This window comes from Peromyscus maniculatus, chromosome 22, assembly GCF_049852395.1.
Source record: "Peromyscus maniculatus bairdii isolate BWxNUB_F1_BW_parent chromosome 22, HU_Pman_BW_mat_3.1, whole genome shotgun sequence".
Lineage (NCBI taxonomy): Eukaryota > Metazoa > Chordata > Mammalia > Rodentia > Cricetidae > Peromyscus > Peromyscus maniculatus.
This window is the reverse complement of record NC_134873.1, coordinates 10,078,212-10,150,300: the sequence shown is the minus strand read 5'-3', so window position 1 is coordinate 10,150,300 and position 72,089 is coordinate 10,078,212. Positions and strand designations below refer to the sequence as shown.

The 72,089-nt window shown below is 40.9% G+C and overlaps 1 long non-coding RNA gene and 2 pseudogenes across 1 annotated transcript; all 3 read right to left on the bottom strand.

The window, feature by feature from the left end:
- Window positions 1-9,993: 9,993 nt before the first annotated feature.
- On the bottom strand, window positions 9,994-11,744 carry LOC102904417 (rap guanine nucleotide exchange factor 5 pseudogene; annotated as a pseudogene).
- Window positions 11,745-35,587: 23,843 nt separating this feature from the next.
- LOC102904735 (ubiquitin-conjugating enzyme E2 E3 pseudogene) lies at window positions 35,588-36,486 on the bottom strand (annotated as a pseudogene).
- A 2,501-nt stretch (window positions 36,487-38,987) lies between these two features.
- Window positions 38,988-61,472, bottom strand: LOC121824988 (uncharacterized). The gene is made up of 4 exons (XR_013047466.1): window positions 61,210-61,472; window positions 59,836-59,951; window positions 42,978-43,096; window positions 38,988-40,791 (listed from the first exon to the last, which is right to left on the bottom strand). It is a non-coding gene; the product is annotated as an uncharacterized LOC121824988 (long non-coding RNA).
- Between the last annotated feature and the right edge of the window lie 10,617 nt (window positions 61,473-72,089).

Below are 72,089 nucleotides of genomic sequence, written 5' to 3'. Positions count from 1 at the left end.
TACTTTGACATTTGTTTGTTTAGCCTATAACTTGAACTCCCTATGTCATCAACACTTACCTTCAACTCCTGATGCTCTTGTGTCCACCTTCTGAGTGCTGATTTTTCAGGCCTGCCATTCTATTGAAAACCTTTTAAAGCTGCATTGCAATGTGACTTGGAGAACATCTACACCTGAAGTGTATATGGAAAAAGCAGGCAATATAATGTTTAATTAATGAAGATTTTAAAGTGTTATTTACATTTTTCATACATTATATTTCCCTCAGATTATTTACCCTCATCTAACTTGTCCCAGATACTCTTCACTTTTCTAAACACCCGGATTATTATTCTTTCTCTGTCATAAAAAAGAAAGTAGAGAACAAAAAAAAAAAAAAAGAAAATCAGAAAAAAAGAAATCCAACAAACCAAACCAAAAAATAAGTATATGAAAAACATCTAGGCCCTGATTTGGGCAGAGACTCCCCCACTCAACCAGAGGATATACTGGCCACTAGAACTCCAGGTAGGCCACCTGCTCATGGACCTCCTCAACTGTAAGTTCCAGTTCCACCCTACCCCAACTCCCTCCCCTCCTCATTAATGTAATACAATTTCACCACTTTCATTTTAGCTTTAAAATTTACATAGCCCATACTTTCAGATCTGTCTGTTTCTAATGTTTTGAAGTTGTAAAGTAAATACCTGTTCAATCCATGCCATTAAACTCAGTATGTAAAATATTTCATTAATCTATGGTTTCCAACTTGGACAGAGGCATCTGCTTGACCAGCACTACTCTGGATTCTAGAAATCCAAGTAGGTTGCCTGTCTGTGGACCTTCCCCACTTTCTGGATGCCCATCCACACTATCCTACCTCCCCCTCCTCTCTTTATTGCTGTGTCCCAGTCCTGCTCAACCGCAGGCCACACAAGCCAGAAGACTAATGGAAAAAGAAATCAAGGAACAAAACATCCGTCCAACAATGTTAAACACAAGAATCAACATCTAGCCCTATAGTCACCCCAAACCCAGATGCCCAGATGCCAGCATGAGAACACAATGAACAACAGACAAGCTACTATGTTACCACCAGAGCTGAGCTATCCTACTACAGAAAGCCCTGAATATTTCAACACAGTTAAAGCACAAGAAAAAAATCCTTAAAATAAAATTTATGAAGATGATAGAGGTCCTTAAAGAGGAAATAAATAAATCCCTTAAAGAAATCTAGGAAAAGACAAACAAAAATAATGGAGGAAATGAATAAATCCCTTAAAGTCAATAAAAAACAAGAGTTGAAGAAAATAAATAAAACTGTTCAACATCTGAAAATGGAAATAGAAGCAATAAAGAAAACACAAAGTGAGGGAATTCTGGAAGTGATAAAGTTAGGTAAGTAAGTAGGAAATACAGATACAAGCATCATCAACAGACTACAAGAGATGGAAGAGGGAGTCTCAGGCATTGAAGATAAGATTGAAAAGGTTAAATCAAAGAAAATGTTAAATCTGAAAAATTTCTGACTCAAATCTTCTATGAAATCTTGAACTGGTGGAAGTGATGCTGTCATCTCTGGAAACAGTGCATAAATATTTTGTGAATGGAGCTCCTAACAGCAATACCCTTTGGAGAATCCCACCCACCTGACAAAGACCCATGAGGTGATACTGAAGACTATTGCACTGATCCTAGGGAGCTCATGTGCTTCAGGCCTCTCTAACATTTGTTGTTGTTTATTGAGACGGGGTTTCTCTGTGTAACACCCCTAGCTGTCCTGGAACTAGTTCCTATAGATCAGGCTGGCCTCAAATTGACAGAGATCCACCTGTTTCCAGAGTCCTGGGATTAAAGGCATGTGCCACCATTGCCTGCTTCCTCTCTAATTTTTGCTGTCCACTGCCTGCTCCCTCTCTAATTTTTGCTGTGGTTATTCTTATGCTAATTCTCACTTTTGCTTTGTCAGTTGTAATTGTGACCTAGTGGGCAAAAAAAAAAAAAAGCTGTGATTTTTCTAAAGTTTCTACAAGGAAATTGAGCCTCTCTTCGATCTTTCACAGAAACCGGTTTCTCTGGTCACCCCTGGGCACCTTTGCAGTCATTCTGAGTAAGTATGAGGAATTCACTAAAGTTAATGATTCTTGCTTATGTAATCTTCTTGAAAAGAGATAACTATATTCCAAAGAACTTCAGAACTTGGGAGATGGTCTCTTAAAGGATGACATTAAAGACTTATAGGGACACATAAGGAAAAGGTAAAGGATATGCAAGGTCAGGTGTAGTGGGTACCTATTCCACTTATGACCTTGAGGTACCAGTCCCTAGGGCATGGGCTCAGGGCTAGCTTAAGATCTGAGGGGCACATCTGTCCTTTCTGGACGAGCAGGACACAAGGAAAAGTGACTGCTGAAACTTGCAAAGACAGGGTAAGATGGTCTTTCAAAATCCCTGCTTCTAAAAGTGGTCTGTCAGATATTCTAGGCCTGTAGCCAAAATGGATGCCCCAAGGATGATGAGAAACATTAGATGACTGCAATCTATCTCTGTCAATTCTTGCAATTTTTCAAAGTTGCTTGCTTGCACTTCCTGTTTACTCAGTTAGTATTATTTTCTTCTTAGGTCTTTGATGTGGTTGAAGACTAGATAGTTACAGTTATCATTCTCTCATGTCTTAGCTAAGAATATTTTAGGTACTAAAGTTAGGTTCTTCAGGATAGCACAGCTATTGAAATAATCTCTGTAACTTGCCATTTACCTATGGTCTGGACATTTCGTATTTGTTTCTTGTTTGATGTTGTTCTTGTTGGTTGTATTTCTATCTTCATTTGTTATTACCTCCCCCTCTCCTGCACAATACTTAGTAATCATTCCTACTGTATATAGTTTTGTATTAGCTTAGAAGTTTCTTATTTAGACAAAAAGAGAAGATGTACTAAGTACCTGTTCCACCTGTGACCTTGAGGTACCAGTCCCTAAGGCATGGCCTTGGGACTAGCTTAAAACCTGAGAGGGGGACTGGAGAGATGGCTGAGAGGTTAAGAGCACTGGCTGCTCTTCCAGAGGACCTGAGTTCAATTCCTAGCAACAACATGGTGACTCACAACCATCTGTAATGAGATTTGGTGCCCTCTTCTAGTGTGTAGGCATACATTCAAGAACACTGTATACATAATAAATGAATGAATGAATGAATGAATGAATGAATAAATAAATAAATAAATAAATAAATAAATAAATAAATAAATAAATAAATAAATAAATAAAGCTTAAAAAAGGCCCAAGGGCATGTATGCCTTACTCTCTTCTCTCCCTCGAGGACTTGGACAGTGTGGACTGACTCAGGCAGCAGAAGCAGCATGGTACTGGCCATTAGCCTTCCAGGACTCTGCAATGATTTTGACTTATCCTGTTTAGGGAGTTGTTTTCGCCAGTTTATATCCTAATAAACTCCCTAATACTCCTTAATCAGACTCCATTGGAGTTCTCACTATGATCAGACATCTCACTGGTGCCAGGACATGAATTGTTAGATACTTTTTTTTATGTTAAATCTCCCAGTTCCATTGGAAGAGAAAAGTACACATAGAAACTGCCAGGAAGAAAAGAAACTTGGTCCCAACAGTTAATGAGTTAGATAATCATTACCATTTTGAGAATTTATAAAGTAGGATTATACCAGTTGTCGACATAAAAGTGATACATAGATTATTTAGAAATTGACTTTCACCTGAAAATTATATCCTAGCTATGGAATTGTATCCTCAGCTGATCACAAAAATAGAAAAGTATCACATTGTTAAGGACTAATCATAAGGCTTGAATCTCTTTTTTTTTTTTTTTTTTTTGTAACTGCATGTTTGCTTCCAGCTAGGGAACAATATAAGGTGTGCCTTGTTTGATATAATCATTAGGCATGCAATATAAATGAATGATATGGGTAAAGGTCAGGGCTGTCAAGGGAGTGGGGACAAGGAGAAGAAACTACAATGGGTGAATGTTAATGATTCTGGGAAAATGATTAAAGAGAAATGTATTGCAACTGCTCAAGCTTGAGTGCATTAGAACTTGTATAAATAAAAACAACTTGAGTTGTTTGATGCCATCTGTTTGAAAGACAACCAGTGATCAGGATCTACAGTTTTCACCTACTTCATACCTCTGCCATGTGGCTCAGAACCCCACTGGAGTTAAACTCCAGTGTGTGTATGCCTTTTCCATTTTGAAAATTTGAATGTTGTTTTTAATTCAACCCCTCTCTCCCTTTCCTCATCCAATGTTATACCGGACCTTATACTGTAACCATGTAAATTTGAGTATAGCATGCAATGTGCTACCTTTCTGTGCACATAAAAAATTAACCCAACCTACTCAGAACATATATGTCAAATTTAACTGTTCTGTGGCCTCTATTGTCAATTTTGTGTATTCCAAGAAAAGAAGTTAAGTCAACATAGTATACTGTGAAATCACTTAAATGTTGTGAAAAAAGGAAAATATAAAGTTCCCTATCCTAATGATGACATTTAAAGCCTAAGATTACTTTTACTGTGATAATTTGTTTTGCAAAATACTAATGGAATGGGAAGTAACTTGATTTCTCACCCGAATTCTAACAACAGTGAATCCCCCTTTGTTTCCTTTTCCTATTGAACATGGAGTGAGTACTTAGTTTAACAGCCATTGGTTGCAGTTACCTTGTGCCTTCCTTATGTTCCCAGCACCTTTTAACACAGCTTTCCTCTGTTTTGCCCATGTTTTCGCTGAACTAATGACCCTTTACTTCAGTGTCTTAAGGTGTGACTACAGGTGTGTTCAGCAAAACTTGATTTAATCACTCCAGGAATATTAGATGGGGTGGTCACCTGTTGGCCTTGGCCATTTCAAACAGTTGTAAATAGGCCCCAGCCACCCTAGTCACTGCAGAGTATGCATGGGGAGCAGCCACACAGGGAGGACACCCCACTCTACACCCTCCCACTGCTATGCATCTGGGCAAAACAATCTGAGCTCTCTGGTGGGGAGGAGCCTATGAATCTTTCTGCACCCGCCCCCTCTCAATTTTTCCTCCTTTCCACTGGGAGAGCATAGAAAAGATCTGAAAAATGAAAGCCCAGTGGGTTCAAGCATGCCTGCCAACCCATGGACAACTCCACCAAACCAAGCCCCTTAGGAAAGGTTTCCACCACAGGTAGTAGGCCAGACTCTCTGGCTGCGCTGAGTCACCCACCCACAAAGTAACCCACCACTATGCAGACACTCGTAGACAAGGAGGCGGGCCTGAGTTGGAGAAAGGGCCTGGATTGGCAGAATCTCTGGTGGTTTCAGGCTGAAAGAGAAGCCAACGCCATATTTCAGTTTCTTCCAGCAGTTTCCCATCAGGTCCTGGAGCCAAGGTAAGGGAGAACCCAGGCCCCAGCCTTTTCCTGCACAGGGATGTGGGAGGACAGCCAGGAGCTAGGGGTGGTGCTGGCCAGTTTAGCAGTTTGTTCCAGGAGCTGGGGACAGCGTTTGGGGGGAGGGAAATGTAACAGTGAAGAGGAAACTCCATTTCTTGTCCTTTGAAATTAGAAAGGGGCTGGAGTGTAGCTCAGTTAGCTAAGTGCTTGCTTAGCATTCACAGAGCCCTGGTTTTAATCCCCAGATCCAGGACATGGTGGTGCATACCTGTGGGGTTCCCCTGACCCCACTGAAGAATTAGGTCCACTGCCCACAGATGACCTTGACTGAGGAGGGGTAGTGTGCCACCTGCCTGTCACCCAGCTTCCCAGAACCCAGAGACAATCAGACCCAGTGGGGAGTTGGGTCAAGCAGGAACTCATTTATTAAGCATCAGCACACCCTTTATAAAGCACCAAACCACAAGCCACCTTTCCTTCTACCAATCACAACAAAGGTCAGGTATCAATGAGCCTTTCAGGGTATAACTCGGAATGATGATCACGAGGAGGCTATACACCTACGTCATCTCTCCTGATCCAATCATAATTTTTGGTAAACAAGTTAGGTCCCCACCCAGCTCACTTCCTCTCAGCGCCATCTTTGGCTTTTGTAGCCTGACATGTGTTCAGCATACCTACACATATCTGCAATACCAGCGCGTGATAGGTGAAGTCAGCAAGTGCATTTCAAGGTTATCTTGAAGGACATATAAAATGCGAGCTCACTGTGAGCTACATCTTGTCTGGAAAAAAAGTTAGCAGAAAAGAAAAAAAATAATTGGCCTTTCTAAATCAGGGAAACACTCTAGTTGTCTTGGCTCTAGGCCTGTCACTTCACTTAAGCCCCTCTGAGGCTGAAGAGTTCCTTCCTCCCCTTATACCCAGATCCAGACTAGGGTCATGTCCAACTCCTAGACTCAGTGAGTTTCAGGCTGTTGTGCTCAGATCGTGACCACCAGAGAGACCACCGAAGATGAACATGGCAGAATGCAAAAGCAAGGTTTAATTTGGGATATCCAATACAAGCAGGGACTTCGTCCAATACATCCAACACAGTGGAGGCTGAAGGAAGTGCCTGCCTGTCTGCAAGCTCAGTTTTAAAGGCAAAAGCCACAGGTTACATAATTTAGAGGTGCTAGTACAGGTACAATTCTGATTGACTCGCTTCTAGGGGCTTTCTAGAAATCATGGCTTAATCTTACTTCTAAGGGAGTAGTTACCCACCACCATTTCTTATTGGCTGCCCTCAGGTGGGGACATTTCTGTGGTCAGTGGAAACAAGGGAGAGGACATTCCATAGTCCAGCAGTCATTACCTTGTGACTCTGTACTTTTATACTTTCTGGTTTCTGGAATCTGAACTGACTGGTTTTAGTAACTCATAGCCTGTACCTAAAAGGAGAAATCTGAGGCCTCAGTTTTAGGGTGAAAGCATTTTGGTCTTATATCTAAGATGGCTCATTTTGGTCTCACAAGGCTACCTTGGGTTACATAGAGAGTTACTAGTCAGCCAAGGCTGTGGTGATATTTTATTTGTATTCAAATGTTATTTGTATGTTAATAAATAATTTGCCCAGGGGTCAGAGCTATTAGCAAGCCATAGGAAAGCAGGGCAGTAGTGGCATATGCTTGTAATCCCAGCACTTTGTAGGCAGAGCTAGGTAAGTCTCTGTGTGTTCAGGGATACAGCCAGTATTGGATACACATGCCTTTAATCTCAATACCAATCATAGAAAACCTGGAGATCTATACAGACAGGCCCTGAAGAGGCGGTCATGTGGTTGGGTTTACAACCAATGAGAAGGCAGAACAGAAACACCATAAAAAGACAGAAACACAGGAAGTAGCTCTGGTTCGGAGAGGAAGGACCACTGCAGGAGGAAGGGTAAGGTTTTAGCTCTTAGCTCTGACCTCTTGGCTTTCTTCTTTGCATTGGTTCTGTGTTTCTTATTTAATAAGGTGGTTGGTTACATCTACACAAGGCTTCACAGTATGACCCTGTATAGAAATAATCCACATATGATGCTTTCTCAAACACCCATTTTTCCTGCCTCTTCAAAATATCCATTTCATGTGAGGATGGAAGCCCCTTCAGTGATCCTTGTGTTTAATGGAGACTAGAGTGGTTTTTATCACTGTTCAGTTAGTGATAGTAAACACAGAAGGCCTATGCTGAGAGCTCTGCTTCTAGTAAATGCTGGTTAACTTGAGGGGACTTCAAGTATTGAATCTCTTACTCATTCATCAGTTCCTCTTAGCCCTATTTGTTCTCACTTTCCAGAGAAACATCGCATGTGTGGTAAATACGAGAACATCATGGATCAAGGATCAAATAGTACTGTCTATCAGCACGTGAATATCCAAAAGAAGTCTTACAAAAATAATGACCTTGGCAAAATGCTTTATGAATCATCTCAGGTGTATAGCTTATAACACCAGCGATGCTACAGGAAACCATCAGAGAATTCATACAGGAGAGGAACCTTACAAATATGGTAAATGTGAAAAATCCTTTGGATGTAGCTCAAATCTTGGAACACATCAGAAATCTCATAAAGGACAGAAACCTCACAAATGTAGTGAATTTGAGAAGTCATTTAGACATAATTCAACTCTTAAAAATCATCAGAGGATTCATGCAGGAGGGAAACCTTACAAATGCAGTGATTGTGAGAAGTCATTTACATATAGTTCAAACCTTAAATATCATTAGAGATTTCATACAGGAGATAAAGTTTATAAACGTAGTGAATATGAGAAGTCATTTACATATAGATAAAGTTTTACATATCATCAGAGAATTCATACAGGAGAGAAACCTTACAAATGTAGTAAATGTGAAAAGTCATTTGCAAATAGTTCAACCCTTACAAATCATCAGAGGTTTCATACAGGAGAAAAACCTTACAAATATAGGCAATGTGAGAAATCCTTTACATATACTTAATATCTTAAAAGACATCAGATAGTTCATACAGAAGAGATACCTTACAAATGTAATGAATGTATAAAATCCTTTGCATGTATTACAAATCTTGAGTCACATAAGAAAATTCATACAGGGACGAAACCTTAAATGTAGAATATGTAATAAATTCTTTAAATATAGATCAGGACTTAGAAAACATGAGAGAATTCATACAGGAGAAAGATCTTACAAATGTTGGGAATGTGAGAACTCCTTTTCAAGTTCTTCAAAACTTAGAATACATAAGCAACTTCATATAGGAGAGAAACCTTACAATGTAGTGTATGTGTGAAATCATTCATATGCTCCAACATATAAACAAGCCTACACGTGTGTAGTGGGCTCAGGGTGTCCATTGTTCATAAGTTGTATCCCAAGGTTGATTTGAATTTCATGGTAGCAACTATCTGAGCCCTTTTTATGACTGTAAGCAACTCTTTTCACATATACCTGTAAGTAACCTGAATAAAACTCATTCATTCAGCAAGATGAACTTCATTGACATCCTTTGTTCTTTTTCAGTTCTTTTTTTTTTTTTTGCAGAGAGGTTCTGGCTTTACTTGGGAAGTGGACTGTGGGGGTTCCAGCTCTCCAGTTAAGTCTTATTTTAGGCATTTCTGGGTACCTTTCAATCACTGAAAGACTGGTAAGCCCAACTGTTAAGCAATATATACTCTGCTAAATGATATATACTCTGCTTCACTCCTGCTCCCTCATGGGCTGACATTCTGCATCCTGTAGGCAGGGAGCCTGGTGGAGTTCTGCAAACACCAAGGCTGCATCAGGCACAAGAAGGCAGAAACTGGCAATTCTGTGATCTCAGTAAGTGGACATTGAGCACCCACCATCTGGGCCCCAGGTTTTTATGAAAATCATGTTGTGCTCAATGACAACAACAAAAATATATGTAAAGTACATTCCCAGAAACTGAACGCTGCCAAGTTCTTTATTAGATGAGAACCTCAGTCTACCTTGCTTACAGGAGTACATCAGTGGTACAGAAGCTAGTTTCATCTGCCTATACACTGGTAAATGATTGTGGAAGCAAAGAAGTGTGTGCCAGGCATTTCTTGTTTGCACAGCAGGCCATGCCTGCCAGGGTGATGTCCAGTTTCTAGCTGAAGAAGCCTCTCCTCCTGGGCCCTCTGGAGATGCTCTCACTGAAGATGTCTTCAGGTGTTCTCAGTCTCTTAATGGCCCATAGGCAGTCAAGTTGTGCAGGTGGAATGACAGTCCTTCCTGTTATACACACAATCTTACTGGACAACAACAACAACAACCTGGCTGCTGTATATCAAGACATGTTTTCTCTTAATGCTGCCACACCATAAGCTGAGACTTGGACTGGATTGAAATCACCATCATAAGAAAAACCCTGTTCCCAGGATGTTCTGATTCCTTTTGTCTTCTCACTGACAGCAGAGGTGGAGAGGGGGGCACTCTCCCACCTCTGGTGGATGATATCACTTCCCCAACTTGCTTTGGCTGGCTTCCCTGCACTTGTCTCATGGTATGCTGATAAAACTCAGCAATCTCTTTTCTCACAGGAAGCAACATGCTGTACAGAGACCTTCCCTTTACTCTACGTGCTGCAGTCACAGGGCAGAATGGCATGGCTCAGGCCTGGGGCTCCAGCCTGTGAGAGAGCTCGAACAGGGCCTGCTTGCTGTCGATGACATATAGGTGGTTGACATAGGACTCTTGCTGCTCCTATGGAGACATGTCACTTCCAAACTGGTTGCTTCTGCAGTGTCTCAGCGTTTGGACAGTGTCTACAATCATGTGCAGCTTTTTAAAGTTGACAAGATTATTCAAGAATGTTTTATTTCCTTCATGAATAAATGTTACATCTTTAAGCAATAAGGGCATGAAAGGGATTTTTGGCAGCTTCATCTTTTTGAATGCATCCCAGTAGGCTTTGTGGTTTAGGGAAGGATCCATTAAGCTTTCAAGTTCAGAGAAAAGTTTCTTAAACTTCCCAGGAATTTTCTCCCAGGTCTGGGACAGCCAGCTGACAGAGGCAGTGTTGAGACCCATCATGATAGCAAAGAAAGAGTTTCTGGTTCTGCTGAGTTTTACAGTGAGCAGCAATCTTGATGAACTTTTTCACCAGCTGCATGAGCTTGCCTAGCTGGCTGCAGAGCAGAATCTCCGTGGCCACCCAGAGCTGGACCTCGTTGCATCTCTGGAGCAGAAGGCTGAGGTTGACTGTGTGCTCCCCACTTCCCTGTCTGCTGAACATGAAGTAGATCAGCTCTTGCTCATGAATTGAGTTGAACAGACTCCAATCAAAGCTCATTAATTCCAGAGCAAGGTCCCAAGTGTTCATTCCCAAAATCATCATCGACCTTTGCTGTGATTCCTAATTTTCTGCAAAAGGATACAAAGTGTCTGCTAGATCTTTGCGGTAGACAAATATCTGACCTGATGCCTCCAGGGGTTTGGAAATGGCCAAGTCATTTGGCTGAATTTCATGCTTTTCTCCAGAGAACATGATGGCCACCAGAGCCAGATCCTCTTCAGCATGCTGTAGCTTCTCAGCCACCACCTTCAGGATTACCTGGGCTGTACTGGAAACTTTCACCTTCACATTGACATAGGAGTGCTCTGTTATATACACATGGCAAAAAAAATTTCCTCTGTTTCAGCCACAGCTCCTCTGTGCTGGAGCCAGTTCTCCTTAAGACTGAATTGATGGAAAAGGGCTTTATTCTTCCTTTGCGGTGAATATTCATCGACAGTGTGATGACGATGCATCCCAAGTATCTTCTGAAATTCTTCCAATTCTTTCTCAAGAATTGGGTATTCATAGACGTCATCCAGCACATTCCTGTATATGGTCTTTAGAAACATTTTTGAATGTTCATCTTCGTGTAGCCAGTCTTTGTACAGAGCGATCCACTGTGAAACCATATGTAAGACCTTATGCTTCCCACAAGGGACATCTGAGTTTTCTTCTTCCCCTTGATACTTCTTAGCAGAATAGTGTCTTAACAGCACCTGGCACAGGTCATCAGTTGTCATGAATACTGTATATGTGAGAAGGAAGCCATCAAGGAGCATCTCTGTTCCTTTGTGCTAGACCTCTGCCAGGTGTAAGTCATTCAAAAGATGCTCCAAGATCTTCTCCAGGGTTCCAGACACCACCATGTACCCGTCAGAGAGCAGAGAGTCCTCTGAGTCATCCTCAGTTGAAGACTGTGAGCAGCTGCTCCATTCATCATCTTCATTTTTTTCGTCAATGTATTTGAAATAAGGCACATCGAAGGTAGGCAAGGGCAGCTGGCACCCAGAGAGCACCTCGGAATCTTTCCTCTCTAGATGGGGTTCAAAGACCCGCAGGTGGGAGCTGCCCATTGTGAATGGTGCCTAACAAAGGCATCCCCTAAAGGCTAAAAGATCTTGCCATCCTTGTCCTTTCCCTGGGAACTGAGTCCATCTGGCTGCTAAGAGCTCTGCAGTCCCAGTTCTTTTCTTTTTATGAGTAAATATATATATGCATGTTTCATTTCTCTTGGAAAATCATATTATAAAACATGTGATAAACCCACAAATTTTCCTCAAAACTTTTGTCTACCAGAAATTTGATATTAAAAATAAAACACTTTGTTCACAATTTTGTTAAATTAGTTCCTCATTATAAGGCATTAATTAATGTACCTTATAAAGTCCAGTCTAGAAAACCCCCATATGCATTGCATTTGTCAAAATTAGTGCTAGAAGTGTAGATTCATCTGAAAATTGATCCTAAAAGAACAGACACACACACCAATAATAATACTCAACTATTATCCGCCTTTAAAATACTGATTCACCAGTGAAAATCTACAAATAGAAATAATGCAACAAGCATGGTCATGTACAACTAGAAAACCCTAAAAGTGTTAAGAAAATTAGTTTAGCAGTACTCAGTGCAGTAGGAAAAATACTATTCAACATGATTAGCACATTAATTATGGAAGATTCATATAGAACTACAAATACAGATTTGTAGACATACTACATGCCAGGATAACACAATTAAGAGATGACAGGAACCTCTCATGCATTTTTGCAGATTAGAATTCTTGTTTTTGAGTGACTATGAAAATGTTTTATGGAACCATTTTTGTATTGCCAGTATTGGATTTTCTAGATGTCAACAGAGTTGCAAACATTACTGTAGCTAGAGTTTTCCTGCCTGGCCCACAGTCGGGACAAATCTCTGTCACCCACCAGTCCCACAGCCAATCAGACCCAACCAGGTGAACACAGAGACTTATATTTCTTACAAACTGTATGGCTGTGGCAGGTTTCTTGCTGAATGTTCTTATATCTTAAATTAATCCATTTTTATAAATCTATACCTTGCCACATGGCTCGTAGCTTACAAGTGTCTTCACATACCGCTTGTCATGGTGGAAGCTGGCAGTGACTCCCTCCACCTTCCTGTTTTCTCTGTTCTCCTCTCTGTTAGTCCTGCCTATACTTCCTGCCTGACCACTGGCCAATCAGCGTTTTATTTATTGACCAATCAGAGTAATTTGACATACAGACCATCCCACAGCACTTCCCCTTTTCTTTTCTTTTCTTTTCTTTTCTTTTCTTTTCTTTTCTTTTCTTTTCTTTTCTTTTCTTTTTTTTAAGGAAGGCTTTAACTTTTACACATCTCCAAAGCCAGCTTGGTATATTTGGGAATTTGGGCATAGCTACTTCCTGCTGGAGGGGAGTGCTGTATCTTATGGGGGCACAAAGAAAATTTTAGGATTATGGAGTAGTCCATGAGGGTGTAACATCTGAGCCAGTTGCCTTGAATCTGATCTGGATGTTGGATTATCTGGGCCATGGTGTCATTGGAGACCTTTCAGGTGGTCTTGACTGGTCAAACCTGATATATATTAATCTGGTACAAATCCATAGCCTCTGGCTTTCTGTGGAAACAAAAGCAGAGCCTCCTTTCCAAAGCAACATATCCTTAAATCCGAATTTTGAAATCAAGGTACCTTTAAAATATACATTTTGGCATAACTCAACAGCTTTTGCAATCAAATGTATTTCTTCAGTTATGAATATCAAAAAGAACATAATCCAGATTCTCTGTGTGGTAGCCATTTTTACATGGCTTATTTTTTTATATTACCTTGAGCCAATTGCTTTAAACTGCAGCATTGTAAGACTGAAACAGCACTGTGGCTGCTGGCTCCAGCCACTTGAGCTTCCCAATATGGCGGTGGTACATTTTCCGCCAACTCTGGAAGCCATCAACTCTCAGAAATAGGGGTTCTATGTTTCTATCAAAGCAGCATGTAGCCCAGAAACCTCTTTTTGTTTTGTACTAGCAAAGGCTAAATCCACCACGCAGCTTAATGTATCACTTGCAGAGGCCTCATTCCCACCAAACTGCAGGTCCAGTGCACATGCCAGAAACCTGCCATAGTAGCTCAAACATGCAGGCTGCCACTAACTTGAGAGAAACAACTAGGAACTGTTTTTAGCTCCGTTTTAGAATCTTATTTCTCAGGTTTTAGATGGAAACTTTTGCCAACACGTTGGGCACCATTTGTAGCTAGAGTTTTCCTGCCTGGCCCACAGTCAGGACAAATCTCTGTCACCTGCCAGTCCCACAGCTGCTCAGACCCAATCAAGTAAACACAGAGACTTATATTGCTTACAAACTGTATAGCCGTGGCAGGCTTCTTGCTAACTGTTCTTATATCTTAAATTAATCCATTTTTATAAATCTATACCTTGCCATGTGGCTCATGGCTTACCGGCATCTTCACATGCTGCTTGTCATGGCGGCGGCTGGCAGTGACTCCCTCCACCTTCCTGTTTTCTCTATTCTCCTCTCTGTTAGTCCTGCCTATACTTCCTGCCTGGCCACTGGCCAATCAGTGTTTTATTTATTGATCAATCAGAGCAATTTGGCATACAGACCATCCCACAGCACTTTACCTCCAAAATGATCCTGCTGACTCACTTACAAATGATTACAAGATAAAGTTTATTTTGCTGTAAGGAGCTGATATACCCTGAAAATATTAGTAGAAGGGTTCTTTCTGTCAGCTCCCTATCATGCCACTCAAGGTGCAGACAAGTTTTCAAAAAGGTTAGATACCTGGGCAAATAGGCAAGTACCAATATGCTATGCTTTTCTGCAGAGGATGCAGTCTTATCTCAGAGTTCCCTTGAACAAGAGGGTAAATGACAGGGCCAGCTTTGAGTCCTACACTAGGGTCTGGCTTACAGTTGCTTTCTCTTACTGGTTTCTGCTCTTTCTTCTTAAGAGGAACCTTAGTGGACATACTTGCTTTCCAAGCTACTTTCAGGGTTTGCCTCAGCTGCAGGTAGCATCCTGGTCCAAGGTCATGAAGTTTTAACTTGATGTCAACCCAGGTAGAAGGTGTGGCCACCTAGCTAAACAATGTAAAGCTCATTTCAGCAACAACTCACCTGATGTCTGGACTGAGCTCCATGTGCTGTGTTCTGCTTCTACCATGCTCCTCCCAAGATACTTTCATGAAGCTAATAAATATCCTGCCTATGAACTAGTAGGAGGAATTCTCATTTCCTCCATTTTCTCAAAGACAGTCCTTCAGAGCCTACAAAAGTGGTCTTGCAGACTTAGGATCCCACATCTTTAAGTCACACCATGCCTGGCATAGCTCTGGCTTTTTTCCCCAAAATTTGAACAAATATTTGTTGAATATGACGTTTTTCAAGATTTTTTCCATTTTACATACCTTTGACAAAACCCAATACCCTTTCATGATAAAGGTTTTGGAGATCAGGAATACAAGGAACATACCAAAACATAATAAAGGAAATTTACACCAAGCCAACAGCCAACATCAAATTAAATGGAGAGAAACTGAATGCCATTCCACTCAAATCAGGAACAAGACAAGGCTGTCCACTCTCCCCATATTTATTCAATATAGTACTTAAATATCTAGCTAGAGCAATAAGACAACAAAAGGAGATCAAGGGGATACAAATTGGAAAGGAAGAAGTCAAACTTGCACTATTTACAGATGATATGACCCCAAAAATTCTACCAGGGAATTCCTACAGCTGATAAACCCCTTCAGTAATGTTTCAGAATACAAGGTTAATTCAAAAAACTCAGTAGCCCTCCTATATACAAATGACAATTGGGCTGAGAAAGAAATCAGAGAAACATCACCCTTTACAATACCCACAAATAATATAAAATACCTTGGGGTAACTCTAACTAAGCAAGTGAAAGACCTGTATGACAAGAACTTTAAGTCTCTGAAGAAAGAAATTGAAGAAAATGTCAGAAAATGGAAAGATCTCCCATGCTCATGAGATGGTAGGATTAACATAGAAAAAATGGTAATCTTACAAAAAGCAATCTACAGACTCAATGCAATCCCCATCAAAATCCCAACATAATTCTTCACAGACCTGGAAAGAACAATATTTAACTTCATAACGAAAAACAAAAAACCCAGAATAGCTAAAACAGTCCTGTACAATAAAGTCATCTTTGGAGGTATCAACATCTCCGACTTCAAGCTCTACTATAGAGCTATAGTAATAAAAAGAGCTCTGGTTTCTTAGTATGCCCTTCTTTCTCTCTATGGCTTCTCAATTACAACCCTGGATGCTGGTGGGGATGGATGACTGGTGTTCACAGATGCCTAGTGTTACGGTGCAATCGCAAGACCTTGAGACCTTTCTGTCGATGACACTGTAATCAGATAGCTCCAATCACTTAAGGAAACACAAGAATTTCCTTTGTCTGAAGATCTTACAAGGGCAATGTTTGTTCATGGTTCTGATTTTTGAAGTATTGCTTGCACCTAATGGGTGAGGATGGAGTCATGAATAAAGGTTTATTGTTCATTTTGCTTACATATTAACCTTAATTGAGTAGCATGGAATGAAGAAGTGAAAGATACACATACAGGAAAGTTTGTATTTAGTAGGTCCATGGCCTCTTATGGAGGCAACCAGCTGTAGCCTAGAAACTAAGGAAACTCAGCAAGTGTGTGTGTGTGTGTGTGTGTGTGTGTGTGTGTGTGTGTGTGCATGTGTTGTGTATATGTGTGTTTTAATACATCTGAATCTGAACTGAGGAGCTGAGGTATTTTATACAGCTAAATGGGGAAGCAAGGTGCCCTGGGTTACTGTTGTGATACAACACCATGACAAAAAAGAAACCTGGGGAGTTTATTTTGCTCACAGTTCCATATAACAGTTCATCAGGGACAGTGAGGACATGAAACATTAGGCAAAAACTGATGCAAGGCTGTAGAGGGTTGCTTACCAGATTGTGCATTATGGGATTGCACAGCCAGTGTTTTGATAGGAACTAGGACCACCAGCTCAGGGATAGCACCCAACACAATGGGCTGGTCCCTCTGGTCCCTCTCATATCAATCATTACTTAAGAAAATGTCCTATAGGCTTGCCCACAGATAGACTTTATGGAGACTTTTTTAAAATTTCAGATTCCTCCTCTCAAATGACTTTATCTTGTGTCAAGTTGACATAAAACCATCAAGCACAGTGTTACTCTCTTTGGTGTTGTGTGGTAGTGTCTCTGTTAGGGAAGCTGGGTCAAATTGTAGTTGGCCTGGAGAAGGAAGCTATGATTGTAAGTTTTACATGCTGTCAACATTGATATGTAGTCCCTGGGGGGGGGGCATTTTTTTTTCTTCAAAACTGAACAGGGAAAGACTTTGCCATTCCCATGGGTATGAGACATTGGAATCCTTGGTATGACCATGCCTTGGTCAACTATATACATTCAACCAAAACTTCATCTACTTCCTACTTGTACCCCAAGGGGGGTAAGTTTATCTGGCATTAAAGAAAGCTCAAGATGAATTATACATAGTTCCTGGCATTCTAGAGAACTCATGTTACCTGTTTTAACAGAAATGCTTCTGCTGAGGAGATATGAGATAAGGGTAAGACTTGCTGGTCATTTTCATCAGGTGAGACAAGTGACTAAATTACAATCCCTTGAAAGAACACAGCATTTTCTTGCCCTTATTTTGCCTCTGTGCTTAAAGGAAGTACATCAGTTAGAACCCCCAATGAGTCTCTGTTCTCTTAATTCCTGGCCTCCATTGAACTCATGATAACCAACGATGACCTTCAATTCCTGATCCTGCTTCTTTCATTTAGCTACTAGGATTATAGGTGTGAACCACCTCTCCTGACTTATGAGATACTGGAGATAAAACTGTAGTCTTTGTTCATGCTATGCAAACATTCTACCAACTGGGAAACATCTTAAGTCCCTCTGTCGTGAAATTCAGCATCTGTGTAGTAGTTAGCATGTATGTGTGTGCTCTAGTTTTGTCCTGCTGCCATATAAAACTCCATGAAAAAAGCACCCTGCATGCCAGGCCATGGTGGCACATGCCTTTAATCCCAGCACTCGGGAGGCAGAGCCAGGCAGATCTCTGTGAGTTCGAGGCCAGCCTTGGCTACCAAGTTCCAGGAAAGGCACAAAGCTACACAGAGAAACCTTGTCTCAAAACAAAAAACAAAAAACAAAAAAAAGCACCCTGCAGAAGAAAGAATTATTTCAGCTTACTACTATTACAATCAATCCATGTGAGTGTATTCAATATGTAACAGAATTTATTAAGATATAAATTGAGGAAATACATTTATAATTACAGAATGGAGTAGACAAAAGAAGTCATCCTCTGTTCTGACTGGGATAGAAACCACCTTTCAGGCAGGAGCAGGATGAAGGGCATGTGACCCTTCTACAACCCCTTATAAGAGTTCATGTACAAGAGCAGGAAGCACCACCTCCTTTGGTCCGTATAGTCCAAGGTCATGAGTATAGCAATTACTACTAGATTATCTCTTTTTGTCTAAATGAGAAGGTCTAATATTAATGCAAACTATATACAATAAGAATGATTATCAAGTATTGTCCAGGAAAAATAAAAATAAGCAAAATAAAAAAATAAACAAAAAATGGAACTCCAACCAACAAGAATAACATCAAACAAGAAAGACATGCTAAATGTCTAGAAATATCCAGAACATAGGTAAATGGCAAATTACCAAGATTACAATAGCTGTCCTACCTTGAAGGTTCTGACTCTAGTACTAATATGTTCTAGCTAAGATATGGGAAAATTGTAACTGTAACTATATAGTCTTCAACTCCATGAAAGACCTGAGAAGGAACATAATAGAGAAAACAGGAGATGGACTCAATCAACTTACAGGAATTTTGCAAGAGTAGACAGAGACAGCTGGAAGCCTGGACAGTCAACTAAAGCCTCTCAGCATCATTGGTGCATTCAAATTGGCTACAGGCCTAGAGTATCTGAGAAATCATTTTCAGAAGCAGGTATTTTGAAAGATTATCTTACCCTGTATTGACAGAGCTCAGTAGTTGCTTATCTTTGTGGCCCACTCATTCTGAAAGGACAGTATTCCTACTGTAAGTAGTCAACACAAGGGCAGTTCTGTGCCCAGGAGGCCATTTTGTGCCAAGAAGAAGACAATCTTCCAAATGGAAATGTCTTAGAAACCCAACATTCTCTTGGGATCAAATCAGTGCTCTAAGATGTAATCATGTCAACAGAATTCTAGGTTATTTAAATGCCATATTCTCTAGGTCTATGAAGTGTTTGAAGATTACATGTCCATCTGACCTATATATCTGTAAATCTGGACAAAATAACTAAAATAACTATAGAGATGGCAAGCATAGGTGACTATAAATCTGTAAGTCCTATCTACCTCAATAACCTAAGGACTAAGGCTTCATGTAAACAAGGTAAACAGTCTGTAAGCAAAAGTACAGTAAAAGGACAATGACCTCAAAATTGTGGCAATACACAAAATAGCTAATGCACAGGTAGAAATGTATAGTGCAATATGACAAAAATTCTAAATACATATCAATATACAAAATATCCAAAACAGAGGTAGAACATACATACAGTATGACAAATAAAATTTTACATTTGTATCAATATACAAACATTTCAAATAAAAGTAGAAATATATGTACATTACAAGAATTATAGCTCTGCATTTGTATCAATATATAATTTATCTTTAATAAGAATATAAACATAACTTATATTTGTATCAATATACAAGAATCCATAACAATGCAATTCATCTAAATCTGATACTTTACTAAATTAGTTTACTATTAGCTGGGCAGTGGTGGTGCACGCCTTTAATCCCAGCACTCAGGAGGCAGAGCCAGACAGATCTCTCTGAGTTCGAGGCCAGACTGGGCTACCAAGTGAATTCCAGGAAAGGCGCAAAGCTACACAGAGAAACCCTGTCTTGAAAAACCAAAAAAAAAAAATCTAAATTAGTTTACTATTATATACAATAATCTACCTTAATATCCCATACCTATCCGTTCCCCTTTTTCTTTTCTTAAGGAGAGTCCCAAGTCCAATATTTTCTTCCACCCCCAACCCTATAACCATTATCCATAACCCTAAGAAACATGAAACTTTTGAGAAAAGAGGCATTGTTTTCTTAGAATTGCTTCCTGCTCTTCAGGGGGTGATGGTATCTCTGTGAGGTCCTGTATGAAAGCTCAGATAGTTAGGTCTCAGTTGGACTAACTGTACATTCTGCAGCCAGTCTCAGAGTACTGGGTTGTATGAGATTCTGGCTAGAAGTGTATTATAATGGACCATCTTATTATGGGACTATTTTGGAGAGTTTTCAGTCTTGGATTGATCATTGAGTAATGACCATGGTGTCATTCTGGACTGAGTAGAGTCATCATTGTGGGGCCCCATCTTTCTTCTGGAGACTTGAGAGATTGCTGTTGGAAAAGATTTAAATACTACTACATACTACTCCATGTTGCAGTCCATCATTGAACAAGATAAGGCCAGGAAGTTAAGCAAAAATGTGAAGCAGAAAACAAGCTGTTTACTGTCTCCCTCACTCACAGGCTCATATATAGCTAGGCAGCTTTTTAATGTAGCCTAGCATCACCTGCTCATGGAATGGTTATGCCTGGATCTTTCTTCATTAATTAGTATTCAATATAATTCCCCCAATTATCTTTGTGGAAGTTCTGTGTCAGACTGAACTCAGTAATCCAAAGCTCATGGGGCAGGTACTCTGGGTGCCTCAGTCCAATACCATAGAATTCCTAGTGTGAGACTCAGACCACTAGGTTAGCACTGGTGCTGTATGTGCTGTGTTGGGTTGATGACTGTAAGCCAGTATTTATGGAGGATGTACTGTGGCTTAGTCATGGATGTAATGCAGCACTCATGCATGATGCAAGAACTATTGGTGGCTGATACATGTGCACGAACTTTGGCAGGGTCATGCCTACTAACCAGCAAACATGGTGCTTGTACTGTTGGGGGCTTAGGCTAATAACTCAACAATCATTGTAAATGCTGTTCTACTCAAGCATGACTGGTTTATGAAATGTGGAATAGTTGCACCAGTAACCCAACACTCATGGTGCATGTCTGTAGAATACTCATGCCTATAACCCCACATTTTTCTTGCATGCACTGTGTTGACCCCATGGCTGTCACCCAAAACTTATGGATCATATACTGTGGAAGAATCCAACCTTAATGCAGCAATCATGGCTCATGTACTATGTGAGATTGACACCAGCATGTCAGCACCTATGGTACATGTACTGTCAGAGGCTCACGCCTGTATCCAAACATTCGTAAAGCATGTACTGTATGAGGCTAACAGAAGTATCCCAGAAAACATGATTCTTTTTTTCTAGGAGGGCTATGCCTACAACCCAGAATGCATGTTGCATGTACTGTGGGGTCCCATGGCTTCAATCTGTCCCCCATGGTGCATGTACTGTGGAGGCTTACATCTGGATCTCAAGATTCATTGTTTTGTACTGTGGTAGGTTTACATCTGTGACCCAGCACCCATTGTAAATGCATTGTGTGAGACTCAATACAGTAATCCAGAATTTATGCTGCATTGTACTGTGGGCATCTCATGCCAATAACCTAGAATTCATTGTAAGTGACCTTGCGAAACTTAAACTAGTGTGTCAGCGTGCATACTGTATGTATTCAGTGCATTCATGGCGCTAAGACAGCGTTCATGGTGCATGTACTATGCTTTGCTCATGGATATAGTGCAGCAACCATGTATCATTGTTCTAGGCTGCCTGGGGCCAGCTTTGGTAGTGTCCAGGTTCCAGAGAGGAGGTAAGGAGTTGGCCAGGGAAGGATGAGTGAGTCATGATGGTAGAGAGAATCTTTCACCCTGACTAGCCAGCAGTCAGAATGCTTCTTTATTTATACAGAATTTCGAAAGCAGGGTTAGATTCATATTGTTCTAAAACAGATCATATTATGTTTAACTTTTTCTCTTACACTTCTAGAGTCATAAGTTTAGTCATAATTGATAAGTCATCATAGACAAAAGGTATTGTTTTAAGATGTGTTATATTTGTTTATGGTGTGAATCATTTGTTTGAATGATGCAAAGTTGTGTTAGGTTCTTTTATGTTGAATCTGCTTAACTCTGAGAAGCTGTGTTACTCTTGGCCTGTCTAAAACACCTGATTGGTCTAATAAAGAGCCGAGTGGACAATATCAAGGCAGGAGAAAGGATAGACAGAGCTGGCAAGCAGAAAGAATAAATAGGAGAAATATGGGAAGAAATGATTGAAGAAGGAGCAAGAACAAAGAGAGGAGGCTACTAGGTGCCAGCCACAGAGTAAGAGTGAGAGTAAGATATACAGAAATAAGAAAAGGAAAAAGCCCAGAGGCAAAAGGTAGATGGGATAATTGAAGTCAAGAAAAGCTGGGTAGAAACAAGCCAAACTAAGGCTAGGCATTTATAAGAAATACTAAGGCCCCATATATATTTCATTGGGAGTTGGGTAGTGCATCCTCCCAAAAAGCCAATGAGTAAAAAAACAACCAAGAACACATAGGTGTGTGGCTTTATGACTGTCTCGAGTTTGATTCCACTGATCAATTTGTCTGTTTTTATGTGAATACCATGAGGTTTTTATATCTATAACTTTGTAGTAGAGCTTGAAATCAGGGATGTTGATATCTCCAGAAGTTCTTTTCCTATACAGGATGGGATTTTGCTATTCTGTATTTTTTGTTTTTCCACATGAAGTTGAGTATTTTTCTTTCAAAATTTATAAACAATTGTGTTAGAATTTCTATGGGGATTGGGCAAGATGGCCATTTATACTGTTAATCCTGTGAATACATGAGCATGGGTTATCTTTCCATCATCTGATATGGTCTTCAATTTCTTTCTTCAAAGACTTATAGTTCTTGTCATGCAGATATTTCACTTGCCTAAAATTACACCAACTTATTTCATGTAATTTGTGGTTCTTGTGAAGGATGTTGTTTTCCTGATTTCTTTCACATCCCATTTGTATATAGGAGGATTTTTTAAAGTTACTCTTGTAGCCAGCCATTATTTGAAGGTGTTTATCAGCAGTTTGCATTCCCTGATATAATTTTTGTGGTCACTTATGTATACTATCATCATCTGTGAATAATGAATCATTGAAATTTCCATTTCAATTTGTATCCCCTTGATCTCCTTTAGTTTTCCTATTGTTGTAGCTAGAACTTCAGGTACTATTTTGAGTAAATGTGGAGAAGGTAAGTTCCTGTCGAACAGTTCTTTCACTTGTTTGGCTAGAGTTACCCCAAGATATTTTATGTTATTTGTGGCTATTGTAAAGGGTGTTGTTTCTCTGATTTCCTTCTCAGCCTCCTTATCATTTGTATATGGAAGTGCTGCTAATTTTTGGAGTTAATCTTGTATCCTGCCACATTAATGTTTTCTCTGCTGTAAGGGTTCCCTGATTGAACTTTTGTGGTCACTTCTTGTATACATTCATATCATGGGCAAATAGAGGATTTAGATTTTTCCTTTCCAATCTGTATCTAGGTTGTCTTTAATTGCTTTGTTTTTTCCTTGACCCAGTGGTCATTCAGTAGAGAGTTGCTCAGTTTCCATTAGTTTGTAGGATTTTGTAGCTTGTGTTGTTTCTGAACTCTAACCCATGGTGATGGATAAGGTATAGGGGGTCATTAGAATATTTTTGTACCTGTTGAGATTTGCTTTATGACCAAGTATGTGATCAGTTTTAGATAAGGTTCCATAAGGTGCTGAGAAGAAGGTATACTCTTTTGTATTTAGAGGAAATGTTTTGTAGATGTCTGTTAAGTCCATTTGAGTCACACCATCTGGTAGTTCCCTTTTTTCTCTGTTAAGTTTCTGTCTGGCAGACTTGTCCACTGGTGAGAGTGGGGTGTTGAAGTCTCCCACTATTAATATGTGGGGTTTGATATGGGATTTGAGCTTTAGTAATGTTTCTTTTATAAATGTGAGTGCCCTTGTATTTGGGTCATAGATGTTCAGAACTGAGACTTCCTCTTGATGGATTTTCCTTCTATGAGTATGAAAAACCCTCCATCTCTTTTGATTAATTTTAGCTTGAAGTCTATTTTGTTACATATTAGGATAGCTATACCAGGTTTGAGTCTTAGGTACATTTGATTGGGATATCATTTCCCAATACTTTACTCTGAAGAAATATCTGTCTTTGAAGTTAATATGTATCCTTTGTATGCACCAAAATGATGGATCTACTTTTCATATCCATTCTCTTAGCCAGTGTCCCTTTATTCATGAATTCAGTCCATTGATAGTAAGAGATAGTAATGACCAGTGGTTGTTAATTCCTGTAATTTTTGTTTTGGTGGTGGTGGTGTATGTTTCCTTTCTTTGGGATTTGCTGGTGTTAGGTTATTGCCTGTGTTTTGGTGTGTGCAGCTAACTTCCTTGGGTTGGTTTTTTCTTCATGATATCTTCGGTAGTACTGGATTTGTGAATAGGTAATGTTTAAATCTTGTTTTTTCATGGGATATCTTGTTTTCTCCATGTATGGTGAGTCATAGCTTTGCTGAGTATAGCAGCCTGGGCTGGCATCTATGGTTTCTCAGTGTCTCCAAAACTTCTGTTTAGGACCTTCTGCCTTCTAGAGTCTCCACTGAAAGTCAGGTGTAATTTTGATAAATCTACCTTTATATGTTACTTGGTTTTTTTCCCTCACAACTCTTAACATTCTGTCTTTATTCTGTATGTTTAGCGTTTTGATTACTATATGGCTAGGGGACTTTTCCTTGGTCCAGCCTATTTCACTTTTCTGTAATAGTCTTGTACCATTATAGGTTGGGAAAGTTTTCTTCTATGATTTTGTTGAATATGTTTCCTGTGCCTATGAGCTGGGATTCTTCTTCTATCCCTATTATTTTTAAGTTTAATCTTTTTGTGGTGTGTCAGATTTCCTGGATGTTTTGTGTTAGCAATTTTTTGGATTTAACATTTTCTTTGACTGATGAATCTATTTCCTCCACCGTATCTTCAACACCTGAGAGTCTTTCTTCCATCTCTTTTATTATGTTGGTAATGTTTGCATCTGTAGTTCCTGTTTGCTTCCCCATATTTAGCATTTCCAGAATCCCTGAGTTTGTGTTTTCTTTACTTTTTTTCTATTTCAATTTTCAAGTCTTAAACTGTTTTAATTTCCCTGTTTCTCCTTCTTTGCTTTCTTTAAGGGATTTGTTGATTTCTTCCAATTTTGTTTTACTTTTTTTCAATTTCTTTAAGAGAATTTTTCATTTCCTCCTTAAGGACCTCTATCATCTTTATAACATTATTTTTAAGGTCATTTTCTTGTGTTTCCACTGTATTGGAATGTTCAGGTCTTGCTGTTGGAGGATCACTGGGTTCTTCTGGTGGTATGATCTTGCTCTTTTGGTTGTTGTATATATTCTTACACTGGCATTTATTCATCTGTTCTTCCAACTGTATGGGTCATGCTATGTAGTCTGCTGAGGTTGTGGGGAAGGGCTGGTCACAGAGAGAATGTTCAGGTGTCTGGGGTTGAGTAGCAGAGTTGGTCTTGGAGGTGGTGGTGGTGGTGCAGCCTGGAGGCAGGTCTCCCACCTGCTTGCTGGCTGGTGGGGTTTGCAACAGAACAGTGGAGTTCCACCAGTCTTGGGGGCAGGGCCAAGATGCTTTTCTGGTGCTGAGATGGGAGAGAGAAGAACATGGGATGTGCCTTGGGGTTTAGGATCTGTATGTTGGGGCAATTGAGTTGGGAGACCAGTCACTCACCTGTTCTTCCAACTGGTGTCATTTTTGCCTGTGCCTATGTAGTCTCCTAGGGTTACAGGGGAGGTCTGGGCATGGGAAGGATGTTAAGATATATGGGGTTGAGAAGCAGAGAAGGTTTTGGAGGATCAGGGTCTAGTGGGTGGCAGGGGTGGTGATACAGCCTGGAGGCAGCTCTCTTGCCTGCTTGCTGGTAGATGGGGACTGCGCCAGAACAATGGAGTTCCACCCAGGTAGATACCATTTAAATTGGACTTTGTCATAGGATAGCTTGTTTCCTCAATTTATAGTGATTGAAATTTTGCCAGGTTTAGGAGTCTGGCCTGGCATCTGTGGTCTTTTAGAGTCAGCAAGACATCTGTCCATGCTTTTCTGGCTTTTAGAGTACTCATTCAAAAGTCAGGTGTAATACAGCTGCCCTTAGATGTTACTTGTACTTTTTCCCTTGCAGCTTTTAATATTCTTTCTTTGTGCTGTATGTTTAGTGTTTACATTATTATATCAGGGTCAGACCATCTTTTTTGATCCAATTTACTTGGTGTCCTTATTTATTTATTTTTCATTTTACATGCCGACCCCAGTTCCCCATCCCCCCCATTCTTCATGCCCCTCACCTCTCCCCCCTCATACCCCATCTACTCCTCAGAGGGTGTCAGGCCTCCTTTGGGGAGTTAACAAAGTCTGGCATATGAAGTTGAGGCTGGGCCAAGCTCCTCCCCTCTGCATCAAAGCTGAGCAACTTATCCTACCCTAGGGAATGGGCTGCAAAAAGTCAGTTCATATACCCTGGATAAGTTCTAGTTCCACTGTCAGGGGCCCCACAAATGGATCAAGACACATAACTGTCACCCACAATTCAGAGGGCCTAGTTTGGTCCCATGCAGGTTCCCCAGCTGACTGCCCAGAGTCCATGAGCTCCTACAAGCTTGAATCAGCTGTCTCTGTGGTTTTCCTCATCATGACCCCTCTTGGTCATATGATCTCTCTTCCCTTTTTTCAACTGAACCACAGGAGCTCATCCCAGTGCTTGGCACTGGATCTCAACATCTGTTTCTATCAGTTACTGGATGTAGGTTCTATGATGACAATTAGGGTAGCCAGTAATCTGATTACAGGGGAAGGACAACTCAGGGATTCTCTTTGCTATTGCTAGGAGTCTTAGATGGGACATCCTTATGAATTCCTGGGAATTTCCTTAGCACCAGGTTTCTTCCTAACCCTGTAATGGCTCCCTCTATCAAGGTATCTCTTTGAATGCTCTCCCTCTCAGTCTCTCCTCCAACTCAGCCATCTTGATTTCTCATGTCCCCATCCCCCATCCCTTCCTTTTATGCCTCCCTCCCAGTTTACCCAGGATGTCTACTAGTAACTAGCTAACTACCAGGGTTTGTGAAGTCTTTAGTCTTGAAGAAGTACATACAACCAACACTGTATTAAAGCAGCACAGTCCTTAACTATATTCTTTTAAAAATTCCTTATACACATAGATAAATGTATTCCCTATCAAGGAGATTTCACTCTGCTGCAGATGGAGTCTATTAAACAAAACCAATCAAAATGCAGAATTTAGAAACCTGTACAATTGGATACATCTACCAAACCATTCCCAAATCTGATGCTCAGGAAAAATATTATCAAATGTTGTGTAGAAAGATTGTAAGACTGAGGGAGTTGCTGTGATATGATATCTTCTAGTAATTTCAAAGCTATACCCATAGTTGTCTAACTAAAATGGCTGCCTAATCATGAGATGAACAAGGAAAGCAACAATAGGCAGGCCAAGGTGGACTGGGAAGGACAAGGATACCTCAACCCCTCAAAAACAATGAAGTTTCCATTTCTAAAATTTTCATTCCAAAAGACAATTAAGAAATCATCTCCCACATGAAAGACCAATCCAATTAGTTATCCAATACCAAAGATCGAGCCCTGAAAATATACATACAAGGAACATTATATAAACTTAGTTGCCAATATTAAGGAATTTGTACCCCGGACTTCCTGTAGGGACAAGAGGTGAGTGCCTGGGCTCAGCCTAGATCCCATCCCTCAGCACCAGCCACTCTGGGGACGACCTGGCCAACTTGGCTCCAGGTTCTGGCCACCAAGCAAGTTCCCATCTACCCCTACTGGGAAGGCTCCCCTTCTCCAAGACTCCCTGCAGACTCTGCAATCTCCAAGCCCTGCCCCCACGCCCATCATTGCCTGAGACCCCAGCCACTTCCTGAGACTTGGAGACCAGCTCCCAGTGCCCATCCTGCCCCAGACTTCCCATCTGGACAAGAGCTCCCATCCTGCCACAGACTTCCCAAATGGACAAGAGAGCTCCCATCTGGACAAGAGAGAGAGAGAGACTTCCTGAATCTGTCAGCTCTGTCTGCACCAAGTGCACTGATAAGACCAAGAATGAACCACAAGGAGATGGGCAGACGTCAAGGCAGAAGTACATACAACAAAATGAAGAGCAATACAGCATCAATAGAACCTAGCCCTCCGCCAACATCTAGAACTGAACATCAAAAATTGGAAGAATCAGAAGAAAACAGCCTTATGAATAACATCATGAAGAAAATAGAGGCTTATATAGAGGAAAAGACAAACAAAAAATGGGAAGAATGCTATAAAAAACTAGAGGAAAGGACAAATAAAGTAGAAGAAAACAATAAAGCCCTGGAAGAAAACAATAAAGCCCTGAAAGAAAATCATGAAAAAATAATGAAACAGATGATGGAAACAGTCCAAGACCTAAAAAGGGAAATAGAAAAAATAAGAAGACACTAACAGAGGGAATGCTGGAAATAGAAAATCTGAGTAAACGAACTGTAGTGGTAACGCCCGCATTACCGATACCCGTTCACCATGTCCGAGCGAAGGGCTGTGGATTAAAAATAGAGACAAGAGACAGCGAGTCATTCGCCATGACTGAATGCCAAATGCCATTTATTGAAAGAGGGAAGAAACCTTAAATACAGGCTTACAACACAAATGGAGGATCCCCGGAGGGCAGAAGTTCGCTACCAATGGTCTACATTCTAGACCCAATGTTCTACATTCTTGCATCTAAGTTGTTTACACCAAAATACAGGATACAGGAACAAAGAACCTCCAGTGAGCTCTCCAGTGATCCTTAGGTGAGAAGGAGACCGGCAGGGAATCTGAATAGGAGGACATCTGGTAAAGGTCAGCAAGCAAGGCGGCAGCCACTCACAGTCGGGGCCAGGGCCCATGGCGCCCACAACAAACGGGAACTTCAGATGCAAGTATAACCAACAGAATGCAAGAGATGGAAGAGAGGATCTCCGGCATTGGAGATATGGTAGAAGAAATAGATTCATCAGTCAATGAAAACATTAAAGCCAACAATGTCATGATCCAAAATGTCCAAGAAATGTGGGACACCATGAAAAGACCAAACCTATGAATAATAGGGATAGAAGAAGGAGAAGAATACCAACTCAAACTCACAGAAAATATATTCAACAAGATCATAGAAGAAAACTATCCCAACCTAAAGAAGGAAATGCCTATGAAGATACAAGAAGCCTATAGAACACCAAAGAGACTAGAACCCCCAAAAAGTCCCCTTGCCACATAATAATTAAACAACTAAATGCACAGAATAAAGAAAGAATATTAAGAGCAGCAAAGGAAAAAGGCCAAGTGAATTATCAAGGCAAACCCATCAGAATAACAATGGAGACTTTGAAAGCCAGAAGGACCTGGGCAGAGGTAATGCAGACACATGGATGCCAGCCTAGAATAATTAAGAAAGGGCAAGACAGCTAAAGATTTTAAATAAAAAAGGAAATCTTCCAAATAGAGAAGAGGAAAGGAAATTCCTGTTAGAAATGGGAGAAAAAAATTTAATCAAGAAAAAAGAATTTTCCAGGTAAAAAGGGGAAAAATTTTGAAACTAGGCCTAAAGATTGGGGCCCTGTAGAGGAAGGATAAAAGCCTCTTCCCAGTGGTAATGGAGGAAGAAAAGACTTTTTCCAATTGTAGATTTTTCAGGACAGCTGAAACTCTGAGCTCTTTCTCCCTGCCAGTGCAGAGTGGCAGCATCTGAATTACAAAGAATCAGCAGGTAGGCCTCATTGCTGCTGGCTGAACAGCAAGGGAGCCCAGAGGTTAGAAGTTTTGCTGTCTGTTTGCTTATTTTGGTTTAAATGTTTTTCATTTTTTCCTCTGAGTGGGAATAATTCAATATTTAGGATCCCTTCATGGGAAATGTTTTTGTTTTCCCTTATGGTAGGAATAACTCATTGTTAGGTAGTCCCTTCATGGGTGTAGGAAGTTTAAACGTGAGTTTGTGTGTGTATGGCGCGCGCCCAGTGGTGGCAGACAAAGGCTTGACAGGTATGCACCGGTGGGAGGCACAGCTGCAATGGAGTGTGGATGGAGCACATGAGCACTGGGCGGATCAAAGCCTAAGCCGCAGCCAGAGGCCAGGAAGGGACAGGCGCTAAAAGTTTAAATGGGCCTAAGTTCTGGTGAAAAATGGTTTCGGTCAGGACATAGAATGCTGTCAATGCTGTTTGAATAAAGGATGTTCTGTTCTTTTGATTGTCTTAATAAATGTTTGGATAAATGTTTGGATTCTCATGGTAGATAAACTAAAGGAACAGGATACATAATTTTGAACTATATATTAGGTGTGCTCTTGCTGTTGATCATTACTGAAAATTTGGTTCTGCTCTTTAAGTTGCTTTTAGAATTCTATAGAAATATAACACCTGAAATGGATTGGGTTGTTAGCTTATTAAATAATGTTGTTGCTAAAATAAACCCATAAAATATAATCTCTTACTGATAAAGAGGTTACAAAATTATTTTTCCAGTAAATAAAATACAGGTAAATTGTTTGGTCCACATTGTTTATATTGGCTATTTGTGCTAATGTGTTACTTGGATCTATAAAAAAGGATCCTCTTTTTAAGATTTTATAAAAATACTCAAGAGTATTGCCTAAAATTACCTCTTCATATCCTATAGAAATTGTATTTAATGCTGTTATAATTGGCACATGTAAAAAGGACCATAGAAATAGAAGCTGATGGTGGTATTGCTCAATTATTATTGCTTTCATGTTTTAAATGCAAAATGGTATCTATATGTAGAACTGGAGGCTTTGGAAGTACAGGAGAAAAGGTGTTTTGACAAACAGTTATCAATGATAAACAGCCTAAATTAAAAATAAAATTATATGGGATTGAGATTGAAAGATTATTGGATTCTGGTGCTGGATATACCTATCATTTCACAAGAATCCTAAGATCTCAACTGACCTCTTAAAGAAGTCAGGAAAATGGTGGCTATTATAAGATCTTAGAGCTGTAAATAAAACCATGCTGCTCGTGGGAGCAACACAGCCTGGCTTGCCTGCCCCTGTGGCAATTCTTAAGCATTGGCACTTAATTGTGGTTGACTTGAGGGATTGTTTCCTCACTATTCCTTTGCATCCCGAGAACAGTCCTCGATTTGCATTTAGTGTTCCATCTGAAAATTTCAAAGAACCTTATCAGAGATATCAGTGGGTGGTCTTGCCCCAAGGAATGGCCAATAGCCCTACTATATGTCAAATTCATGTGTCTTTGGCCATAGCTTTAGTTTGAAAAGCTTTTCCAGATGTTTATATAATTCACTATATGGATGGTATTTTATGGTTGCTAAAGATAAAAAAAAAAAAACCAACTTGTTTTTGATGCCTTTTCTAAATTACAAGAGGTTCTTAGCCTGGCTAATTTACAAATAGCCCCAGAAAGGGTACAGGTATCCTTTCCCTATCATTATTAGGTCATGAATTGTTATGCACAGGCATATGTCCAAAAAGATTACTCTGCGTACGGATCAACTATGCACGCTTAATGATTTCCAAACCTTTCTGGGAGATATTCAATGGCTTCATTCCACTTTAAAGATTCCAACAGGTCAATTTCATCCTTTGTATGATGTCTTAAAGGGCGACCCTGACCCTTTCTCTCCCTGTGAATTAACAGCTGAAGGGCATACAGCCCTACAATGTGTGCAAGAGGCCCTGGAGCAGGCTCACATGCATTATATAGATCCGTCTTCTCCCTTATTGTATTTGATATTTTGTTTTTCCCATTCACCTACTGGAGTGTTTTGGCAAACAGGTCCTATTCTATGGGTACATTCCCCAGCTTCTCCAGTGAAAACCATTACTCCTTATCCTCAGGTTATTGCTCAGATTATATTTAAGGGAATCAAGATCAGTGTTCAAACTTTTGATAAGGAGCCAGATATTGTGGTGACCCCATACACCCAGTGTCAAATAGCTAATGATAATGATTGGGCCATACTGACATGCTCCATGCAGGGTCAGTTTGATACTCACTACCCCTCCAATGATGTGTGTAAATTTTTTAAATTGCATCCTATTATATTTCCCAAGATAGTACAGATGACTCCTATTCCTCAGGCCCGTGTGGTATTCACTGATGGCACTTCACGTGGTTTTGCTGTGGTAGTTTCTGGTAACATAGTGAAGAGAATGAAAGTTCAGGGCACTTCTGCCCAGATGGTGGGGGTATAGGCACTGTTGCTTGCTTTACAGATGTTTTCTGATGAGCTTCTAAACATTTATACTGATAGCCAATATGTGACACATGCAGTTATGCCTTTGGAGACAGCAGCCTACATACCATCCATTTCTCCCATTCATGAATATTTTTTGCAAGTGCAAGGACTTATATGGTCCTGCTCACATAACCTTTATGTGGGCCATATTAGAGCTCATATTCAATTGCCTGTACCTCTAAGTGAAGGTAATCAGATTTCTGACGCCATTACTCGTATGGCTGTCACATTAGTTTGTTCTGCCTTTGATAAGGCTACTCAGTTGCATCAACATTATCATCTTAATGCTGGATCTCTTCGTCATCATACGGGCATAACCCGGAACAAGCCATCCAGATAGTTAAATCATGTCCTATTTGTGCTGAATTTTTACCTGTTCCTCATTTGGGAGTTAATCCCTGAGGACTTTTACCTAATCATGTGTGGAAAATGGACTTCACACATGTGCCTTCCTTTGGAAAATTACAATATGTCCATGTGTCTATTGGTACATATTCCTCTCTAATTTTTGCTTCTGCCCATTCAGGGGAAAAGGTTAAAGATGTAAAGAATCATTGTCTTCATGCTTTTGCTTACATGGGAGTGCCAAAATGCATAAAAACTGATAATGGTCCCGCCTACAGCAGTACGGGATTTTCAAAATTCTGCCAAGATTTTTCTATCCTTAATAAGACTGGTATTCCTTGTAATCCTCAAGGACAGGCCTTGAACATTGCCATTGTACCTTAAAAACATATATTGCTAAAGTAAAAAGGGGGGATCTAGGGACTCATCTCTCCTCTCCATATTCTATACTTTCCCTTGTTTTATATACTTTAAAATTTTAATTGGTGGACTCTACTGGAGTATCTGCTGCAGATAAGCACTGGAGGGTTCCTGTTGCAAATCATCCTCTGGTGTGATGGACAGATCTTTCTACTGGCACTTGGAGGGGACCCGATCCAGTGTTGGTGTGGGCCCGGGGATCTGTTTGTGTCTTTCCACAGGACAATGAGGTTCCTCTTTGGGTTCCTGAGTGCTGAGTGTGCCCTGTGGCTGCTGCTGAATCCCAACATGGCAGAGACCTATTGGGCCTTCTTGAAGAACTCTCTCCTTCTGATGCCAATGGGGATTAAGAGGCCAATATGGCTAGCCTTGGCAAACATTAATGTAAGCCTAGGAACTGTAGCCATGCGGTTGGATTCTCCAGAAGGTAATGTATGGTAACTGCTCTTTCAAGTATGTTTAATAATGTGTCACTCAGACACCTTGGAGCTTAAGAATAACCCTGAAGGTCACTGACCTCCATTTATTAACAGTAGCATGCCAGCTAAGCCTTTTCACATTTTGCAACCCTCTTCAAGCTGGTGTAGTACCCTACTTTTCAGGAATGGCTCTGTGCAACATCTATTGGCCTCCCAAAATTCATTTAGCCCCCTTTGAAGATACCTTAAAATTTGTGAGCCTGAATGTAGCCATTATGAGACCATTAGTTCTGCTCCTTGTTTGTTGTCTGTTTTTCTTTATGGTTCTCAGTTTTTCTTTTGCAGAGCTGCCAGCTTAAGAAAGGCTGGGATCAAGAAAAATGGGCCTTGGCGGTTGATGTTCCTGGAGCTGTGTCCACGCCAGTGGACTGTGGCAGTTAGATACAGATGATGCTCACATGCTCCAGAAGAGACTCTGACATCGCTGTTGCCATTGTTGCTATTATAGCTGTGGTGGCCACTGCTGCTACTGTTTCTGGGATTGCAATTTCATAATTGGTTACTACAACTAGCACAATGGAGACCCTGGCAGCAAAAGTAGCTACCACAGTTAATTAATCTTCCATTCTATTGGGCATGATAAATTTAATTCAACAGTTATATACATTTGAATTGGCTTTGTAAGTTGTAAAATTTAAAACTCAAGTTCCATTTGCCTTTATGATATCATCTTACGAGGACTCCAATTTGCATAAAGCTCAAAGGAAGGGAATGGTTCAATTGCCTTTAGCCTCCTGGCTATGGGTGGGTTAGGTCTTCTGTTGGTCTTTTCTGTGTCACACAGATTGCAAGCCCAGTGCCACTTTGAGATCTTTGGCAACAGTTTACTCTACAGCTCACATGGTTGAGCCTGTATCATAATGAGTATTCAGAGACTGGTAATGCTTGGGGGGGCACTCACCAACCTAAGACAGAGCACTTGTGTGGCCTGGGCAGGTGTCTCCATGACAGGTAAGGTGACCTGCTTACATCCCACATAATCTAAGTCAGAAGCTCATTTTTTAGTAAATAGGGGGGACCTGTAGGGCGCTGGTCTCCTCCCATATTGAGTAAAGCCACTGCCTGCTTGCTGACCTTGACCAGATGTCCTCCCTATGATAATTCCCTGCCGGTATCCACCTTTCTGAATGCTTAAGGGAAGTTCCTTGTTTGTGTATCCTGCATATAGAGCGTTAACAGCTTAGATGCAAGATTGTAAACATCAATAGTGAACTTCTGCCCTCTGGGGTTCTCCCATTGTGCTGTAAGCCTGTATTTAAGGTTTCTTCCCTCTTTTAATAAATGGCATTTGGCATTCTGCTGAGGCAAATGACCTGCTGTCTTTTGTCTCTGTTTTTTTGATCCACAGCCCCTTGCTCAGACATGGTGAATGGGTGGTGGTAGCTCGGGCGTTATCACTACACAAACACACTAGTATTGCACAAACAAGCATAGAACTGCATGCACACAAGCTTACACACTCCAAATTGGTAAATAATTTTTAGAATCATGTGAAATTATCTACTCTAGTAAATAAATAGTCTGTACACATTCATTAGTACTCCTGTTGTAAAACTAACAGTTCAGGAATATATCTTTAGGGTCTTCTCACTCATTTTCAGTGTTTCTATTTTTCTTGTGGCATGTGTCCTGAAAAACTATCCTTGGACCATGTGGCCTATGCATTCCCCCTTTTTTTTTTATGCCTTCAGGAGCATGTTTATTGTGTTTGAGATGATACATCAGTGCTCTCTGAGCTACAAAGGGTAAAAGGAAATCCTCTCATTACAAACTGACAAAGGGAAAAAAAAACAAACTGACAAAGGTAAAAGGTAAAACATTTTCACAACAGCATGAACCACATACTCAGAAATAGATCTGGGCTTAATACAAATGACATAATTCCTAGTCATCTACAGCTACTTTTATAACTTCATACAGATAATGAATTAGGCTAAAATGCACTATAATATTTGGTAGACTTCAGGACCAGTATCCTTAGTACATCACAAAATACATTTTGATATCCCAAAGAAGCAAGACTTGCAAGTAGGCTTTTTTTTTTTTGTTTGTTTGTTTGTTTGAGACAGGGTTTCTCTGTGTAGCTTTGCACCTTTCCTGGAGCTCACTTGGTAGCCCAGGCTGGCCTCGAACTCAGAGAGATCTGTCTGGCTCTGCCTCCTGAGTGCTGGGATTAAAGGCGTGCGCCACCACCGCCCAGCTGCAAGTAGGCATTTTAAACATAACTAATCTACAGCTACGAAGTTCTACTCTTTAGAGCATTTACCTTTTGGGGGAGTCTCCCAGTCTCCAAAGGATAAAGGCAGAGAGTAGAATCAGTATAAGATATACACAGAATTCCGTATTGTAAAGGCTATAAAGATCCGCAGCACAGTGGAAAGAGGCCTTCTGCTCCTTCACACTGCATACAAATTATGAGAATTATGTTGCGTATCTCTTGGTCCACTGTCTGGCTATCCTGTCATGTTCTGCTCTGTTGGTCAAATACTGAGTGGCTATGCTTCCAACCAGAGGATCCGCAGGGTTGCAGTCTGTCAAAAGGGAACAAATAGAGAGCAAAACTTTTGAAACAGTCAAAGCAGGACTCCAGTTGTCTTTTAGAATATCGAGGCAGATGACTTCCTGACTGTTGATGTTGCAGTGATAGATTCTGGTGCGGAAGGTAACCTTTGGTGGCTTAAATGGATAATCTGAAGAAAATGTGATATCCAGAAATAAAACACCACCTTCATATATAGAACCTGGCGGACCAAGTATAGTTGACCTCCATTCATAAATGTTATCTCCTTTAGGCCCAGCACTGCAGTTGGGAGGAGGATCAAGGGTGATTTCAGCTAGTTCCTTCTGAATTCTTTTAGCACTAGTGGATAGCTTAGCAGTCCTTTTGCTAGAAAGGTTGGTGTTTTTCTTCTGCTGGGTGGCAGAAGGTTTTCCTTCTTCCTGTTCCTCAGGCTCTGGAGCAGCAGGGTCTTGCTGGTCCGCATCTGAACTGCCACTGCTGGTACTGGGGCTCTCATCATCCGACCTTTGCCTATCACTGGACATCTTGGTGAAGCTATCTCTGGGAAAACTTCCTGTTAGTCGCCCATATGCTTATTTACGGTGGCGGGTCCTCCCGTGTGCACCGAAAGCCTTAGAACACAGCACTCAAATTAAAAAAGAAAGCAAGAAAGAAAATCAACTGGCAGCTGCTCCACAAGCCGTCCCCACGGCCAGTGGCGAGGATTCACCCGGGCAAGCTGGAGCTGCCATCCGGGGAAGGGCAGGATCCAAACAACACCTTCTGCAAAGCTCCCGGTGCCACCGACGTTCCCCGCTCGATTCCTCCCTCCCCACCGACATTTTGTCAGGAAAAAAAAAAGAAAGGAAAAAAAAATCCGCAAAGCGGCCAAAAGCCCGAGGGCAAAACAAACAAACAAACAAAAGCCCTCCCCCAACCCCCACCCCCAGAAGTGCAACAATTTGGTGCGGCCCTCCCCGGGGCAAGCACCAGGGCCACGCAGCTCCGCGGTCCTTTGTGGGGAGGGCTGTTAGTTATTTAGCTGCGTTGTGTTCTTACCCTGCAAGGAAGTGTCACGAAACACGACAGAATCCGCTTATAAGAGTTGATTAGAGATAAAGGGATAGAGAGTGCGCAGGCCTGTGGGAGAGACACGTGCGTGGAGAAGAGGAAGAGAGAGAGCCAGGAATATGGCGCTCTGCTTTAAAACCGGCTGGGGGCGTGGCCAGGTCACGTCAATACTCCACGCGTGTGCGTAGATCACATGGTCACGTTGCGCGCTTACGTGGCCATGTAACGTCACGGATCCTGGTTACACGATATGCCTTGACACAGAACTTGCTAGGCGGAGGTGTCCAGGTCCGCCAGGTATCCTGGTTACGAGAGACACCCTGACCCGGAAATGCCTATCTTGACTGGGATTGGCTAGGCGGAAGTGTCTGCCTGGTATGTGCGACCGTGGGGGCGTGTTGTGAACCCAGCCCCACCCCCAGAAGTGCAACAAATTGGCATGGCCCGCCCCAGGGCAAGCATCAGGGCCACGCAGCTCTGCGGTCCTTTGTGGGGAGGGCCACGCAGGGGACTGCGCCACTGCGCCCGCCCACCCGCCCTCTCGCTCGCCTGCCCGCCCACCGCCTGCCAGCCTGCGCTGCTGATGGAAGAGCGTGGCTGACTCACATTCTCTTTTTATAACTGGCTTAAGCATACTTAGTTAATGAGGAAGAAGCAATGAGTGAAACATGTGACATGTGAAAATGTGTCTGGGGGGCTGGAGATTGGCTCAGTGGTTAAGAGCACTGGCTGCTCTTCCAGAGGACACAGGTTCAATTCTCAGCACATGGCAGCTCACAACTATCTGTAACTCCAAGATCTGAAACTTTACATAGACATACATGCAGGCAAAAGCACCAATGCAAATAAATTAAAAATAAATAAATTAGAAAAAAAAAGAAAAAAAAAAGATGTGTCTAAGTCTGACAAGTATCACATGTTTTGATGGGTCCAAGTTGTCATTCTCAATGAAACCACTGAACTGAAAATTTTCTCATGATTTATTTGAATAGTTTAGACACACATGTGTGATGTATATTCCCTCATCTTTTTTTCTTTGAACAATAATCCTGCTGAAACTATTTTGTTTAATCATCTCTGTGTTATGCTGATGATGCTGGGTAAGTTTTCGAATGTGTGAGTTTTTCACATAAGTAGCACATACCTCCTCAACCCTCATACCAAAAGGTAAAAGTAGACTGCTAAATTAGGCATGTCACTGACATGTCATGAATGACAAAGACCTAGAGTCATTGTTTGTTGTGGAATAAAAGTCAGTGGGGTTTTCCATCTGCCAAGCAGCATCAAATACATTTTCAAAACTCATGCTTCCTAAATGTACCTGATTAAATCAACTGGTCTTCTTTGTATGCTATCTAAGCCAACATTATAGATTTGCTTCACCTGTTTTTGGCATAATCCACTGGGTAACACCCCTTCAGTACTTCTAATATATCCTTCAGGCTTTGTTCATGTCACTCATACTGTAATTAGATGAAGGTTCTATTACTTTCTATTGCCATGCCCAAGTCAATTCCTAGAAGGAAGGGTTTGTTTGGAGTGAGGCTTATGGTTCCAATGGGATGCATACAGTCCATCACCACCATAGTTCAGGCAGGCAGACATGGTGCTGGAGCAACAGTTGAGAGCTACACCTGACTCACACAAGAAACAGAAAGCTCACTGGAAATAGCACAAGTCTTCTGAAACCTACAGATGAACCAACAATGATACAAATCCTCTGAAAAGACCACACCTCCTAATCCTCCCCTAATTGGTGAGCCCATGGGGGCTGTTCTCACTCAAGCCTCCAGAGAGGTGCTGGGGCAGGCCGTCATAGCTATCCTCCATGTATAACAATAGCCATAGTTAAGGAGTAAGAACTTGCTGGGCGGTGGTGGCGCACGCCTTTAATCCCAGCACTCGGGAGGCAGAGCCAGGTGGATCTCTGTGAGTTCGAGGCCAGCCTGGACTACCAAGTGAGTCCCAGGAAAGGCGCAAAGCTACACAGAGAAACCCTGTCTCGAAAAACCAAAAAAAAAAAAAAAAAAAAAAAAAAAAAAAAAAAAAAAAGGAGTAAGAACTTGGAAGGCATCTCCCAGAATCCTTACTTGCAGCTCCACAGCTCCCCTCTGCTCTGGGTAGTGACACATTTTGCTCATGCATTTCAAGGTCACCCTCACTGTTCTGCTGTCCCAGGAACCTAATGGGCAATTGTGAAAGGTCATGGGGAGAGCATTAATGCAGTGCAGAAGAGAGAGGTTCCTTTTGTTCCCAAAGCTCCTCATTGTCACATCTTCTTAATCTGGCCAGAATGCAAAATCCCAGTCATAAAGACAGGAAAGGACATATTTTGTCCTTTTCTTTTTACAACTTCCCATTATACAGAAAATGACAGTGTCAGGTAATAAAGAGCAGAAGAAAAGAAGGCATAAAGCTGAGCAGATCCCCTTTTAAGATTTCTGAAAACTCTGGGCCTTTTACTCAGAAAGGAAGCAGAGGTTACTGAATATCAATGGCTGTTGTGATAAAATTAAACTAAGAAGAGAAACAATTGGGGCCTATATATCAAGATCCTGACATTAACAGATAAGTCTTAAAATGAATAAAATCAGTGAAATTGTTAATGAAAACTAACATCTCAAAATTTCCTTAAACATCAAAAAGAAGGTAGAGGTTTTACTTCTTATACCCTGTGATCCCCATATTACTGTTCTCCAGCCTTGTGTCCGTTTAACAGCTACATGCGATGGAGACGGGTTTGACCCTGTTGGTCACAAAAATGATGTGCGTTCAGCCCAGGACACTGTTCTGGATACCACAATTATTTAGGTGTTTGCATTGGGCATGCAAGGGGGAGACCATATGCTGACCCTGAGCCTGCTCCTGGTCACCACACTAGTGACACCATGGACCCTTTTCAAACACTGATCCAGTTCTTGAAGCGTGTCTTAGAGCAGAACACAAGTGTAGTAGATTCACTACTGATCAGGAATCTTCTCTTGTTCATGTGCCATGTGACACTCCAGAACGTACACAGGATAGCAACAACATTTTTGATTCTGTAAATACAGCTGACCACATCAGCTATACTAAATCTATTCCTCCTCTGGCAGAAGACATGCTGCTGCTCCTGATAACATCAGTAATATGGTTCCTGGCACTATTAGTATCAGTTATGACAAGGATAAGACACCTAATCAATCTAGTATTCCGCAGACGAATTCATTCAAGAGATCCCAGGAACCAAAACATTGGACAAGGTAAGTGAGACCCCAGAAATGGTTTAAAATAGATGAAGATTTTTGTACTAGAAATCTAATTCTTTTTGGCACTAATATGTATGATTAAGAAATTCCATGCTTTATATAGAACTTTTAGGCATTTTCTAGCACCAGAAAAGAATTGATTCATTTTTTTCCAATAATATTGAAAACATATCACATAAAAATAACAGTTTAGTCCAACAAAAGTGCCCAAGTAAAGCTGGTAGGTTCACAGTTGTCTCCTATTCTGGAACTAGGGAATTACTTTCACTCCTAATGTGAACCTTGTGTTTTCTGAATGGCTAAGCAGAGATATATAACTGTTAAATGTTAGTTTCTATTTTTCTGTGTGCATTCATTGTGACTTATGAGTATAGCATCTTCTTGGAAACAAATATTTCAGAAGAAGCAACATCTGAGAATAGAACCAACAAAATGAGGCTCCACATTCTCACACCTTCTCAAACACAATGATACTAATGTCACTCCATAAGATTCTACTGATGATGCCACTGCTACTGCTGATCCTGATGATGTATGTCACCAGTGATGTTGTTGATGATGCAACTGATAGTCCTTTCTTTTCTTTTTAGTTGCTGCTGAAGCTGATTATTAATTCTCTGAAAGAACACAACAAATGACAATCTGTCAGGATGATTTTATAAAAAATAGACAATGTTAACTTAAATATTTTCTGAAGGAAGACACAGGATATATTGAATTCTGTATATGTTTGAAATATTTTCCCATTAAAATGCATTATGCAAATATTTTAAGCTGTTTCTTGGCATTGTACAAACTGAACACCTGACCTCTCAGTGATATGTTTAAGGGGAAGGATTTTATTATAGACACCAGAGATAGAACAGCTAGAGTGATCTGGAAAGTCCAAAGCAGAAGGAGATATTGGCTGAACATAGCCAGCCAACTGGCTAATGATAGAAACAGAAACAGCTTAGAGAGGCAGAGAAAGAGACAGAGGAGGAGACAGAGAGAGGGAGAGGAACATGGAGACAGGATGAGAGAGAGACACAAAGAAAGAGATTTATAAAGAGTTGAGAAGGTGTGAGAAGGGATGCTTCTGAACTAGAGGGAGTTTAGGGTAGGGGAGGAGGGGAGAGGACCTAGGACACTAGCATAGACTTTGAAATGCATAACAAGTACTTGTGACACTGAAGGAGCCTGGAGGCTAGCATGGGCCTCATTATGGTAATATGCACCACAGGCAGCCATTTTCTCCACTGCCAGTGATAAGGGAAATGACACCTTTGGGTAGAGATTCACAAGTTTTTGAGAAATGTTGACTTCTATCTACCTTCTAGAAATCCTCCTAAAGTCCAGGTTGAGCCCATTTCTGGATATCTGGGCCTGCCCTTGAAGTTTTGGGAACTGGAGTTTTCTTTGGACATAACAGGCATCAATGAATTTTAGTAGATTTTCCAAGTCACAAACCAGCCTTGTTGAGGTTTACATATTCAAACTGCTCAAACACAAGTAAACCCCCCCCCCCCAAAGTGCCATATTGTCCTTAACATCCATAGAGTTCAAGTGTGGTTGCTTACCTGCATTTCCTTTTCCTTTAATTTTGTGACATCCCTTCCCCCAGCACAAATTAACTGCATAAAGTCCCTCACTGAGGGATGGGGCCTTATGAGTCCCTCCCTGGTGGTATTCAAGGTGTCCTGGACACACATATAGAAATCAACTACAACCTCTGCCTCCCTCTTCCAAAGTAGTCCCTGAGCCTTGGAGGGTGTGATTCAGACATCCTGTTGAGGTATGAGCACTGCATACTTATGCATTCTCTAAAATTTGGCCAGGTGTGAGTCTGGGCATTCACCATAGCCCACTACATAAATAAATCTCTCTCTTTTTTTTATTAAGAAATTTTCTATTCACTTTATACACCAACCACAGATACCCCCCTCTTACCTCTTCCTATCCCCTTGCCTTCCCCCATAACACATATCCCATCCCAATACTACCCAAGTCAAGGTCTCCCATGGGGAGTCAGCAGAGCCTTGCACAATTGGTTTAGGCAGGTCCAAGCCCCCCCCCCCCTGCACCTAGGTTGTGCAAGGTGTCACACCCTTGGCACTGGGCTCAAAAATCCCACCCATGCACCAGGGACAGATCCTGATCCCCTTGCTGGGGCCGACCCAGACAGTTCAAGCTCAGCAATGCTCTCCCATATCCTAAAGGCCTAATCTACTCCCATGGGGGCTCCACAGCTATCAGTCCACAGTTCATGGGTTTCTACTTGTGTGGCTGGTCATCTCTGCATAGTTTCCCATCATGATCTCAATGTCCCCTGCCCACAAAATCCCTCCTCTCTCTCATCCCTTGGATTCCCAGAGCTCAGCCTGGCGCCCATCCATGGATCTCTGCACCACCACCACCTGGCACCCCTAAGATCTCTTAAAGTTAGGTAATAAAAGGAAACATAGAAAGTCCTGGGTCTCAGATGAGTCCTCTCATCTCACAGGGCATGTGTCCGCAGGTGCCTGTTGGTGTTTGTTTTATTTTGGTAGAAGAGAAGGCTGTGTGATAGAAACCTGGCCTTAGGCTAAGTCCTCTCTTCCAGCACCCCTATGCTGACTGAGGATGACTCCCTACCTGGCTCTCATTTCTTTACCTACTCCCTGTGGGAATCAGGAACCTCATTGGGAGGTCCTTTTTACCAGAATTGCCCTGCCTCAGGAGGCCTGCTCTTCTCTCTCAGCCCATACAGCATGAAAGACAGAGGAGTAGCCAGGAATGATGGCTGCAGTTGATATCTGGAGAGCTGGGCCTGTCTTCTACTCACCTCCAACTCCAGTAATGTGCCCAGACCAAAATCTGAGATGCTACCCACCACCAACTCTAGGATCTGGTCTGCCAGGAGAGACAAGGACTGATCTTTTCCCCTTGGGATCCAGGGAAGCCCTAAAAGAAAGCAGACTGTTTATAATCAGTCTCCAAGACAACTGGGTGTGCAGTAAGAATGGAAGGACTCCTGAATGTGCTGCTTAGGTCTCTTGACTCTGCTGTGAGTTTTAAGGGGCATGCAGCAGGAAACAGGAAGATGTCCGGGAGGCTTGTGTTTATACTAGGCCTAAAAACAATGTAGATTTTCTCAGCCCTCAAAAGCCTAATCCAGAGGCAAAACCCTGATAGCCAAAGAGAACAACAGGAACATGATCCCCCTGTCCCTGTAGCCCAGGGCATGATATCCCCCAAAGGCCTGACTCCCCAGCACAGGGTGACAGTCCTCCAGTCCTGCCCTCCCCATCTTTGTAGACAACTGCTGCTCCCCAGTCTTAGTGAGAAGGCCTGGGAATGTCCCTCTGGACCACACACTGAACTCAGTGCCCATTGGTCCTCTTGACCCCACCAAGCCCATCACACCCAGGTCACCTTTTCTACTCTAAGGCAATTAGAAGATGGAAAAGGACCACAGTGACAGTTCTTCCAGAAACAGAAACAGGGCTTGTAGGAAAAACTGGGATGGAACCAGGGTGTTCGGTCTGGGTTGTAAACTTGAGTTCCTATATGGCCTTTTGCCTCCTCCCGGGGCTCCACTCTCCATCTTTCATTGTGGTCATTGAGATTAAATAGAGAAGAAAAATGCCCAAGATAATACAAATCACCAAACTAAATACTCACTAAGAAGCTATAAATGGTGATGTTTGATCTTTTCCTGGAAAGGGTTGTGAGAGGGTGGGGAGACAGTGTGAGGGCCTCAGAAAATAGGCTTGCCACACATAAAAATTCTTTGCCTGATTTGCTTTTTGCATAGGGTGGGCCTTTCAGACATCTCATTATACTCTCACCCTCAGTTTGAAGCCAAGCAGAGGGAAAAATCAGCCTCTGGATAGATAAATGGGAGGGGATGGTTAACAAGTAGGGTGGGTTCTGTTGTGACTCAGAGTAAGCTTGAATCTTTTTATATATTTTTATATAAAATCTATATATAAAATTTATATATATATATGTTTTATATAAAACATATCAGTCACAGATTCCCCCATCCTCCATTCTCCCACCTCTCAGCCCTCCCACCAAATTCATCCCCTACTCCCACCTCCTCCAAGGCATGGTCTCCCCTGGGGAGTCAGCCCAGCCTGGCAGACTCAGCCAAGGCAGGTCCAGTCCCCTCAAGTTTGGATCATAAGGTTACAGAAAGAAAGCCTGTTTTCACACAGTCACCTTTAATTTATCCTGTAACCATACAGCAGTTGCCTGATCAAATGATTACACAAAATATTTGGACTCCAATTGAACTGTTGGATTTTAAAAAGTTCAAGGAGGCAATAGTATCTTATGGCATGCATTCCCCATATGTAAAGCAAATGTTAAACTCTTGGTCAACATATAATAGGATTGTACCACAGGACTGGCGGGACCTTGCACAAGCTGTTCTGGAACCCAGCCAGAGACTTCAGTTTCTAACGTGGTTTAAGGAGGAAGCTAGAAATGTAGAAAAACAATGGAGGGATAAAGGAATACAAGTTTGTCAGGATCAGCTTATTGGAGAAGGCCAATATGCTTCAGTACAAACACAATGTTTATATGATGTCCAAACCCTAATTTTATGTCGAATGGCAGCCTTGAATGCATGGGACAGAGTTGAGGAACCAGGAAAAAAACCTGAGTCATTCACAAAGGTGATGCAAGGCCCAAAAGAATCTTTCACAGATTTTTTAGAAAGACTGGCTTCAGCAGTACACAGAATGGTCTCAGAATCAGAAGCTAGTAAGGCAATAATTGAAGCTTTGGCATTTGAGAATGCGAATGCAGCATGCAAAAGAATAATCAGGCCATTATAGGCAAGATCTGCACCTTTGGAAGATTGGATTAGAGAAACAATGTTGAGGCTGATGAGCATGATGATACGTGGGTAGGAGAAGTAATTTCAAAAGGTTTGAGGAGTGTTAGATGTTTTGGATGTGGAAAGCAAGGACATTTTAGAAGGGACTGTAAACAGGTCATTCCTAGAAGCAATGTTTCTTCAAGGAACAATGGCAACAGAATGCCCCTTCCTTCTGGAGTATGCAGTAAGGGAAAACACTGGACCAACGAATGTAGATCAGCAAAGGACAGACAGGGTAATCCTTTGCCTCAGTTTTCGGGAAACTCCCGGAGGGGCCTCATGCAGGCCCCCATAGTAAAACCAGTTCAAACCTTTCCTGCAGCTGTAGAGGAAATCCCTGCTCTGAGCGATTAAATAACCAAATGACTATTGGAATAAATCATGCTGGTCAGGATGATGAAACAGAGAGAATAGAAAATTCAGGAGAAAACATAAAGAAAATTTTTTGGCAAACTCCTATTAATGAACAGAGACCAAAATTAAATATAAAAATAAATGGTGTTTTGTTGTCTGGTCTGGTAGACACAGGTGCGGACATTACCATAATTGCACCAGAATTTTGGCATCCAGCTTGGCCTCTTCAGGAGGTAAACATTCAACTGTTAGGAATTGGGACATTATCTCAGGTGAAACAGAGTGCAAGATGGCTCGAATGTATAGGTCCAGAAGGACCGAGAGGAAAATTAAAACCATATGTCGCTAACATAGCTATGAACCTGTGGGGTTGAGACTTGTTGCAACAATGGAATACTCAGATTAACATCCCTCCAATCTCAGAAACAAATCATAAACTAGCACATGTTTCTGAGAGAAATATTAGAAGGCATTATTTTGAGTGGTCACCAGCCATCCATATTATACAAGAACAGGGCACAACAACTGATAATCTTCCAAAGATACCAACAGCTCTACCTTTAAAATGGTTAACAGACAAGCCTGTATGGATTCAGCAATGGCCTTTAACAACAGAGAAACTCCAGGCTTTAGAAGAGCTGGTAGAAGAACAGTTAAATGCTCAGCATATTGAACAGTCAACCAGCCCTTGGAATTCTCCTGTATTTGTTATCAAAAAGAAATCTGGTAAATGGAGAATGGTAACAGACCTTAGAGCAATTAACAAAGTAATTCAGCCAATGGGCTCTCTACAATCTGGAATTCCTTTGCCTACTCTGTTACCAAAAGGATGGCCTCTCATAGTTATTGATTTAAAAGACTGTTTCTTTTCAATACCCTTACAAGAAAAAGACAAAGAAAGATTTGCTTTCACAGTGCCTACTTAAAATAATTCTCAACTGGTTAAAAGATTTCAATGGAGTGTCCTCCCACAGGGAATGTTAAATAGCCCAACTCTGTGCCAATATTTTGTACAACAGCCATTGGAAGTGATACGTAAAAAATTTCCTAAATCTATAATTTATCATTATATGGATAATATTTTACTAGCTGACTCAAATGCAGATACTTTAGAAAGAATGTTTGAAGAAGTAAAGAAAATTTTGCCTTACTGGGGATTACAAATTGCTCCTGAAAAGACACAAAGAGGAGATTCTATTAATTATTTAGGCTATAAAATAGAGCTACAAAAAATTAGACCCCAAAAGGTGCAAATTAGGAGAGATAGACTACAGACTCTTAATGACTTTCAAAGATTATTTGGAGATATTTCTCATCTACGAACTATTGTTGGGGTAAAAAATGATGAACTGACTAATTTGTTCAAAACCTTAGAAGGTGACAAGGACTTAAATAGTCCAAGAGAATGATCATCTGAAGCTGAGAAAGAATTGGCCTTGGTAGAAAAGAAAGTACATGAAGGGCACGTGGATCGTATTGATCCAAAGCTGGATTGCATTTTGGTTATTTTACCTTCTAGGCATTCTCCTACTGGAATATTAATGCAGAGGGAAGATATTATATTGGAATGGATATTCTTACCAAATAAACCAAATAAAAAATTAAAAACTTATGGGGAAAAAATCTCTGACTTGATTTGGAAAGGAAAATTGAGACTTCGTCAATTAGCAGGAATAGACCTAGCAGAAATTGTCGTACCTTTAACTAAGGAGAACATTGAAAAATTATGGACAAAAAGTGAACCTTGGCAAAGAGCTTGCAGTAATTTTTTGGGAGAAATTAACAGCAAATATCCCAAAAGCAACAGAATTGATTTTATAAAGAGAGCTGATTGGATCTTGCCTCGAATTGTATGGAAAAACCCATATCAGGAGTTCGTACATTTTTTTTTTTTTTTTTTGGTTTTTCGAGACAGGGTTTCTCTGTGTAGCTTTGCGCCTTTCCTGGGACTCACTGAGTTCGTACATTTTATACAGATGCCAATAAACAAGGAAAGGCAGGTTACAAATCAGAAAATTTAAGTAGAGTGGTTCAAAGTCCTTATAATTCAGTGCAAAAATCAGAATTGTATGCTATTCTGTTGGTATTAATGGATTTTTCAGAACCTCTAAACATAGTAACTGACTCTCAGTATGCTGAAAGAGTGGTATTACATATTGAGACTGCAGAATTTATCCCTGATGCTTCAGAATTAACTTCACTATTTATTCAATTACAAGATACAATCAGGAAAAGGAGTCATCCTTTATATATAACTCACATCCGATCCCATACTGGTCTGCCAGGCCCTTTAGCACAAGGCAATGATGAGATTGATAAATTATTGATAGGAAATGTGCTGGAGGCCTCAGAATTTCATAAAAAACATCATGTCAATAGTAAAGGTTTAAAAAAGGATTTTTCCATAACCTGGCAACAAGCCAAAGAAATAGTAAAGAAATGTCCTACTTGTTCCTTCTATAATCAAATGCCATTACCAGCAGGATGTAACCCAAAGGGTACTCAGAGGAATGAAATCTGGCAGATGGACGTGTTTCACTTTGCAGAATTTGGAAAACTGAAATATGTACACCACACCATTGATACTTATTCAGGATTTCAATGGGCAACTGCTCTGAGTTCTGAAAAAGCTGATTCTGTAATCACTCATTTGCTAGAAGTTATGGCCATCATGGGTATACCTGCACAAATCAAAACTGACAATGCTCCATCATATGTCTCTGTTAAAATGAAACAGTTTTTTGATTATTACAAAATAAAGCATATTACAGGTATACCACATAATCCTACAGGTCAAGCAGTTATAGAAAGATGAAATAGAACTCTAAAGGATATGCTAAATAAACAGAAAGGGGTAACAAAAACCCCCAGAAATAGACTGCATAATGCTCTATTAACTTTGAATTTTCTGAATGCCAATGAGAAAGGAACAACAGCTGCAGAGAGATATTGGATAATAGAAAAAACTACAGAATTAAATCAGCCTATATACTTTAAGGATGTGCTGACCTCAGAATGGAAACCAGGGTATGTATTACGTTGGGGACGAGGTTTTGCTTTTGTTTCTACAGGAGAAGATAAGCTGTGGGTACCATCAAAATTGATAAAGGTTTGATTTGAACAAAAGAAACATCTTAATTAGAGGAGGTGATAGTTCATCAACCAGCATGAACATCCAATTTAAACTAACGTGTACCAGTAACACATGCCTTTTCATTTAATCAGATAATAACTTGCCAAAAGGGAACATCCCCAAAATTAGTCTTGGGGAAAGGTTTTTTTGTTTTTTTTTTTTTGTTTTTTTTGTCTTTTAGGAGAATGATGGTTAAGGAATCTGAAGAACACAAGACAAATGAGACAACTGAAGAAAGGGGACAAATCATCTATCCCAGGAAACAGAGTGAAATGGCGTATGGGTATATATTATCTAAAAAATTTTATGTCTTCTTAAATGTTTGTTTCTGCTTTTCTCTAAAGATTTAACACTATTGGTCTTCTAATAGTCCCAGTTCAATTAAAATTTAAAGCTGACTTTGGAGTTGGAGAATGGCTCTCTCCTTCTTTAAACTCAAGCATGTTGTTAAAAGAAAAATGCAAACTCCCTGTATCATGCCAGAATAAAAGAGCCATTTTCTGCTATGGGACAGGACAAAAGCCAAATTAATTAAGGGACTATTCTATTACTAATCTCAACTCTTTGATTCTATTCTGATTCTTTAAACTTTTCTTAAAGTATAAGTTTTATATCAAAATTTACAAGATTAATATATATATATACATTTTAAACTTGGTTAAGATATGAATGGTCATATAGAGTACTAACTAATTCTAGAAAAAAGGCTTCAATTAGCTGCATATATATGTCTTTGTGTTCAAGTCTGTTATCAGTTTTCTGCAGGAAATCATGGCCAGGCCTAACATCAACTGAAGCCTCCAGGAAGAAGATGGGGCCCCACAACAACAACAATTCCATGTGGACAATAATAATTTCACTAAGCTGACAAACATCATCTACAGATCAGCTTTGAACTACAAGGTGCTCAGAGCAATTTTGGGATGACTAACTGAGATGATCCAGTCTCAAAGACTACTTGAATAAGGACTTGAGATAAACCATGAACTTTGGCATTGTACACAGACTGGATATTAACGAAGGATATAGTTACCTTTCCTAGAATTTGACAATTAACCTAAAATTTTTCTTTCAGGATAAAGATAACTTCGCCCATACCCAGCAGGAAGCAATTTTAAGAATATGACGCCCACATTCCCAAAGAGGTGGTGTGGGGCGGGTGGTTTTTTTGGTTCTTTTTAACGGGTTTTGGGTCTGGGATAATTTTCATTGTTTAGGGGGGTTGGTTACAAGTTCTTGTCAAGGGTTAGGAAAAAGGCTAAGCAAAGGAGATTAGATTTAAGGTTCTAGTTTAAAAAAAAAGAAAGAAAGAAAAGAAAAGAAAAGAAAAAGACAATTACTAGTTTTAAATACTTTACATTATTACCAACTATTAGGATATAAAGCAATGAAAGTAGTTAGACATTACAATAGAAATTGTAGTCATATTAGATATGTTTTAAAAATTGAGCAGATATATTTTAGACAGGTCATCTTCAAACCCTTCAGAGATCTACCGAATATGGCATTTAAAATGTTTTAATAACTTAGAAATTTTTCTTTTTTGAGACATGTCGGCTCCTGGCAGTACCAATCTACTTCAGAGAAAATATGGGCATTGAAGAAACTGCATATGGAGTTAACTTTCATTGTAGCAAAAGTTAGCCACTGGACAACAAAGTATCCTCGAATCAACAGGACAAAATGGACAGACAGAACATGAAACAAAGGACTATCGATTCCTGCCAAAACAAGTGTGGTTATGGCTTTATCAGAAGGCATCTTCTGAGGCCAGGTCAATATGGCACCATCCCTGAAGTGGCCTTCACAATCTGGAAAAGGCACAGTGCCCTTTTCTTCGAAGGCAGCTGAACAGGCAGTGGGCCGATGGCTTCTGTTGTGCAATGGAACAGCAACTGAAACCTCACGCCTCTCAATAGTAGACTGGCATTTAATAGAGGGATGTGGAGAAAAAGGGGATGCTGAGATGAAGCCATATATACACAGCCAAGAAGAATGGACAGCTGAATTCAAAAACCATCAACAATTTCCAGAATTTAAAATCCTGAATCATGACATGACACTAGTGGAATTCAGGTGTTTCTGGTACATGGACTGCTCTCACCCAATGTGAGGTTGAACTGTTGACCTTGTGTACAACCTACTTCACAAATGAGTCTGTCAGATACGATAAGCCTATAGGCTGAAGATGATGCCCCAACACTGCGAAGAAACTTCAGGTGACTGTCCAGGCAGCTGGCTGTTTCTGTCAACTCACAAAATTTTTGGAAGTTGCTTTTGTGCACTTCCTGTTTTTATTTTTGTTAGCTTTATTTTTGTTGGGTCTCTGAGGGAGTTGAAGATTAGTTAGTTATAGTTGAAGATTAATTAGGATAAAAAGTGAATTAGATACATTTTGGACTTACTAAAATAGGATAGATAAGGGAATTATTTTCTCTGATTTGTCAAAGACAAATGGACTAGACATCGTTTAGGTATTTGTTACTTGTATATATTGTATATAGTTATTGTACTTTTGTGTATAGTTTTTCTTTTGTTATAACCTTTTTCCTCTTTTCTTTTTATTAAAATAGAAAAGGGGAAATATGGTGAGATTTTATTTGTACTGAAATGTGATTTTAATTTTATGTTAATAAATAAAGTTGCCCTGGGGTCAGAGCTATTAGAAGCCATAGCAAGAGCATGATGGTTAGAAGAGCTAGGTAAATTTCTGTGTGTTCAGGGATACAGCCAGTATTGGAGACATACGCATTTAAGACCTGGAGGGCGGTACTTACAGGCAGTGACAAGGCAGTCATGTGGTTGGGTTTACAACCAATGAGAAGGCAGAACAGAAAGACTATTTAAACACAGACAAACAGGAAGTAGCTCTCTCTCGGGGAAGCTAGGAGCACTGCAGGAGGTAAGATTTTATCTCTGAGCTCTGACCTCTCGGCTTTCTCTTTTACGTTGGCTCTGTGTTTCTTATTTTAATAAGACGATTGGTTACATCAACAGGTCCAGTCCCCTCCTCCCTACACCAAGGCTGAGCAAAGTGTCTCAGCATAGGCCCCAGGCTCCAAAAAGTCAACCCATGCACCAAGGACATGTCCTGACTCCACTGCCTGGGGGCCTTCCAACAGATCAAGCTAATCAACTGTCTCACTTATCCAGAGTCCCTGGTCCAGTTCCATGGGGTTTCCTCTGCCGTTGGTTCACAGTTCATGCTTTTCCGCTAGTTTGGCTATTTGTCCCTGTACTTCCTCCAACCATGGTCTCAACATCTCTCTAAGCTTAAATCATAAGCATTCTCTATACTACAAAACTGCATGCCACCTCTAATTAGTAGAGATATAAAGTCAACTATATGCTCATTGGGGGGATTAATTTGTGAGTTTTTTATTTTGGTTTTGGTTTTGTTTGTTTTTGCCTTTTGTTGTTGTTATTGTTTTTTAAGGCAGGATCTCATGTATCCCTGGCTGGTCTCATTTAAGTGAAGATGGCCTTGAACAGATGCTTCTGCCTCCACCCACTGAATGCTAGGATTATAGGAAATGTATCAACATTTTTGTTTGCATATTCTGAATTTTGAATATCTTTATAAAGTACCTTAATTGTAAAACTAAGCAAGTGAAATTAATTTTTCCTAGCATTTTACTTTCATTTAATTTGTCACTTCAACATGTAATCACTGTAAAATAATGGGAAAAAAAGAGAAATTGAAGTGTGTATGTTGCATGCTGAGGATCTAGGTTAGGGGTAGAGCACTTGTCTAGCATATACAGGTGCTGGGGCTCATGAGAGAGAGTGAAGGAACCAAGGTACAGGAACCTGCTACATAACTGCTGGAAGTATAGCTATACAATGATGCAGCCACTAGCACCAGAGTATGCACAGCATTTATAATAGAGAAAAGGTAGAAACCCCAGATAACTTTTTATGCCCAGACCACGACCCCAAAGAGACCACTGAAGACCATGGATGTCCAGAATGCAACAGCAAGGTTTATTCTATAGATACAAGTCTAGACAAGGAACTCATTCCTACACCCAATACAATGAGGCAAGGAGGAGTTGCTCTGTATTTGTGAGGCTAGCTATCTAAAGGCAAAAACTACAGCCCTCCAGGGTGGTTGGAGGGGTTTGGCACGGGTGCAACTTGAATCCGTTTATTTTTATCTCTGTTCTCTTTTAATTGGGTGAGAGTATGTAACCTTTGAATTTACTGGTTGGGGGTTACAATTATCATTTTGAGGGCTGTCCTGGACAAGTCCCAGGCTTTGTCCTTGAGGGGCCATGGGGGCTGGCTGGACTAGCACATACTGACTGTGGGGGTTGGCTCAGTGGTCTAGGCTCTGTCCTTGACTCATGCATAAAATTCTAAGTTGGTGAGGGGTCCCAGACAGTAAACATCTGGCTGAACTATGAGCAGTCAGTATACGGGCAGAAAGGGAGCTACTGCAAGGACTTTTGTTCATGGCCCTCCCAGAGACTGCTTGCTCAGTCTCAGGAAACTGAAAATGAGGCCTGATCTCTGAGAGAAGACTGAACAGCCTGTTATAGCATCTGCTTGGTCCGTTCAAACTACTGCTTGATGAATGGGTAAACAAAGGGTGCTGTGTTAATACAATGGTCAAGTATCTAGCCCTGAAAAGGGGTAGAGTACTGCTACATCCTATAACATGAATAAACATCACAGACATTAAACTCAGTGAAAGAAGCAAAATGACAGAAGAATGGGATAGTTCCCTATTAGCTGGTTTGATTTCTATTAAACACCCAGAGTGAGAAACCTGAAGCAGAAAGTTAGATTGGTAGCTGATATGGGGTGGGGTCTGGAGGATGAAGAGTAACTACTGGTGAATAAATGGTTTCATCAAATGACAAAAATGATTTAAAATCAAATAGGGTGATGATTGCATACGTTTAGAACATACTAAGAAAACACTACTAGATTGTATACTTTAATAGGGTGAACTTACTAGAAAAGTGTATTATATTATTATTTAAAGATTACATTTATTTCATGTGTATTATGTTTTCCCTGCATGCATATTGTACACTGTGTGCATGTCTGGTGCCTGTGAAGATACAAGAGGGTGCTGGATTCCCTAGAACTGCATTTACAGATGGTTGTGAGCTCCATGTGGGTGCTGTTGTGGGTCACAGGGTTTGTAGCTGAGAGATATTGAGGATTATCTTCTCTCCAGTACAGATTGCCTTCCAGTACCAGGAACTCTGGTTAGTAGGTGAAGAATATAGTTAGAGGTCAGCTGAACTTCTCCATGTTCAATGACTGAAGTGTTACTTTCAGAAACAAGACCTTAACATCAGGTTGTGAGAGCCACCAACAGCCTTGGAAATACCCTGTGCTATTTGGGGGTTTCTGTGGGTCCCTTTGGTTATGGACTCAACAGGCTGTACCCTGTTCCTGGCACAGGAGGTTTAAGATAGTGGCATAAGATGTCTAATTGGAGCCTCGTCAAACCTGTTATGTTTTGAGCCCGTTTAGATTCCTATCACTTATGTATAGGAAGCTTCTGGGGTAGTCAGTTTCCATACAGTTTTTCAAAGGGTCTACAGTGTTGACTGTCCCTGCCCATATTCCCTCCTTTATCTTTCTCTCCCATCTTCCTCTAATTAAACCCTCCTAATCTAGTGTTCATTTATATCTTCATAACACTATAGACTTTCCCTTCCTTGAGAGATACTCTCCTCCCTTCTGGTCCCTTACCAAGTACCAAACCTCTGTGGTTATTCAGATTGTAGTTCCCATATCAGAACTTTTAAAGGAAAAAAAAACCAGTATTTGTCTTTTTGGGTCTGGGTTGGCCCACTCAGGATGGATTTTTTTTTTTCTATCTCCATCAGGCCAGTCTTAGGGAGGTACATTCTCATGGCTGCAAGACTCTAAGGACCTGACCCACCAACCAACTCCCCCAGTGTTTTGCTTTGGAGGCCCTGAAGGTAGCTCTACTACAAAATTCCAATTGACAGTGCTTTGCACAAGCGCTGAGCATGGTAAGCTTTCATAACTGGAGCCTGACATGGGCATGCGCAGAGCACGCGCACGGGCTTCACAGCTGCTGAGCACCCTTGTATGCCAGTGTATCCATGTTGCTAAGGGTAAAGCAGAGTTTGGCTCACACTGAACCAAGGATCTGCGCTAGCAGGATGGTTCTGTGCATCAGTGGTGAGAATTTACCAGTGTTTTAAATTTTTAGTCTACTAGTGTTCTATTTTTTACTGCACGGTTTGGGAGGGTGCAAGACCAAGCACTATGGCCTGCTTTCCTACCATTGATGTCTGGATTATCATGGACAATCTGTCTATTGTCTGAGGACTGGGCTGTGTCCCTGTTGGCAGCAAATACAGAAATATTACTTTTGAGCATTGAGAAATGAAAAAAATCAAAGTATCAGTGACTGAGGATTTAGATTTTTGTTTGTTGTTACTGATATTTTCAACTTGTTTGCCTTTCATAGTTTTAAGAGCTAAAATTTACATAGATACAAGTGACCTGTAGAATTGCCATGAGCCTGTGGATTGTATCATATTTCATTTTATATACGGCACAGTGGACTGCATAACTTTTTATTTATATAGCAGCAAAGTTATAAATAGTGCCAATTATAGTCATAAAATATCATGGCAGAGATTTTAGCAATGCTAAAATGTGAAATAAAGAGTAAGGTAGACACAGTGACACTGACCTACAATCCTACCTACTGGGAGGATTACCAAGTTCAAGGCCATCTTGGGGAATATAGTTTTAAAATATTGTAAACATATTTGAATAAAAAAATTGTGGAGCCGGGCGGTGGTGGCGCACGCCTTTAATCCCAGCACTTGGGAGGCAGAAACCCTGTCTCGAAAAACCAAAAAAAAAAAAAAAAAAAAAATTGTGTCTTCAGAGTAGGTAGAATTCTGTTATTTCTCTTCATTGAAATATTGTGTTTGTTATCAGTGGGAAAACTAATCATTATTGTATCCACCAAACACTGACTGTCAGGTGCTAGAAGCACTTGTCCATGCTCTTGAAGATGTGAATTGAAGCATCACAGTAGCACGATGTAAGATAGCTACAGTGTTGAATCCCCATCCTGTGCATGGGGAAATTGAGTTATGGAGGGCATAGAAAGCCCAATATATAACATATAATATTGCCAATTATAGTCATAAAATATCATGAATTATAAGTGGCAGAGATGTCAGCGATGCTAAAATGTGATATAAAGAATAAGGTAGGCACAGTGGCACTGGCCTACAATCCTACCTACTGAATACTACTATATATAATATATAACTAGTTTATAACAGCAATTAGAGTAGGATTTAAATCCAAGCTGAATTCAGTCTTTTGGGTGTTCTGTTATGTAGATGCACTGCTTGGAGGAAGGATGAAACTTGTGATAGAACACTTACCTTAAATGGGACAGCCATGCACTATATCCCTAGAACAGCAAATGAACACTTGTGTAGAGAAATAAGTAAATAATAAAATTTCAGTTACTTCTCTTACATCAGAAGGAAATGAAGTTTGCTATCTAGTATTTATATTTGAATGTGCCTCTATATGCTAATCTGTAATTTCCTAAAATGTCCTTTCAATTTTTAGACATCACTCCATTATGCCTGTGCACACAATCATCCAGACGTGGTAGCATTGCTATTATCCAAAAAGGCCTCTATTGATGTCCAGGATGATGAAGGCTGCACACCCTTGATTAAGGTAGCTATTGGACAACAGTTTTGGTATGAATTGGATTAGTTCTTGTCCTTGTTTGGGTTTTTTGTTACTATGACAAAACACTGACCAAAACAAACTCGGGAAAGAAAATGTTTATTTGGTGCACAATTCCACATCACAGTCCATCAGGAAGGGAAACCAGGGCAGGAGCTCAAATCAGGAACCAGAGGCAAGAACTGAAGCAGAGATCATGGGGGCAATGCTGCTTTTCCATGGCTTTTCCCAGGGCTTGCAGCTTTCTTATACTACTTTGGACTACCTGCCAAGCTGTGCAAACACCTCTAGGAAGCGGTGCCCTCCCACATCAACCTCAATCAAGAAAATGCTCCACAGACTTTCCCACAGTCCAGTCTGATAGAGGCAATTCCTCAAGTGAGAATCCCTCTTTCCAGGGGTCTTCAGCCTGTGTCAAGTTAGCAAAACAAATGAACAAGCAACCTCCCTCGCTATAACAGCAACCAACTAGTGCTGATGAGATGCTTTAATATCTAGGTGTAGTGGTACACTCCTGAAATTCTATCACTTGGAAAGCTTTGGTGGGGAGATTATGAATTTAAGCAAGACTAGGGTACTTAAGAAGACCCTGTCTCAAAAGAGGGAAAATATGCATAAGCTGAGCAATTTCTCTGATCTAAGTGAAATTATTCAATGCAATTTTAGAAATATTTATCTGGACTTTCTTGAATTGAAGATCTCTTTCTTTATACAATACCAACAGGCCACACAGAAGGACAATGAAGAATGCGTAACTATATTACTGTTTCAGGGTGCTACTCCTCACCTGAGGGATTTATGTGGGAATACAGCCCTGCACCATGCCATTTCCAAAGACAACACAACAGTTGCCAGGAAACTGCTAGACTACAATGCAGATACTGAAGCAAAAACTGAGGTAAAGCCCCTTCAACGTCATCCCCAATGTACTTCCAACAATGACGCTCAGATCCACCTATCACATGCCAAAGCTCAAGCAGTCTCAATAAATCTGGTCAGAGTAAAACATTTTTCTCCTAAAATGTTTTTTACATTTTTATACATAGTTTAAAGGAACACAGCACAGCCTATTTTGTTTCAGAATTGGGCTTAATTTTAAAATTAAATAAAAGATTTGCCCCCTGCCACACTTCACATACACACAAACAATAAAAATAAATTAATTTTAAAGTTAAATGTCTGTAGAATTAAAAGATTTTTGTTGAAATTAAGAAGTTACTGATGTGGTTTGTCTCTCACAGATAAGGCTGGAGTGGAAAATTAAAAAGGTCACAGGCACACAGGCAAATTTGATCATTGAAGAAAAACCTACCAAGAAGACATTTTTTTTTTTTAATTTAACATGTTCAAATTTTCTATGTACGTAGAAAATGCTATTCAGGTTGGGAGATAATAATTCTCAGTTTAGGGAAGAAATAGTTTGGAAAAACAGACTGAGAAACTGCTCCAGAGGGGCCAGTTGAGCTCACTCATTGAACAAGGCACACCAAACCTAGATGCCACGAGATAGGGTTGGGGCAATGGAGGCACATCTCCATGGAGCTAAGAAGCCTGGAACCAGTGAGTGTTTGTGGAGAGTTCTGGAGAGGAGTTGTGCTCACAGGCAATGTTGGAGAGGGCAGTGGTGTGTCAAAAGGAAGTGTTCAGCTATGTGTGTGTGTGAACCTGCAGCAAGGGATGGAGAAAATCTGTCCTTTGTGACTCATTGTTTACAGAGTCTGTGATTAATTTTCAGTTGAGAAGCATGTTGGTTTATAAAGTATATTTTTTTTCTTTATAGTGTGGGCTGACACCTTATAAACTTGCCTTATTTGAAGAAAAACACCATGTGGCACAGTTTTTAATGCAGTATGGTGCAAATGCACATTCAGGGGTTGAGTCCAATAGGTACTGTTTCTTCTTTTTTAACAATCTTGGTGCTGTTCTTGAGAGTGACAGTTGCTTAAGTAAGGAACACTAAAATGATAGGAGGAAGATTGGCTTCAACTCAGAGGCCCACAGTGAGTGTGAGCTGGAAAAGGGACTGTTCCAACCAAACAAAAAGAACAGTGTGCATCAGGACTCAATTTCCCATAATCTGATTTGATTGGGGATTGTCAACTAGTTAAGGAAAACATATTAATGTTTTTACTTTGAAAAGTTCCAACTTTAATTATTTTTAACAGTGAAATTTGTAATTATTTCAGTATTTTCATTGCTTCTTATATATTTTGCTTTAAAATGCTCTGTTCAGCATAGTTTTTGAAAATCATGTTGTCTCTTTGATCACTCATTCTACTTGAAAGGGCTTTTGAGCAATCATGACAATTAAATGTGATTACCAGATAGCATACTCATGGAGTATCTAATATCACCGTGAATGTCCCCAACATACTTGTATGTTTTAAATTGACTTATTTTAGTTGTTTAAATGTTTTGCATGCATTCTTTCTGTGTAGCTTGTGTTTGGGAAGGCCACAGACATCCAAGATGGCTTTGGATCCCCTGGAATTGAGGTTCCAGATGATTAACAGCCAATATGTGGGTCCTGTGAATCAAACCCAGGTCCTCTACCAGAGAAAAATGTCGTACACACTACTGAGTCATCTTTCCAAACCCCAGAATGAATATGTTTGTTATGCACATGATCATAAGCAAAGGCCATGATATCATTAGTAGAAATAATTAGCCAGCCCCATGGTCTTTGCTGATATCCTGGAGCCTAGGTCTCATCACCCTGCCAGTTTCACACACTGAAGAGAACTTATACTAGGAAGAACATGAATAGGAGGCTGGACATGTTGGTACACTCCTCTAAATCCCTGCATTCATGAACCTGAGGCAGGCTGGTCTCTGTGAGTTCAAAGACACCCGGTCTCAATTTATTTGGTGCATGGGGGAAGGCAAGAACCATGTTTGCCACAGCAGAAGACTGGAGGTCCAAGGATAATTTAGAGGAGTCAGTTCTCTCCTCTCACCATTTCAGTCTCAGGGATGAAATTGGAGTTGTCAGTCATGCTGGCAAGTGCCTTTATCAGATTAGCCCTCTGAGTGGCCCTGTGATGTATGCTTTGACTGAAAACATATTAGCATTAATACACACACACACACACACACACACACACACACACACACACACACACCTGGCCACACACCAAAAAAAAAATAAAAAGAAAAGAAAACAAACCAAGGAAAATGAAACCACACACCAACAGTCCAGTGCCAGCAGATAACTCTACTTGCAGGCATAATGACCTGGGATCCATCCCAGAGAACATAATTACCAGTAAACAGCTTGACTACATCACACATGTTGAAGCAAAACCCAGGGAAAGATCATTCAACATCATCCCCATTGTACTTCCACCAATGACACTCAGATCCACATATCATAAGTCAAGGATCAAGCATTCTCAAGGAAACTGTTCAGAGTAAAACACCTTTCATCTACTCTGTTTTTCATCTTGGTATACATAACTTAAAGGAACACAGCACAGCCTATTTTGTTTTAGAAGGAGGCTTCTTTTGAAAATCAAACAAGTAAAGATATGGGGCCCATACACACTTCACATGCACAACAAACAAGAGAATTAATTTCCAAAACCAAGGAAGTTCATCCTCTACCTTTCAATTGTAGGAGAGTGAAAAACAGCTTGTCTCCTGGATATTGAGATCTCCACTTTAAAGAAGATCAAAAGTGCAAAGGACATATCTTCTCTTCATGAGGTAATAACTGATATCTGCAAAGAAAAAATATATATTTACTGGTAATTCCCACTAATTTGACATGTAACATATTTGCATGTCAGAGGAACAATGCCTCTGTGTTCCTATGTCTGCAGTATTGCAAATAGTGTCAGAGAAGAGGAACCCAGCCTGGAACATTCCTTCACCTCCTTCATATGCTCACTTCTAGGAACCCACAAGCTAATCACCCTCTAAGGCATTAGTTCTCAACCTTCTTCAGGCTGTGACCATCTGATGCCCTTCCTCAAGTTGTGCTGACCCTCCACAGAAAATTATTTTCCTTGCTATTTCATAACTGTTATTTTGCAAGTGTTATGAATTATAATGTCAATATCTATGCTTTCAGAAGGTGTTAGGTGACCTCTTTGAAAGACGGTCCTAGGATTTCCCAAGTGGGTCACTACCCACAGGTTAAGAACCACTGTTTTCATAGGCATGTGATAGTAAATTAGACTATGGAGACAAACATCAAAAAGTGTGCTACTTGCATCTGAGAGACAAGAACATATTACAAATACAGAAAATAAATATTAGAGAATCATGCAGTAGCTAATGTCAACAGGAATGTACCCAACATACTTTGTATGTCTTCAATTGATTATTTTAGGTTTTTAAATATTTCGCATGCTTTCTTTCTGTGTAACTGGATGTAGGCTGGTCACAGATACCCAAGAGGGCTTTGGATCCCCTGGAATTGCAGTTCCAGATGATTGTGAGCCAAGATGTGGGTGTAAGTAAACTGCAAAAACTGTGGGTTTTGTGTCACAGGTTTCAACACCAGAATGTTAGTAAATTGATGGGTTTAACTGCAAGGAGACATTTTAGACCTAGAGGGTGAGGTATCCAGGACAGCTGGAGCTACTCAGACAAGAGCTCTGCCCTGTCGGTGTCCTGAACTCCTGAAGCTGTTTAGCACTGTAATGGCTGAACTGAAAACAGTTCAGCCCTAGAGGGTGAGGTATCTTGGACACCTTGAGCTACTTAGAACAAGAGCTCTGCCCTGAAGGTGTCCCAGACACCTGAAGCTGTTTAGCACAGCTATGATATCTGGGACTGCAAAGAAACAGCCCAACCTTGGAAAGGAAATTCTTCTGAATTCTCAGGAGAGTCAAGCCTGGAACTGCTTCAGCATGGAAGGGGTATCCTGACTCTTTAGGAAAGTCAGGGTATCCTGACTCTTCATGAAAGTCCGGATATACCTGGTGTTTTGGGGTATGATCTCCCTGTCCGACACAGCAATCCTGCTCCTACCCTGGATAGCTGCAATCTCAGGCTCAGTGTTACCAGCTGTTTCTTTCTCATTCCACTATGGGAAGTCCCTGCAAGTTTCTTCTGTTCAGCTCCCCCTTGCCTGGTCCTCTATAAGACATCCCAGCAAAGTTCTTCTGTTCACCAGTCAAAAGGTCTTCACCCAAAACTCTTTTGAGAAAGAGGTTTACTTGGGAAGGAGGAGTCCAGGAGAATAACTGCCTCTACCACAGTGGAGAGAACAGCTCACAACTGACCGGGAAGGGTGGTTGATATAGAATGTCTAGGGGGCGGAGTCAACTGTGATTGGTTAGTTTATTTTCTGCCCTAGGATTGGCCGGTATTGTGAGCAAGGGGCTGAGATGGTCCTGAGTTCAGGGCCAAACTGTGTTTCTTTCACTGTCCTTTCTTGGCTTTTTGACACTACCTCTAAGGCCAGGGCACATTTCTTTCACTGACTCTGATTCTATGGGTCAAGACTGTTATTTTGGTACTAGTTTTGGAGTCAGGGCATATTTCCTGGGTTCTGGGTTTGGAGATAAAATGTTCATTTCTCTGGCTCAGGTCACAAACACAGGCTGTGTTTCTTTCTCTGGTCCTGGACCCTAGGGCCAGGATTCTAATGTCCTGCTCTGTGATTGGTTGATTTCACAAGTCAGTTGGACAGGGCCAGAGATGGCTCTGATCTGAGATAAACTGTGTTTCTCTCACTGGCCTTACTTAGCTTTATGATGTTACCTCTAAGGCAGGGCACATTTCATTCACTCACTCTGATTCTAGGGGCCAAGAGCATTTCTTTGATACTGGTTTCACAGTTAGGGCATGTTTCCTTGGTTCATTTCTCTGGCTCAGGTCCTAAACACAGGCTGTGTTTCTTTCTATGGTCCAGGGGCCTAGGGCAGGATTCTAATGTCCTGCTCTGTGATTGGTTGATTTCACAAGTCAGTTGACAAGGGGAAAAATGGCTGTGATCTAGATAAACTGTGTTTCTCTCACAGCTTTATCTGAGCCATCCTTCCCTAATTCTATGCTCCAGGGTCAGGGTGGGGTTTTCTAGCCAGCCCCTTTTACCTACATTAGGTGTGTGAATCAAAACCAGGTCCTCTGCCAGAGCAAAAAGTGATATACACTGCTGAGTCATCTTTCAAAACCACATAAAGAATACGTTTGTTATGCACATGACCATAAGCATAGGCCAAGATATCATTAGTACAAATTATTAGCCAGCCTCAGGGTGTTTGCTAACTTCCTGGACCCTAGGCCTCATCAGCCTGCCAGTCTGACATATTGAAATGCAAAGAACTTATAGGCAGGAAGAAAATGATTAGGAAGCTGGGCATGTTGGTACACTCCTCTAATCCCTGCACTTATGATGCGGAGGCAAACTGGTCTCTGTGAGTTCATGGACACCCCGTCTCAATTTTTTGGTGCATGGTGGAAGGCAAGAAACATGTGTGCCACAGCAGAAGTGTGAAGGTCCAAGGATAATTTATAGGAGTCGATTCTCTCCTCTCACCATCTCAGGGATCTTATTGGAGTTGTCAGTCATGCTGGCAAGTGCCTTTATCAGATTAGCCCTCTGATGTATGCATTGACTGAAAGTATATTAACATTAATATACACACACATACACACACACACATGACCACACACCAAAAAGAAAACAAACAAAAAATATTGAAACCAAACACAAACACTCTAGTGCCAGCAGTTCACTGTGCTTGCAGGCATAATGACCTGGGATCCATCCCAGAAAACACATTGGCCAGCAAACTGCTTGACTACAACCCACATGTTGAATCATAACCCAGGGAAAGATCATTCAACATCATCCCCATTGGACTTCCACCAATGACACTCAGATCCACCTATCATATGCCAAAGCTCAAGATGTCTCATTGAAACTGTTCTGATTAAAATGCTTTTGTCCAAGTCTGTTTTAATATTGGTATACATAGTTTAAAGGAACACAGGTCAGCCTATTTTGTTTCAAAAGAGAGTTTCTTTAGAAAAGCAAACAAGTAAAGGTTTGGGGCCCACACAAACTTCACATACACAACAAACAAAAGAATTAATTTCCAAAACCAAGAAAGTTCATTGTCTACCTTTCAATTGCAGAATAGCAAAAAACAGCTTTTCTTTGGTAGTGAGATCACCACTTTAAAGATGAAAAGTGCAATGGAACTGTGTTCTCTTGATGAGGTAATAACATATCTGCAGAGAAAAAATATATATAAACTAGTAATTCCCACTAATTTGAAATGTAACGTATTTGCTTGTGAGAGGAACGATGTCTCTGTGTTCCTATGTCTGCAGTATTGCAAATAGTGTCAGAGAAGAGGAACCCAGCCTGGCTCATTCCTTCACCTCCTTCATATCCTCACTTCTGGGAACACACAATATAATCACCCTGTAAGGCACTAGTTCTCAACCTTCCTCAGCCAGGGACCATCTGATGCACTTCCTCATGTCGTGACCCTGCACATAAAATTATTTTCCTTGCTACTTCATAACTGTAACAAAACAGTGTTATGAATTATAAGTTAATATCTATATTTTCAGAAGGTTTAGGTGACCTCTGTGAGAGACAGTCCTAGGATTCCCAAATGGGTCTCTACCCACAGGTTGAGAATCACTGTTTTCATAGGTATGTGATAGTAAATTAGACAATGGAGACAAAAATCAGAGAGTGAGCTATGTTCATCAGAGAGACAAGAACACATACAATGCAGAGAATAAATATTAGAGAATCGTGCAGTAGCTAATGTCAACAGGAATGTACCCAACATACTTGTATGTCTTCAGTTGATTATTTTAGGTGTGGAAGTGTTTTGCATGCATTATTTCTGTGTACCTTGTGTGTGGCCTTCCCACAGACATCCAAGAGGGCTTTGGATCCTCTGGAACTGCAGTTCCAGATGCTTGTCAGCCAATATGTGTGTCCTGTGAATCAAACCCAGGGTCTCTGCCAGAGCAAAAAGTGGTATACACTGCTGAGTCATCTTTCCAGACTCAAGAATGAATATGTTTGTTATACACAGGATCATAAGCATAGGCCAAGGTATTATTAGTACAAGTTACTAGCCAGCCTCAGGGTGTTTACTAACTTCAGGGACCCTAGGCCTAATCAGCCTGCCAGTTTGACACATTGAAATGCAGAGAACTATAGGCAGGAAGGACATGAAGAAGAGCCTGGGCATGTTGGTACACTCCTCTAATCCCTGCACTTATGATGCGGAGGCAAACTGGTCTCTGTGAGTTCAAGGACACCCTGGTCTCAATTTATTTGGTGCATGGAGGAAGGCAAGAAACATGTGTGCTACAGCAGAAGTGTGGAGGTCCAAGGATAATTTATAGGAGTCGGTTCTCTCCTCTCACCATTTCAGTCTCAGGGTTCAAATTGGACTTGTCATCATGCAGGCAAGTGCCATTATCAGATTAGCCCTCTCAGTGGCCCTGCAATGTATGCTTTGACTGTAAATATATTAGCATTAATATAAACACATACTTGCCCACACACCAAAATAGAAAACAAGCAAACAAAAATGAAACCACACAAACACTCCAGTGCCAGCAGATCACTCTGCTTGTAGCCATAATGACCTGAGATCCTCCCCAGAAAACACAATTGCAGGCAAACTGCTTGACTACAACCCACGTGTTGAAGCTAAACCCAGGGAAAGATCATTTAACATTGTCCGCATTGTACTTCCAGCAATGAAACTCAGATCCACCTATCACATGTCAAAACTCAAGCAAACTCAATGAAACTGAGTAAAACACTTTTCTCCTGCTCTGTTTTTAATCTTGGTATACATAGTTTAAAGGAACACAGCACAGCCTATTTTGTTTCAGAAGTCGGTTTCATTTGAAAATCAAGTAAATAAAGGTTTGGGGGCTCACACACACTTCACATACACACCAAATAAAAGAGTTAATTTCCAAAACTGAGAAATTTCATCCTCTACCTTTCAATTGCAGAAAAGCAAGAAACAGCTTTTCTCAGGTAGTGAGATCTCCATTTTAAAGAAGATCAAAAGTGCAATGGACCTGTCTTCTCTTGAGGAAGTAATAACTGATAGCTACAAAGAAAAAAAAAAAAATATATATATATATATATATATATATATATATATATATATATATATATATATATATATATATATATTTACTGCTAATTCCCACTAATTTGAAAAGTAACATATTTCCTTGTAAGAGGAGCAATGCTGCTCTGTTCCTGTGTCTACAGTATTTCACATAGTGTCATAGAAGAGGACCCCAGCCTGGAATATTCCTTCACCTCCTTCATACCCTCCCTTCTGGGAACACACAAGGTAATCACCTTCTAAAGCACTAATTTGCAACTTCCTAATGCTGTGACCATCTGATGCACTTTCTCATGTTGTGGTGACCCTCCACATAAAATTATTTTCCTTGCTACTTCATAACTGTTATTATCCGTGTTATGAATCATATTGACAGTATGTGTGTATTCAAACGTCTCCGGTGACCTTTCTGAAGGTGAGTCCTATGATTCCCAAATGGGTCACTACCCTCAGGTTGACAACCACTGTCTCAATGTGTATGTGATATTATATTAGGCCTTTATCAGCTTAGCTCTCTCACTTATACTTTCACTGAAAATATTTTACACTAATACACACAAGAAAAAATACACACTCACTTCATCACCTGCTGTGTACTTCCCTTGCTAGCCTAAGTACCTTGGTTCCCATCCATAACTAACTGCAAGCATCTCACGTACACAATCCCAGCACACCTTTATCCATATAGGAGGCTGAAAGTAGAACAACTGTGAATCCTATAAGCCAGCCAGAGTGTAACACACAATCAGCAGAAACAGTAAAAGACCCTGTCTCACCTAATAAAGGAAAGAATCCCTCCTGTAGGGTTATACTTTGGCCTTCACATATGTACACACACACATGCACACACACACACACACACACACACACACACACACACACACACACACACTAGTATTGCACAAACAAGCATAGAACTGCATGCACACAAGCCTGCACACACGACATTGGTAAATTAGAATCATGTGAAATTATCTACTGTGATGAATAAATGGTCCATACACACTCATTAGTACTCCTGTTGTAAAACTAACACTTCAGGAAAATATCTTTAGGGTCTTCTCACTCATTTTCAGTGTTTCTGTATTTCTTGTGGCATGTGTCCAGGAAAACTATCCATGGACCATGTGGCCTATGCATTCCCTTTTTATAACTGGCTTAAGTATACTTAGTTAATGAGGAAGAAGCAATGAGTGAAACATGTGACATGTGAAAGTGTGTCTGGGGGGCTGGAGAGTTGGCTCAGCAGCAAAGAGCACTGGCTGCTCTTCCAGAGGACACGGATTCAATGCCCAGCACATGGCAGCTCACAACTATCTGTAACTCCAAGATCTGAACCTTCACATAGACATACATGCAGGCAAAAGCACCAATGCAAATAAATTAAAAATAAATAAATTAGAAAAAAAGGAAAAAAAAGATGTGTCTAAGTCTGACAAGTATCACATGTTTTGATGGGTCCAAGTTGTCATTCTCAATGAAACCACTGAACTGAAAATTTTCTCATGATTTATTTGAATAGTTTAGACACACATATGTGGTGTATACTCCCTCATCTTTGTTTCCTTGACCAATAATGCTTCTGAAGCTATTTTATTTAATCATCTCTGTGTGATGTTGATAATGCTGGGTAAGTTTTCGAATGTGTGAGTTTTTCACATAAGTAGCACATACCTCCTCAACCCTCATACCAAAAGGTAAAAGTAGACTGCTAAATTAGGCATGTCACTGACATGTCATGAATGACAAAGACCTGGAGTCATTATTTGTTGTGGAATAAAAGTCTATGGGGTTTTCCATCTGCCAAGCAGCATCAAATACATTTTCAAAACTCATACTTCCCAAATGTACCTGATTAAATCAACTGGTCTTCTTTGGATGCTATCTAAGCCTGCATTATAGATTGTAATGTGCTTCACCTGTTTTTGGCATAATCCACTGGGTAACACCCCTTCAGTGCCTCCAATGTATCCTCCAGGCTTTGTTCATGTCACTCATACTGTAATTAGATGATGGTTCTATTACTTTCTATTGCCATGCCCAAGGCAACTTCTAGAAGGAAGGGTTTGTTTGAAGTGGGGCTTATGGTTCCAATGGGATGCATACAGTTCATCACCATCATAGTTCAGGCAGGCAGGCATGGTGCTGGAGCAGCAGCTGAGAGCTACACCTGACTCACACAAGAAACAGAGAGATCAATGGAAATAGCACAAGTCTTCTGAAACCTCCAGGTGAACCAATAATGACACAACTACTCTGAAAAGGCCACACCTCCTAATCCTCCCCCAGATAGTTCCACCAATTTGTGGCCAAGCATTCAAATATATGAGCCCATGAGGGCTGTTCTCACTTAAGCCTCCAGAGAGGTGCTGGGGCAGGCCATTATAGCTATCCTCCATGTATGACAATAGTCATAGTTAAGGAGTAAGAACTTGGAAGGCATCTCCCAGAATCCTTACTTGCAGCTCCACAGCTCCCCTCTGCTCTGGGTAGTGACACATTTTGCTCATGTATTTCAAGGTCACCCTCACTGTTCTGCTGTCCCAGGAACCTAATGGGCAATTGTGAAAGGTTGTGGGGAAAGCATTAATGCAGTGCAGAAGAGAGAGGTTCCTTTTGTTCCCAAAGCTCCTCATTGTCACATCTTCTTAATCTGGCCAGAATGCAAAATCCCAGTCATACAGACAGGAAAGGACACATTCTCACACCTTCTCAAACACAATGATACTAATGTCACTCCATAAGATTCTACTGATGATGCCACTGCTACTGCTGATCCTGATGATGTCACCAGTGATGTTCTTGATGATGCAACTGATAGTCCTTTCTTTTCTTTTTAGTTGCTGCTGAAGCTGATTATTAATTCTCTGAAAGAGGATCACAAACAAGTGACAATATGTCAGGAAGATTTTATAAAAAATAGACAATGTTAACTTAAATATTTTCTGAAAGACGACACAGTATATATTGAATTCTGTATATGTTTGAAATATTTTCCCATTAAAATGCAGTATGCAAGTATTTTAAGCTGTTTCTTGGCATTGTATAAACTGATCACCTGATATCTCAGTGATATGTTTAAGGGGAAGGATTTTATTATAAACACCAGAGATAGAACAGATAGAGTGATCTGGAAAGTCCAAAGCAGAAGGAGATATTGCCTGAACATAGTCAGCCAACTGGACCTGGCTAATGATAGAAACAGAAACAGCTCAGAGAGGCAGAACCAACGAGAAGATTTGGAAGAGCTCTGTGTGCTGAAATTCTATTTTCAAAAATAATCCTTGCCATTCATAGTTCTCTCTCCTGAGCCCCTGGGATATATAATATTAAGGCTGGTCCCTTTAATTTTATACAAGAAATTTTATGACATTCCATTCCCCAGCACACATTAACTGCACAAAATCCCTCACTGAGGAGTAGGGCTTATGAGTTCCTCACTGTGTATGAAGGTGTCCTGGACACCCTTTCACAGAAATCATCTACAACCTCTGCCTCCCTCTTCCAAAGTAGTCCCTGAGCCTTGGAGGGTGTGATTCAGACATCCTGTTGAGGTCTGAGCAATTCATAGTTATGCATTCTCTAAAGTTTGGCCAGGTGTGAGTCTGCGCATTCACCACAGCCCACTGCATAAATAAATGTCTCTGATGAGGGATGATAGTTGTCCTAATGGACAGGTACAAGCCTGAATATTTAGAAGGCAGCTTGATGCCATGTAGTTTTAACAAAACAACAATAGAGAGCCTATTGTGTGGACTCAATAGTCATTAACTCAGAGTCAGAATACTGCATCAGGGCTGCATTAAGGAAAGAAATAAAAGCACTTCTACTTGGAGTCCTTCAACCAAGAGCAAGTCCAGGTTTGGATTTTCTACTTCATGCTCCCTATCTTCTCCCATCTGTCTGGTGCATGACTCTGAGTCTGTGCCTGTGTGAAGAATCTGTCTGTCCCTGACTCTTTTTTTTTTATCTGAGTCTGTGCCTGCACTATGTCTGTCTGTGTCCGTCTGTCCCTGTGGTTGTCCCTGTGTGTGAATGTGAGTGTCTGTCCTTTTTGTTATGCTCTATTTTATTGACTTTTATTGACCAGAAGAATCACATGGGGAAGGAGTGGGATACTTTACAGAAATCATTCATGGAGTCTTACAAGGGATTAAGCCAATATCTTCAACTGACCCCAACTCACACAGACAACAAACAGTCTTTTAAACTCCAATGTTTCCCCAGCAATGCTACTGTGTTCAATAGTTTTGGTGGATATTCATTGAAGAAGAGTGTTTTCAATCTCTATGTTTGCTATATTCTGCAAATGATACACATGAATTGTTCTGGATTGGGCCATAGAAGAGAACATAAGATTGAAGTTAAGTATTAATTTAGGTTGTAAAAGTTGATTATGTGGGAAGTCCAAGGAAAGTAAAGGTGATTGTTACATTGTTCTCTTAAATGTGGGTTTAACAATCAGTTTGTGTACACAGTAGGACTCACAGTCAGTGGGAGGTGTGGGTGAAGAAGCATCTGGTTTACTGCCATCCTGGAGATCCCAGGCATCTGTTTCTTGAGGGAGCAGAGGAGGAAAGTTGCTAGGAAAAATAGATTATTAATACGTGTCCTGTGACTGCCAGAAAAAAAATCTGGCTGTACTGACAAAGTTGAATGCACAAGGCAGAAGAACAGATAGACCCTTCATTGGGACATCTTGAGAAACTGGAGGGTGGAAGGTCCCAGCTGCTGAACAGACCATGTATCCTGCATAGGTGGCTGCTTGAGCCTGCAAAGATGGTACCAGCTTTGTTGTCCTAAGAGCTTGGCAGTCAAAGGGTTGCCGAGAATCACAGTGTAGGATATTGTCCACCTGTTCTCAAGAGACTTAAGTGCTAGGAGTTTGAGGAGGACTTGGTTCCCCCAGAGAGAGTCGGGAAGGCTCAAGGGCAGTTAGATCTATTGGTGAGGGGGAAAGGAGATAGCTACCAGAATGTGAATGGAGAAGGGACCTTAGAAGGGAAAGGTAGGGAAGATACCCAGCCAGTGAAGGAGTTTGGGCTGGAAGGTAGGTGACTGGGGAGGAAGGACCTTCTATAAAAGGAGCTCAGAAGGGCTTAGGCCTGTTGGAGAGCATGGGGTGGCTCAGAGGAAGGTAAAGGCAATGAGGAGGTACCCTTGGCAAAGCCAAGATAACCTGAGTCCGATGGGAAGCTTGGTGAGGGGTTGTTTGATGAGTCCATTGGCCCCCTCAACCTCTCATGACGATTGTGGATAATAGAGGATGTGGAGCTCCCAAGAAATGTTGATAGTTTGCAACATGAGCTCCATGACCCTGGAAGGGAAGGCTGGCCCATTGTCCATTTGCATGGTCTTGGCAGGCCAAATCAAGGGATTATGTGTTCCAGGAGTACTTGAGCCACCATATCTGCTGTTTCCCTGGATGTGGAGAAGGCTTCTATCCATCCTGAGAAGGTCTCAACAAGAGTTAGGAGATAATGGAGTTTGCCTGAAATCAATCTGCCAGTTGTTACTTCATTGGTGTCCTCCAAGTTGCTGCAGACAATGATGTATCTGGAAGACCCCTGCAGGTTGGCCTTGCCACAAGTCTGGCAGGAGGAATGAACCTGTGAAATACAAGCTTAAAGATGGGTGAGATCAAAGAGGGGCTCTAAGAAAGGGAACAAAGTTTTGGGGCCTACAAATAAAGTCTGGTGAATGTCTGAAATTAGGGACAGTGCCTGGTCCTGAGGGAGGATGAGGCAGATATTGAAGTAAAACTATCCATCCTTTGTCTGCATGGCCTCATTTTTCAGGGGGTTGTCAGTCTCCTCTGGTTGTGATCTGGAGGGCCTCCAATAGCTTGGCTATAAGGGGACCATTAACTATGGGAGTGCCCTTGGTAGTGAGATAGTCCCTTTCCCTCCAAAGGACAGATGGGTATTGGCTATTAAAAAGGCATATTTAGAGTCAGTATATATGTTAGCCCATTGACCCTTGGCTTCTTGGAGTGCTCTATTGAAGGTCATTAATTTGGCCTTTTGTGAAGAGGTCCCCATTGGCAGGTGTGTCACTTAACTGTTGTAGTGGAAGTGATCACTGCATATGCTGACTGGTGGTTTCCTGATCTATCTATAAGAAATCTTCCATCAACAAAGATGGTAAGTTGGGTGTTTGCAAGGGGTGGATGTAAGAGACCAGGCCAGGATAAGAAGAAGGCCTCCACAGCCTCTGGGCAGGAGTGAGAGGAAGTACCGGAGGAAGAAGCGAAAGAAAGGAGGATTGCAGGGTTTAGGGCAAGGATGAAGGTCAAGATAATTTGGGGGTTTTCTAGAAATAGTAAGTGAAAGACTTGAACTTGTGATTGCCCAAGGAGGATGAGAAAGGAATGACTCATAACATCTGAGAGGCACTTGGTGGAGTATACCATGATTGACTGGAACAGGGTGTGGAAAATGACAAATTTCAGAAAATGTGTCAAGACCTGGTCAATTTCAAGTTTTACAGAAAACAGGAATGTAGCAAGAATATTTCCTGTGTTCTGCCCAGTCTTGCAGCCCCTAGGTCCTAAGTAAACACACAGAGGCTTATATTAATTACAAACCAAATGGCCTATGGCTCAGACTTCTTGCTATCTAACTCTTACAACTTAACTCAACCCATTCAAATTAAGCTGTTTGCCATGTGTCTTTGTGGCATTACCTGTCTTCCGTTACATCCTGATCCCCTGGCAGTGCTCATCATCCCTCTGACTCCACCTTTCTTCTTTTTGTTTCTTTGCTTGGATTCCCTACC